The 72,089-nt window shown below is 32.8% G+C and overlaps 2 protein-coding genes and 1 pseudogene across 2 annotated transcripts; all 3 read left to right on the top strand.

Annotated features, from left to right (window-relative positions):
- Nucleotides 1-30,190: 30,190 nt before the first annotated feature.
- On the top strand, nucleotides 30,191-41,989 carry LOC149424757 (aldo-keto reductase 1B-like; annotated as a pseudogene).
- A 7,918-nt stretch (nucleotides 41,990-49,907) lies between these two features.
- Nucleotides 49,908-59,709, top strand: LOC149424756 (aldo-keto reductase 1B-like). The gene is made up of 7 exons (XM_089630979.1): nucleotides 49,908-50,038; nucleotides 51,131-51,273; nucleotides 52,991-53,132; nucleotides 54,404-54,595; nucleotides 56,524-56,723; nucleotides 59,291-59,446; nucleotides 59,533-59,709. The coding sequence occupies exons 1-7, from the start codon at nucleotides 49,964-49,966 to the stop codon at nucleotides 59,576-59,578; spliced, it is 954 nt and encodes a 317-aa protein (XP_089487105.1). The 5' UTR covers nucleotides 49,908-49,963; the 3' UTR covers nucleotides 59,579-59,709.
- Nucleotides 59,710-60,943: 1,234 nt separating this feature from the next.
- Nucleotides 60,944-69,544, top strand: LOC149424755 (aldo-keto reductase 1B-like). The gene is made up of 7 exons (XM_089630980.1): nucleotides 60,944-61,060; nucleotides 62,223-62,353; nucleotides 64,907-65,048; nucleotides 67,361-67,552; nucleotides 68,304-68,503; nucleotides 68,896-69,051; nucleotides 69,144-69,544. The coding sequence occupies exons 1-7, from the start codon at nucleotides 60,986-60,988 to the stop codon at nucleotides 69,187-69,189; spliced, it is 942 nt and encodes a 313-aa protein (XP_089487106.1). The 5' UTR covers nucleotides 60,944-60,985; the 3' UTR covers nucleotides 69,190-69,544.
- The last annotated feature ends 2,545 nt before the right edge of the window (nucleotides 69,545-72,089 follow it).

The following is a 72,089-nucleotide window of genomic DNA, read 5'->3' as shown; positions in this document are numbered from 1 at the left end:
GCCATTAGTATCTACATTAAAAGGACAAAGTGAAGGCTCTATTCTTATATCAACAAAACGATCTTTCACGCAGGTGTAGACCGATGTTTCTCTAAGAGTGTTTTTGCAGACAGTTTTTTAAACTTAGTGATTGAAGCGTCATATTTCTCAATTATAAATGAATGTGCACAAAAACAAATAGTTAACTCATGAAGAAAAAACGATCGTCAATCATGAAGGTATCCAATTTTAATTTTATTCAAATGAATTTCTAAAAAAAGGCAAAAATACGCGCTTTTTTACCATAAGGCATTTAGGGATTTTCTAACATATTAAAAATATTTTTGTACTGGACTTAGGTGAAAAAATGAGCTAAGTGTAGTGTTTTATCGACATCGACCGATACGGTATTATGATTAGCAAAGTAATATGATTTTTGGACAAACCTCATCGCAAGCAAATCAGATTCTACTAACAAAATTATGATGATAGTCCTGTGACAATAAGTTATTTTTTGTTCATTGATGAAGAAGATAATAATAAATCTAAATTGGACATGAAAGAAAACACGAGGGAAAAAATGAAAAAGGTTACGGTCGCAACTGAGAATTGAAACTATGATCTCTGTTACCGGGACAGCGCATCTAACCACTAGGTCATTGTTACCAGATTTTTGAACCTGGGAATTAAATATTCTAATATTTTTCTTCGACAGCTGAACAAGAACTGGTTCTAAAAATAGCGCGAATTAAAATAAAGAGAACGACCAGGTATGGGGGAACAGGGAGCAGAGAGAGTAGAGAAGGGCGGGTGAACCGCTTTGCCGCAATAAAACTTATCACTGTACACGCGAGGAAGTGAGGCCCGATCCACTATTACGAATTGCGTGCCAACTATCCAACGCAATGATTGCGGGCACTTAAAAAAAGCCACGGAGCTTTCTGGATGCTGTGAAGAACAAATATTCCATTTCTTTGTAATGTTTTCATTATCGATCTACAAAATAGATATGATCGCTTTACACCAGCACTTACGAGTGACAAAATGAACTTAGCAATACAATAATAGTAGTTCTGTGAACAGTGGACCTCGCGTCCAAAACAACTTTTTAATTCTTTTAAAAAATCAAAACCTAAAATTTCTCCCGATATCTTAAAATTTACAAATAGCTACCTACTTAATTAAGAGCCTTAAATATTTTACATAACATTATTTTTTTTCAAATAATGTATTATATCTTCTACTTATCCAAATGTCACCATCCACAATATTGTTTATTAATACAGTCCGTGATGTAAAAAATGAACTGACAGTGAAAGATTCTCGTTTTCAGACTCCTGCACTGTGTAAGTATATATAGTAGTACAATTAGTATAGGTAAGTAGCAGGGATTAGTACCAAGCCCTGCCAAACCCTGTTCAAAAGTTCAAAAACATGTATCTTTTACTGTCAGTTCATTTTCTACGGCACGGCCTGTATTAATAAAAGATGGCTGTGCACTAACTTAATGAATATTTATAACTAAATCAAACCCTTTATTTTTAATCACGAGTTTTTTTATTATTTTCCACATTGACCGGTTTCGGTTAGATCAAGCTTCGTCAGGATTTTATCTAAATACTAAGACAATCAATGAAAATTATTTTCTCAAAATTTTTTTAGGCCGACAGGTACCATAATATAGAGTATTACGATTAAGCAGATCGTAGTGAGAACCTATAACTCTATAACATGATTTACAAACACAAGTTTTTAAGTTGTCAAAAAAACATCTGTTGTTTTTGAAGATGAAAAAGTAATTATACGAAATTAACTCTAAAGAAAAAACTCCCAAAGTAGGCTCCGAAAATAAGCGATAGTTATTAAGAAAAGTCACAACGTTTCTTTAAATGCGATTAAACTCATAAGTTCTAAAATTTTTGCACTATTTTAAATAGGTTGTATTTTTTTTAAATATTTTCACAATTACACATATTAACTGTAATAATTTATTTTAATTTTAGCGTACTCTCTCTATCATTTATATCTCCCTTTCAAAGCATATTCAGTAATCTTCTTCTTCTTTTTGAACGCTTACAATGGACCCTTCAACATACACGCCTAAAACAAAAAAAAAATGCTATTGGTGAGAGAAAAAAAACCTTTTAAATATTTGACGCACCTATTATTTAAGATTTTATTTGGTATTAACAATCAGTATTAACAATTTAACTGGCGACACGCTCCATCTCATCATCTCTCATCTCAATTTCTCTGAACAGCCCATGGTATCACCTTCGCCCACGCGCGCCGTACTGGATTTTGTAAAGACATTGTACAAAAAATAGCACTCTTTTAAAATCATTGTTGTTAACACAGGTTTTGTATACGCAATCTCCATTATCAATAATTATTGTGAAATTTTGTTGTGAATGTTATTATGATATATTTCATCGCTGATTTTATTTGTTGAAATCAGCCATTACAATACGAATTGATTGCATTTATTACTTCTTCTGACAGTAATAAATCACGTTAGACTCGTACCTATCCATTTAATGTATTTGAATACATAATACCTACCTCAAAGCGTCGATAAAAAATTTTGAACAAAAGAAAAACGAGTATTCAGTAAAATCAAAAACCTACTTAAGCATTTTTCCCGTCCAAATTGAAGAAATTCATTCAATTTTAGACCCAAATATTCGTCAAAACAATATGATTATGTGCTGCATGCTTTTAGGTGGAATAAAAGCGATTTTTCCTTTTTTTAATTATGTATAATTCCACAAACGATTAGTATCGCGAAAGGGTTATGACATTCCGCTAATCGGGTGACTGTTGTAAGCCAAAAAAGTTATCTAGACTCACTGTAAAAAATATCTATTAATCCCATATAATAAAAAAATTAATACTGATTCAAGTTTGTAAGAGATTATTATAACAGCAAAGACAAAATGTTCACAAAAGAAGGTTACTCTTTGCAAATAACGGTATGGCATTTCATCCGAATTTAAGTCAAGCGCAAAAGAATTTCGTTAGTTTTGTATTGGAACAATTAATCAGCCTTTTCACATCTGATTGGCGTAGTTAAGGTTAGTAGTAAGTAGCACCGAATCTTTTGATCGCCGAATTTACGGGCGATAAAATCTCAAGAAGCTATTGTACAATACAAAATAACGGAGAAACGAGCATTGTGTTTTTCTCTTGTAAATGTCCGGTAGTGCCAAGAAGAATGCTTCCTCAAAGCGGAAGGAATTATATTGACTCGGCGGCAGCGGAACAGAGATGATTGAATAGAGCCTTAAGATGCCTGGAAGCCTCTTTGTGTTCTCTCACTGTACTCTATGCTCTGTGGGCCGATCATCTTAGACACCTTTCTAAAGAAACTGATTTACATCGGTGGTTTGTCAACAATATACCCGCAACCTGCTACCCGCTACCCGCCACCCCCATTTTCGTTTGAAGCCATCGAAGTTACCGGCTTTATTCAAGAATAGCAGTCAATAAGTGTGGTGTAAATATTTATTATGAAAGTAAGACATACCTGCTGGATAATTTTTTCAAGGAGCTGCTTCCGTTCTTATCGGTTTTCGGCAAACCTATCAATAAATAACTACTAGTTCTGTTAAAAGCAAAGAGAAAACTTACTGATAAGTTTTTTTGTTAATTTATCTAGAAGCTCTTAAAATTATTCGTATTCCGGTTAAAAACGGACTGAAGGGCCTTTACAAATGCATTGATATTTTTTCAGTTAAACTTTTAGTAAGAGAGGAATTCATTATTGCGATATCAGAACACATGTTCATAAAAATAATAATCTTTTCGCACATAATATTAACGTAATTATATATTATCAAGGCATGGTGTAGGTGCATGAAAAAGTGTTCCGATACATTAGGTTTAATGGGAAACGGCCTGCAATTCTTTTTTTAACCGTATTACGTATAATTTGTAGTGATTTTTAATAAATCAGCAATACTCATTTTTCTCTGTGTGGTAGAACTCTGGTCCAAAAAAGTATTTTTCTAATTTTCTATTAAATAATAAATGAAAACCGAAATTTCCTTTGAAATCAAAAGATAGGTAAGTGTGTAATATTATTTTATTTAACTTTTTTTGTTTTTGTTTCAAAAAAGGAATTTAACATTTTTTCTACAGAAACTTCACTATCTCTTAACGAACTTTCTTCAGAGATACCATGATATTAAAAAAAAAACGAGAAATTAAGTTCAAATAAATACAGCAATTTCACATTTGAAAATAGAATCTTTACTAAACCATGGTCAAAGATAGTCACCTACAACTAGGCTCTAGACAAAGATAGTCACCTAAAACTAGTCTCTAGACAAAGATAGTCACCTACAACTAGTCTCTAGACAAAGATAGTCACCTACAACTAGGCTCTAGACAAAGATAGTCACCTACAACTAGTCTCTAGACAAAGATAGTGACCTACAACTAAGCTCTAGACAAAGATAGTCACCTACAACTAGTCTCTAGACAAAGATAGTCACCTACAACTAGGCTCTAGACAAAGATAGTCACCTACAACTAGGCTCTAGACAAAGATAGTCACCTAAAACTAGTCTCTAGACAAAGATAGTCACCTACAACTAGTCTCTAGACAAAGATAGTCACCTACAACTAGGCTCTAGACAAAGATAGTCACCTACAACTAGTCTCTAGACAAAGATAGTGACCTACAACTAGGCTCTAGACAAAGATAGTCACCTACAACTAGTCTCTAGACAAAGATAGTGACCTACAACTAGGCTCTAGACAAAGATAGTCATCTACAACTAGGCTCTAGACAAAGATAGTCACCTACAACTAGACCCTAGACAAAGATAATCACCTACAACTAGGCCCTACACAAAGTTAGCCATCTCAGGTTTCTTGAACAATTTAAAATGGTTACAGAAGATTTTTTGAAAACGAAAACGATGCACGGAAACAAGTTTACAGATAGACGATATGCTAAACGGTCTTCGTTACACTCAGTCCATAAAGTAAGTAGATAGTATAAATTCGTGATAAATTTAGCTTTTTGCAAATTTCTGAAATTTCACTTTTTTTTAACAACACAGCAATTAATGTCTTTCAAGCTTTTTATAGCCCGTGGTGATTATAAATATGAATAAACCTTTAAGTTATCAATGGATAATTTTCAAAATACTTAACCGTAAGTACGTATCTGTTGTAAATGCAATAAATAAGCCAAAAAGTAAGATTTGTATTTATTTGGAAATTAAACTTGTGATTTCTTTTTTACATCTGGACAGATTCGTGCCACAAAAGTAGGTGCCAATAAATTAAAAGAAGTGAATGTTGGAATAAAAAAAATAATAATTGAATATTCAAATACGTCATAAACTATTGTACCGTCCATATACTATAGATATAAATGATATCACGGCTTCTAAAGCACTTGTTGCAATTCGGGTAGGTAGATATAACAGGTAGATATGGTATTACCATCGGGGTACATAATATAGAAGTCTATTCCATTCACATAGAGTAAACGAGATTGGCGTTCAAGGTATAATAAATACATTTTTCAGGACAAAGCAAAATCGCTTGTAGTAAGTTGATGTCCGAATTTCATTTGTTACATCAGGAGGTCTAGCACAGACGATCGATCATGCCCAATGTTAATAAGATATTGACGAAATCCGTAATCCATAGTCAGTTAGTGATATTTGCAAGCACGGTCAGAGCACTATCCCGACAGTCGGTTGACAAAAACTGTTACTTTTAGCGCAGCCTCCACAGGTAGAAAACTTCGTAGTAAAAAAATTGCTATTTTATAAAAAATATTTCCAAATTATTCGTATTGCTATTAAAAACGGGATTGTAGGTCATTAACGAATGAATTTATAGGTATCCTTAAAAACTTTATGTAAAATACGTAAACACGTGTTCGTAAAAGACCTCAGATTTTTGCATTTCGTCCTGATATATTATTAAGACCAACCTAGGTGGATGAACACGTGTATATATATTATGAGGAAGCGGCTTACAGTCCCGTTTTTAACAGAATAACTAATAATTTGGAGAGATTTTCAACAAATCAGCATTACTCATTTTTCTCCATGCAAAGTGTCGGATAAGCTGTCAATATACACAACTGTTTTGGGTAAAGTCGTTTTTTATACGAGCTGGCTTATTAATGAATAGGGGTGAACTAAGCTCTTAGAACTGAAAGAAACTGTTTACACGATCCGTAGAATTAATTAATTCATCTAACACGCGATCAATTGATTCCGTTCCAACATGAAGAAACAAAAGTTGTTAGTTTTGACTAATGACCTTATGAACCAATTAACTCCATTTTTAGTGTCAAAAAGTATACTCATACTGCCAATGTATATTAAAGTTAATATTTCAATTCGAAATTGTCAAATTATTACTATTTTCAACTTTTAAGTTTAGAAATGTCAATTTATAGAGAGTTGCGCCAGTGTTGCCCCCTTACTGTGCTCGTTATAAAATCATCGGTGGTTACGTCTATCGATCCGATTTTAGTTTATCGATTTAACTATGCTGGACTGTGTTTTTTTAGAAAACCCGTAATTATTATTTAGAAAAGATTTGCTCACATTTTATACAATCCTCCCAAAAATCCCGACCACCAAAAAGGCCTGATTCATCTTTCACTTTGAATCAAAGAATCTCGGAGGTCTATTAGATCCAACCTGTCCTACAATTATTCCTGTTCTTCGCTGCAGTATCTGTTTCATTATAAGCCAATGCCCTGTGCATATTAGAAAGCAGAAACAGATAGACATCGATCACCCTTTATCTCCGAAACGGCCCATTCCTCCTCTTGTTATTTGCCATTATTTGCTCTATTCAAAACCAACACGGCAAATAAATCAACTCTCAAAGTGGGAGCACGTATAAAAAATACGCTGCAAAGAAATATACTCGGAACCTTACGTAGATTAATTGCGTTATTAGAAAACGTAAGAAACGTGCATCGCGATCTTATCATAAAAAACGTGAAAATTGTTAGGGCGAATTTCTCCTCAGTAATCGCGCGGGGATGTCAAAATAAGATACAGAGAAAACATTTTATTAATTGAGCTATTAGTATCTTGCCTTTTTATTATCTTCTTATCTCTTTATTAAAGCGAAATTCCTCCCGCCGTAAATGACTTGCGCGGTGTGATCAGTAAGAAGCCGAATTCTAGAACATGTCTATTAAAACTATCATTTAATAATCCAATATCGATTGCCGATTTCAGTTTCTAATAGGTATCTACTATTCAGAATATAATCAGCAAGCTTAGTAATAAATCATTTATAATTAACAACCCTTTAAATAACATTTTTATATATACGTATTTTGAAATTACACAACACGTTAAAACGGTACTGCGTTAGAAGATTTTTATAAATATTTTCACAATGCAAAACAGTAAATAAGTTTGATTTGAAATGGTGGATTTTTTTATAAAACTAGAGTTTATACTATAAAAAATAACGATACTTAAAAGTGTATTACAATGATTATTAACACGGGTGAAAGGGATTCCATACATACGTAAAATTAATTAATTATTAATTTTGTTTCTGTATCAATTAAAATCTTGAACGGAGAACTTTGGAAGCATTATATTTATTTGGATTGCTTTTTACTGGAATCTCTAGGTCAACACAGATATTTTGAGTTTACAACGTTAATATCACCATGCCATAATTAACATTGCAAGACAGACTACAGAATGGGCCTTGGGGCGCGATGGAAGGTCACGTGATCAAGTCGGTGCCATCGTGCAACGGCGGTTTGAAAATGGCAGCAATTGTTGTTGATACTCGTTGTTGCTGCTGATTTGTGTGTTGTTTCATCGCTATCATATCAATAAACACAGAGATTTGACTATTTTAAACAGTGAAGTTTGTAAAAAAACTTTGAACAGTAACTTCTGGTATTACCTGCATAAGAAAATAATGATCAATATATTGTCAGACTATCGGTTCCCTGTAGTGTAGTTTTCTTAATTCAATTCATAAAAATGTAAAAAGGGTATGCTATTTATTTGAACGGTGATTGTCCTCTTGTTGATTGGTCGCCCTGCACAGGGTACCCAGAGCGGCAAAGAAGGAAGATGATAATGATGCAATAACGAAGGCTACTACAAGTGACTACTGGCTGCTGGCTGCTGGCTGCTGGCTGCTGGCTGCTGGCCGCTGACTGTATGCTGGGCGTTGTGTGGTGTGACACCGTGAGATGGACCGATAGGGAGGCCGCCCACCGCGCTGTGCGACATCGCACCACGGCGATAGTGATAGCTGACAGGTTTTTTGCACAGTGTTGGACAGTGAGCAAGAAACTACCGGGTACTTTTCATCACTTTGATTAATGGACATGTACAAGTATAATAATATCAGAAGAAATGTAGGTACTCGCTTACGAACTTTTGATAACAACATACCTTTTTTTACCGCCTCCGTGGTACACACTGGAGGTCGCCGGTTCGTATCCCATCGTGTGCATGTAAATATGATTAATTTAAAATGGTTTATAGCACATTTACTTCATGTGGCAGATAGGAAATTGCAGCCGTGGTGCAAGAACACAATTCAGAATTGAAACTTTGCTTGAAATAGTTTTAGCCATGTTTCGTGACCAGATCTGAATATCCAGGTAGTTACTGCTCCACCTTTCTTCCCACGTCTCCTTTCCCTCCTTAAACCGTTCAGCCTCAAAGCACACTCCACTTGGGGATGCCATATTCTCAATGACTCCTGTTAGCAGAGAGCAGTAGGAACACTTTAGAATTTACATTAAAAATAACAATTAAAGAAAACCTGAATAAAAAAGAAACATGAATAAGTGGTAAGTAGTTACATTTTCGTCATTTATTTTATATTCAGATGCATTCGGGCTAGTGCCTCGCATAGCAAAGACTTAGATTCAGATAAGAAAATTAAGTGTTTGATAACACGCCCTCAAATCTAAAAATATTCCTAATATTACTCCAACGAATTTTATTGACTTCGAGTTAACGTAATTTTTCTAGATAGCTTTTTTATTTTTTACCGAACACTAACAGGCATTTTGACATTCAATAATGTAATTTAAGGAATATAAAGTCAGTCCTTTTTTTTAAGTATATATTCTTCGTGATTCGCATTCAATTGCAATAATTGGCTCAGATACGTATTTATAAAGCACCGGTTCTTAAATATTCACAATTACCGCAAATCTGCAATTTCACAACAACTGCAATATGATGCACTTCCATACGGGGGGCATTCCTGCACTTCACAGCAATGTGCACCAATGTTTCTGCCTCTATGTACGTATGTACAAGAAACACATGTTTTCATTTCGCGATTCGAATCAATATTCCGGTACGCTATGTTCATAACAAACGAATGGCATATCAAATGGTATCATCGCGGGCATATTCCCCTAATGATGGGGCCTCTAACACAGTTCCCATGGCGCGATGGTAGTGCAGCCGGCTGACGGTATAGAAGCCGAAGTATCAGTAGAGGATACGGTATAGAGATTATTGCTTTTTGACTTAAAACTTAGAAACTTGGCGTGACATATGGCAGAGGTGTTGGTTATCCAATAAATGGTTCTCGGAGCGGCGGTTGATTACATGGTGAATATTTCTCATCCGATGAGCGGAAAACTATTCAATGGACCGAGAGGCCTAATTTTTCTACATTCAAATAAAACAGCATCCGAAAGAGAAAATTGCTGGAATTACGGGGAATGTTTTCTTCTCGGATTCATTGAATAATACCTCAATGTTCGGATTTGGCAAATCTCGATTATCAACCTTTTTTATACAATATAGATTTAACGAAGGGTTCTTAAATATAGAGCAGTTTAGAAGGCGAGTTACATTTATTTATGTTTTCACGAATTATTTAGTGCAATTTTTTTAACTAATATTTGTCCTGTGAGTATTATGCTGCTCGCATTTTTTCCCGTTTCGCAAGAGGATGTAGTTCTTGAAGGTTATAAATAAGGCACTTTTTTCTAAAATGTGCGTTTATCCTCTTCAGCAGTATTATCCGTGGACTAGTGTTACCACCCGACGAATGCAGAACTTGAAACATACAATCTACACTGCACTGCTCCTACCTCTACTTGCTACTATTTGAATAATTCTCAGTATTGGAATAGATTGGTAAGCTGGGCGGAGATGATCTAGTCTATGATAAAACTTGCGAAATAATGCACCAAGGATTTCAGCATATTTCTGGGCTTCTGAATGTTTCTGAGCAACCAAAGGCTGAATTTAATGTCATAACTTAAATGCTTTAGCTGTCATCGATTATTTCTTCCATCAGTGCCATAAATTCGCCAGGATACGGAATTTTATGAACACCGGGTCCTATTCCTGCCTATTTAGCAAATGAGGAAGATATATATCGTAAGCATTGATGTAATGATCGTAAGCCATAGAATACTAGGCGTAAAATTAGACCTAAAGACAGGCTTTTATTTCAACGCGACTGTAATAGCAAAATGAAAACGGAACATAATAAAGAAAATTAGATATATTATTTCTTTTATTAAATTTGAAGATCTTCGGGACATCTTAAAAATGGTACACGTTTTTTTTTTAATTTTATTTTTAATTTTAATGGGATCTATACGTTAATGATCGCTAACAAAATGCTCCTCTTATTTCATTCTGTAAGGTTTTAACATCCCTGTAATTATTACAGTAATAATTCCATGATGATCATGTAACCCCGCACGTGCACTTTTACACATTGCTCGAGCTCGCGCTAAAAATTCTCGGGATTCGGCACATATCAATAATTTTCACGCCTTCCATCGGATTAAAACATAAAATAACTGACGTGGAACTCGTACGGCGCACATTGGATTCCTTATAGTGGCTGGACGTTGAGATCCAGGTACGAATTTGCAGTTAAAATATTAGAAACAATTAAAACGCGGAGTTTTCCGGATTTAATTGTATTTTTTTTAAATAATACATCTATTCAAAAATGTCCTATTCTAAAATCTCCCTTTATTAGAAAATTTATGTATTTTCATTGAGTTTGAAATTCAATTGAAATTAGGGGATGATTTTAAAGCGTTTATGAAAAAAACAACCAACAAGTAGTAGTTGTATTAATGAAAAAGGCCTATAGCATATTCTGTCAGGAGGTCCCCATATTTCCGCTTTGCAATAAGATTCCGACAAATATAATATTTCTAAATGTATCCGAAAACTAAAAATGGTTTTTGAAAGGTTATGTATAATACACCATTTCAAATTTAATTATTAGAAATAAACATTAACATTTTTCTTAATATAAAAATTTGAAATGCTAATAAAAAGTTTTTTAAATGGCTCCCCTTACGTTTTTACTGAACTAAAAAGACCTAAGAGGAAAAAACACGCACATTTTACTAGAGAAATATACTATAAAAATTATTGTCATCTAACTTTTGAGTCGATCTACCTGAAAAACGTTATTAAAGTTAATTAAAAATTTCAGTTTTTATATGTTCTAAAATTGCCATCGCAACCTTTTGTCTCATCAAAGTGTAGATTTTATTTTTTCTGGATTTGAAAATAAAGCGTTATTTTTCTCTTCCTAACACCATGCATACTTGTCACCATGTCAGAAAGGGAGACACAATGATTTTTGAAACCACGTGAGCTGTTCTCAAAAGCGAACAAATTAGCCTGAGGGGTTAAAAACGAAGGATGAAGTCAATCGGGTGTCTATTACAGATGTCCGCAGACTGGAACATCTCAGCAGTCTACAAAGTCAATTCAACCCTGCGCCAGTGCTCGACAGCTACCAGGTAACTGCTGCCCACATACCTGTGCAGGTACTTAACACCTGGTACCCGAGACCTGGTATGTACCTTGTAAGGAACAAGACGAGGGTGTGCTGATGAAACTGTTTCCGCGGAATGATGCAGCGGGATGCTGGGGAGATAGCATCTCAAGGTCAGCGGTCAGAGAGACGGCTTTTCCTGCCTGGAGGGACCACACCTATTCAAACACAAAATATTCAAGACGGCAAATTGGAAACCCCTCACAAAAAGGGAAAAGGTATTTGCTTAAATTTCGCAGCAGTTCGATATTCATTTATATTTCTTTCCATTGTGCTATATGAAGTTTTTAAACCCTTCTGCTTAAGCCAAAAAAATATTTTGAGACATGAAATAAAATATTTTGATAAAAATATGTTATGGAATAATATTTCATAAAATATTTTGATAAAAATATGTTATGGAATAATATTTCGAACATGGAAATAAATCATACCAATGTTATTAAAAGTTCACGGATTTCTCAAAAGCCTTCGATACAATTAATATCGATCAGCTTACGTGAAAAAAAATAGTATTTCTAATTTATTATGAATCTCTTCAAATGATTGGTAAAATTATAAATATTGTGTAAATTTTAGTAAATTCCTAATATATCAGGAATACGATGTATCTGCGTTTGCCTTGATAATATAATATAATTATGAAAATATTAGGATTTCTAAAAACACGTGTTAATACGTTCGTATTTTACTCAAAGTTTATAAAGAAACATATCAGTTCATTCGTTAAGGGCCTGCAAACCCGTTTTTAACCAAATTACAACAACAATTTGAAGAGATTCTTAATAAATTGGCAATACTAAAGTCTACGGAGAACCTGTTAAAATCGGGGTAAATTTTCACCTTCTATGATGGCCAAATCATTTGTCACAAACACAGTTAGAGCTAAATGTTGATCCTCACTTTTTTATAATATACCACAAGGATCGCATCTCGAACCTCTATTGTTTATGTTAATGACAGATCTTTTAAAAACTCTTATCTCTAAATTTTTTAATCTTTATTATTAATGACAGCCAAGAATTGCAAGCTAATATTAATGAACTTTGAATCTATTGTGCGAACATCTAACTATTTCTTAATTTGAATAAATGTGACACAATATCTTTCACCAAAAGCATTAACCCCAACATATTTCCATACGAAATCAATGGCGCAGATCTGAAAAGATGAAGTGAATTAAGGGATCTGGGAATAATATATATTGATATCTTATGATGTGTTTAAAAAAATTAAGGGGTTTGTTTATATGTAATTACATACATTCTTAAAAGCTAATATCTTTTTCTTTAGGTGTAATAGTCTTGGGTATCTTTTGACTATAGTAAGCCGGAGTCCAAGTTTTAACCTTTGTATTTCAAGTAAAAACAGGCACTTTCTATCACTCTACATCAGAACGCGTGTTGATTTGATTGGATTTTTGGTATAATTGGTATTGGTGGGTACCCGGAGTACCTACCAATATTAAAGTTTGCTAAATGTTCTTTCAATATATCGGCGGATACTAATTTACGACGTAAAATTTACACTGCTCTCAATAAATTATATTAATTTCTCGTAATTTTATTACTTGGAGATCCAGTAAAAATTAATATTTTTAACTGCCCGAAATATTTACAACGTCGTAAATTACATTTTGGTGGTCCACGTTGAGTTTATTTTTTTGGAGTTACTTGAATTTAGTGTGAATTAAATTTTGCAAATCATTAACTACACATAGGAGGCCCCGAAGAAAATAATTTCCCCCCATAGCCCATGTCCTCTTTGGGGACGCTGATTGGAGGGTAATAGAGAAATATTAATCAGACACTTATTTAAAAGTTTGATATTCTTTGGCTGGTAGTAATTCACTCTTCAGGACTCTGTCACATTTTGACAGAAGGTCGGAGTATTTCCGCTTTTCAACAATATCCAAATAAATGGAATATTTCTGAAATCATCCAAAGGTGATGAAATACGCTTTCAAATATTATTAAGAGAAATAAACATATATTTTCATGTATATATTTCTGGAACTTATAATCACAAAGGTGAAAATAACATTATTTTTTTTTTAATAATCAACACTATTATTATCCTGCCGTGTATTACGCATAACAGCTTTTTCGCCTTCTGAAGGCATTATCAAACTATGATGTAGTCATTTACAGACGATATATTTACATATTTGTATTTACCTTTTACCCATTCTTATTTGTTATTTACTTCTGCATATTTAGCTTATTCATTTTGTTAATATTTTTGTTATTATTATGTATTTAAACATCCATGTATGTAAATTTTTGGGCACCATGCCTGTTTTATGTACTTTAATAAAAATAAATAAATTATAAGTTGAATAATAATATTATTGAAAACATAAAAGAAAAACTTAATATTTAAATGGAACTCTACAAATTTAAGTTGAAAATCATTAGTTAAGCGAAAATTACTATTTTTAATGAATGCTTGTTTCTGGAAGAGTACCCTAGTTGAATTATCATACTAATAATTTTTTAAACAATAAAAATAAGCATTAAAAAATCCAAATAAATGGAATATTTCTGAAACCTATCTTGAAAGATGTTAAATAATGCTCTCAAATTTTATAAGGTACTAAAAATAAACACATACTTTTTAAATTTTGTATGCAACCATAAAAAAATAAATAAAGTAGCTTACTTTACGTTTATTTTAACAAAAATTACTGTCAACAAAAAATATATCAAAACATACGCATTATTAGACAAATGTATTTCAAACGTTACTAGTAGGTACCTCACTTTTTTTTTCAAAATTATTTTTTTTTAAATTACCTGCGGAACTAATGGTTTCATTAAATGCACATTTTAATTATTCTTTTACTAATTTTTAGATTTAAATATAAAGAGTGTTTTTTTTTGCTTTCTGACATCGATTAAATCGTATTGCTAACCACAACTTTTTATTAACACTTTATTATTATTATAATTTTAAGTGAAAATCTGTTATTGGATTTTATCTTTATTTAGTTTATTCTTATATATGTAAATAATCTGTTGATTCTCCCAAATAAATAAAATAAAACAACAGTAAGGAAGATGTAACATTTCTGTGAGACCTAAAGTCTGTGAGTCCAAAGGGTTGATATTATTAATTTGAGATATGGACATTTTCAACTATACCTTGAAAACAGGATAATTATAAACAATTACAGCTATGACAAAAACAATAAATATACAGTCTTCACAGGAACAAGGTTTTGATGAAGTTCTGCCATATGAATACAAAATATTACCTGCGTAATGACTGACAACAATCATTAAGACCAAAAAATTCAACCCCTCGACTTGAGTTGACAAGTCTGGCCATTCTGGCTAATGGTATCCATAATTTGTGGAGTGCTGATTGCGGAAAAGCAATAATTATTTCAGAGTCTACGGGAAAAGATATTGAAAGGAATTAGTTGTAACAAAGTAGGTGAGTCAATCATGCTGTTAGTATTTTTAAATGCAGATGAGATCAATGTCCTTCCATGTTTTTATAGAGAAGAAAGGATTATTTTTACTTTGAGTTCATAGTGTGAGTAATCGCCGCTTTCTAGCCCTAATCTCCAATCAATTCCCCTAACTAACTTAACCTAACCTAACCTCCAATCAATTCCCTTTAAGAAGCTATGCTGTACGGATTCGACATGATTAGTGTGAACATCATAGAATTGAGACCAAATACGAATGATATAAAAATAATTAAACTGTAGGTACCATGTCATAAAACATCTGAATTTTATTAGGAACTCACTGAACTATCCGAAAATTTTATTTGTGGTTCATGATTCGATGATCATAAAATCAAATGATAAAATACATCAAAGTCCCAGTTAAATGGACTTCCGTCTCCGCGATTCCGTTACCCCTCCCGCAACTATCCGTCCCGGGCAACACAGCAAGTTTATCGGGTGCAGTGGGATTTGGGTAGGTACATAGCGAGTACGGCGGGTATGGGCAGCGGGCACTGCGGGCAATACGGGCACTATGGGCAGTCTCGCTCCTCCGTAGCCGGCTAATAGAGCACGCCGCAGAATGCTCTGTCAATTTAAATACGCCTCAGGTGAATTGATGATGCACACACGCAGGGCTAGGAAAATACTTCCGTTATCTAACAAACCGATACCGTTATTTAAAATAAACCTTTTTAAACGTCAAATCGACTAAGCAAGGGCCAGTTGTTTCACAGAACTTGAAAAAATCACCAAATTCTAAAGTTAATATTCGATTTCTGTTATAGTACTTGGAAACTAACAGAACTTTCGCAGAACTTGAACTCTATCGTGTTGGCTCATAATGCGTTTGGACCAATTAAAGTTCTTTAATTGGTCCAAACAGTAAATTGGGTTTAGATTACTCATGAATTTATAAAAGGTGCAATAAATAGCCTGTTTTATTAATAATCTAAAGTTATCCGAGGGATAGGACGCATGTACATTGTACGTCATCGACGATCGTTTTTTTTTCTCTTGAACCTTGTATGAAAACGAAAAAGACAGAAAATACTAAAACGATGATGTTACTTTCGACCTCTCCTGAAACCAATGTACACAGGAGAGTTTTCTTCAGAGCGAATTTTATGTCTGCGGATAACGTTATTCATCTTTGTAGGGTCATGAAGGACCAAACCTGGGTCTTATAGATATCCATTTTGAAAGAAGCTCTATAATAAGTGTCGTGAAAACCATCACCGGAAAATATCTACTCTGTCAAAGGAGACACGTTTTTTAAATCATATGTTTATAGATTCCTCGGAACAAAGTCCATCGAAACACATGCACGAAAATTAAATCAATTTCACATATATTTGTGTCTTATCGAAAGTTTTTTTTCAATATAGTCGAATTTGCAAGACAGGAAAAATGTCAAAACAAAAAATATTCGACATTCAACCTGCTATGTTTGCCGCCACAGCCACAAAGAAATCACGACATATTAAATGAACAACATAAAGGCTCCATTGTTTGTGCCATAATCCACTTCAACATGGGCAACGCAAGCACTGGCAGGCTGCTCTCTAATCAGCACGATGCATATCAGATGAGGTCATGACCCCCGCCCTGTCCTGACTCGACAGTTAGGCGGCCGGTCGGCACCGGCACTAGACCGGGCACTTAGAACTCACGCCCAGGGCGAGTCACTTCCCAAACAAAACTAGACTCCGAGCCATAACACGGGGAGGTTGATGTACTTTAAAAAATGCGCAAGTGATTTAAAAAAAAAGTTTACTTAATAGCAATAGAGAGATAAACGAATAGTGTTTTGTGGGCGTGTCTGTGTGCCCGAAATAGGTTACACTTTTTTTTTACTTTTGGTGAAACACGTCTATGCTGAAATTATTTCTTGAACTTTTGATCACAAAGGTGAAAGTAACATTATCTAATATTTATTTATTAAATTAAAGTTTTTCTTATGAATATTCAGCAGTATTATTGTCCTGCAGTGTATTACGCGGAACAGCTGTTTCGCCTTCTGAAGGCATTATCTTTTTTTTTTTTTTTTTATTATCAATATAAAGTTTTTTTACAGGTTTTTTTTTCGATGTCTGTCTCACTAGGATAAACCTGTGTCGAGACAGACGTATTTGATACATGAATTAATGTTTACATATTTTTTGATACATAAAATATTTCATTACATTAAATGACATTGTGAAAAAGATACAAAATAATAAATAATAATAATAAATGATAAATTTGTTAATCAGCATCTAGTTAGAGTACATACTTATGTAGGGATTTTTATAAAATTTTTGATCATGGATCTGTCTTGGCTGATGATCCAAGACTTGATGTCTGTTTTATATTTCAAAAAAAATTCGTTCAGTCTAATGGCTAGTGGGAGAGCATTATAGCCTTGTTGCAAAATATCTAAAATTTCTCTGGCCAAAAGTTGTTTTAGCGAAAGGGATTTGTAAGAAATTATGTCCTTTGGTTCTAGTATCACGAGCAGTTTGGATATTGTCAAATGTAGTTTTGTGTTTGAAGAGGTATGTTAGTATGTTTTTGGCATAAAGTTGCCTAATGTCCATAACACAGATTTTCCTAAAGATTTCATCCGAACTGCTTGTGATTGGTAGTTTGAGGATAATCTTTATTATAAGTTTCTGAGCTTTAGATATTGGATCAATGGCGGCAGCGTTTGCTCCTCCCCATGCTGTGATACCATATTCTATTAAAGATTGACAAAGTGCATAGTAGATTGTTTTGAGCTGGCTTAGGTTGAGAAAGTTGCGAGTTTGTCTAAAAAAGTAAATGAATTTTCTAAGTTTGTTTGCTGTAGTGGTTATATGTTGTTTCCACTTTAAATTGCTGTCAAAAATAATACCTATGTATTTAATTTTAGTTACCTGTTCTAAATAAGGGCAATCACATATTATCGTATTTGGCAGGTTGCAAGCACATATTTTAATTTGATTTTCTGGGTTGGATTAATACTAAATTCAATGTAGGTATTTAGTTTTGGTCACATTCATTGTTAGTGTATTATTGTTTAGCCATCTTTTAACCACAGTTATGCCTCTGTTAGCTTTTATGTATACATCATTCCAATTGCTTGATTTGAAGAGGAGAATCGTATCATCAGCGAAACTTACAATTTTGGCATCTATTTGAAGATTACATAATTCATTTATGTATATTAAGAACAGGGTAGGACCTAAAGCACTTCCTTGAGGCACGCCGTAGCTAATTGGCAATTGATTGCTATTGCAGTTGTTGATTTTCACACTTTGCTTTCGGTTTGACAGGTAATCGCTAATAATAGTAAGTTCATCACCATTTATACCAATATTAGACAGTTTTTGTAAAAGTTTAGAGTGAGAGATAGTATCGATAGTATCAAACTATGACTAAGCCATTCACAGACGATATATGTACATTATAAGTAGAATAATAATATTATTGAATGCAAAAAAGAAAAACTTAAAAGCAAATGGAAATCTACAAATCAAACTTAAAAACAATAAGTATACTGAAAAATACTATTTTTAATGGGTGCTCGTTTCTAGAAGAGTACCTTAATTGAATTATTATACTTTTAATAATTGTTGATTCTCAAAAAAACTGGGTATTCAAAAATTCCAGTCAAGAAAAGGGGCTCTTTCCGAGACAGGGATCTACACTACGATCTGCTGACCGGTGACTCGTTGAATAGTTTTACACGATGTCCAGTAAAAGCGAGAAACTGATGAATCTACATCGCATTTGGAGTGGATTTTGTGGGATAACTTTTTTTAAATTTTAACCTTCGTTTTCTAGTAAATCGAATCCGAAGTTAGATTTTTTTAGGTCAAAATTGCAAAAAAAAAAAATCGACTGCCAGGGAGTTAATGTCAGCTGTTTAATGTCTCTCGAAGCGTAGAAATATCTCCGAAAGTTTTCAACCCTTTAGTTAATGTAAGCATATACTATTCCGTAGATCGCAAGTGGAAGTGGATTTCCTAGTGAGCTTTTGACCATCCTTCATATCTAAGAAGATCGCTATCAAATCCGTCAAATAAGTCAAGCTAGACCCTATTTGGATGTAGAAAGGAAGTTGGCACAAATTATTTTCGTATATTATTGATGAAATTCTAATCAGCGTTTCCCGTTTCTTGCCAAATTCTGATATCGGAATAAGTAATAATTGAAGGACCTATTATCAAATCGTGTTCAGCCGTAAGTTCATAATTTTTTTCATACTTTGAAAAATATTTTTTGTAAATGTTCTGAAGTACCACAGCCAATAGTCGATCGGATTAATTGATAAATATTGGAACAAAATTAAGAATATATTAAAAGTTTTTTTTTTCTGTTTTTTGTTCCGATTTTTTAAAATCTAAATTTTGAAAGCATTTTCGTAAAGTTTCATTTCTAAGTAATTTTTAAAATTTAATAAAATGTTACATTTTAGGGCCAATATACGATATGTCATTTTATTTTAAAAACGCCCTGTAAGAACAGTAACAATAATTTCCAAAACAAAAAACAAATATCACCAAAAAATTTAAAAACCTACCAATTGTCATCAAACATCACATATTTTCTACTACTGCCAAATTAAATTCAGGTCTGAAATGAAGTTTCTTCGAATCGTACATATTATCACCTACCTCGTTTTGTAGATAATTAATTAAACACTGTACCAGGCGAGTAGCACATTACTTTTTATGAGCCATGTAATTAAATCAAAATATCTGCAAAACAGTTATTCGTGCACACCATAATCTGACTACGAGCCCTTCAAGTGAAATCCATTCCGATCACCACCGGGGAGAGGAGATAATGGCAGATAGAAGATAGTGATCCAGATCCAAGATGTTCTCATGCCGTGTGAATAAGATGAATGCGTGCCCCCGATCGTGATCTTCCCTGACAATGCAGATGTAAAGATCCAGCCACGAGATGGACTCACTAATTAAAGATGTTTTGTTGTGTTCTGTTGCATTACGAATTCCTGTATATGGCCGGTGGTTGCGTACATCAATTGCGACGTCTCGGCAGTGTTGGATTCCCCCATAAATGCACACACCAGATAGATAAGACGTTATTGTAATTTATTGAGAATGCAAGATCTAAATACAGGTTTGATCGTTTGATGGCAGAATTACTTATCAGCAAACTAGTCGTCTCCATTAGTTAGAAATTTCATTTTCAACGACAGTGAATAGTGAATCGTTTTCATTACCTACAGTAAATGTTTATTAGTTATTTGGAATTCGTTTTCTGGTTGCCGGTCAAGATTTATCTGAGCCAATTAGCAGGATTATGAAGTAAATTAAAAAAAAATAATTCGTCGTTTTCCGCTAACTGGGTGACGGCTATGACACATCGAGTCATCGAGCCACTGAGGCCAGAGGATTCTTTCAGACATATTGTAAAACATTTAGGTTAGGTCTTGCTACCATTCAAAAGTATTAGGCCCTTGTACATTTTCCCTAGTTGAAAGCTCTGGTAATTAGGGTATTCAATATACGTAATAATAAGTACATATATTTTATGATCTGGCTTTTATCGTTCATCCACATAATATTAAATTGAGATAATTTTTAAATCAGTAAATTTCTGTAACTATTAATTTCAATTAATTTCAAAACGCATAGCCCCCTTAATGATTTCTTTTGTCGGAATAAACACGATATAAAACAGTTACATAAGCAATCATTTCTTAGGTAATTTGCCATTATTCATGCGAAAGCACTAATTAAATTAGAAGTACTTACAAACGTTTTAAGGCAATTTAAGCTTAGTTAATTAGAGAACAAAATTGAATTTCGTAACTCTAAAAATTCTTCAATATTTGTTTATTTCCCACCCATTTTATAATTTTGAGTTTACAGGCCTTACCGACATAATTTTCGGAACAAATTTAAAATACACTTTATAATAATAAATTGTGATCTGAAAGAGCTGATTTTACCTAATAGGTAAATTCAGACAGAAAAGTAGTGCAAATTTCGTAACGCAGAGTTATCTCAGCTATCACATGCAGTTTGAATACTTTACAGTTACTGCTAATGTTAATGCTTCGTACCTTATTATATGTCAATTTTTAATTTGGTTATATTTCATATGTATTCAGGTGGAGATTTCCGTTTTATTTTTTTATGTGAAAATCGTACAAGAGTCCCAACTGCTCCCAACCATCTGGAGCCAGTAAGACTATGGCATCCCCAATAATTGTATTATGTTGTGAGGCTGAAGTAAGTGGGAAGGGAAATGAGATTGGGAGAGAAAGGGAAGGGTAAGGTAGGGTATACCCGCCTATTCAGATCTAACCACCAAACACGGCTGAATCCATTTTAAGCAGTGTTTCAATTCTGAATGGTGGTCTTACACCAAGGCGATACTGATAGTATCTTGCTATTTGAAACGTGCCGCGTAATAAATTGCGAAATAACAAAATATTCATCAAATAAAATTTACTTGCGCACGCTGGGATTTGAAACCGCGACCTTTGGATTGCTAGTCAAGAGCCTTACCCCCGGAGGCCGTCATCCTCTCTATTTGGCATATTTCAAATGAATTAGCAATAATTACAGTAAAAATATTTTTTTTAGTAATATTCTTAAGAATTTTAATAACTGTTTAAATTTGTGAAATAATATTTCCTTTCAATTTATTGTAAGCTATATTACTAATCCTTGCAACAACACAAACCAAATATTCAATTAACGTGAAAACTACAATACGAGACAATCAACCAAGTTAATTACCTCAATATATCTAAGCTTATTTCAGACCGGGAGAGTAATGTCCGTCTCCGGCGATGTTGTCGCGCGTCCCCCTTGCAATCAGCAATGCGGATTTACATTTACACGTCTCTTATTCATCCCGCGATGAAATAAAGCAGTCCCGGAGATGGCCATAGCTCTTACCATGGCTCGACTGCAACAATCAAAACTGTAAATCCCGGCAGAAACGCAGGCGTAAATTAATAAAGCTCCTCGCGCAAATGACGTATTTTAGATTAGGGTCTTAGAACAAACGCAGTTTATCTTTTTATGTTAGAATTTTTTTAACCCCTCCAATGTTTTAGGGTCATATATGACTGGGATTCCGTATTTCATGAAAGTATTTTAATCTTTTTTCTAGTATGCGGAAATATGTACATTTTTTGACGATAGAAAAAGAAATAGTAATTCTTTACAGTTTTTTTTGTTATACTGAATGCCGTTAATAAAAAATCTAAAAATAGCCAAAATGAATAATTCATATTTTGCGTCGCTATCGTAACAATCGGTGTAATTTTAAAAATAAGTTTTTATTTTTTTATTACATGAACGGGATGAAAGTAAAGATACAGTTTTCTTACAAATTCCCCAAACAAAAGAACGCACGCATATCCCAGGAACAAGTACGAAGTACGAATGCTTACAAAATAAGCAGTCAAATTTGATGATTTTGATTGCAAGTTTAACCGATGAGTTAGTTTAGTTGGTTAAAAGTACAATAGCCTTCAAGTTCGAAATTCAAATATAATAACGTTTTTTTTCTTCTTCTTATGGTGCAATTTGTAATTGATAGCCATAAAGACGCGTGCTATGGTCGTCAGCAAACAGGATAAACACCTGATTCGTATCACGTGGCAAAAAACAATCAATCGCAAATTCATTTTTAAATGTAGAAACAGCGCACGTTCACAGTTGCACATGTAATTTGTTCTTAAGCGTTCTGTTTTGTTTATTATTTCCGAACACGCGAAAGAAACATAAACACATTTAAAGTATTTAAAAATCCGTGTGGGAGAGAAGAGAACAATCGCACCTGACGATTGCCTGGTGTGCCTACGTAGGAATCACTTTGAGCAATTTCGTTTTTTTCTTAATTGTTTCTAACACAATAATGTCAGAACTCTAGCGAGTGATGGATAGCAAGGTATGCTTTTTATAGTATCATTATGCGATCACGGTACAAACAAATATGTCTCTGCCAAGAGCCGGCGGAAAGCCAAATGCCCACCACACGAACTGTGTGCAATATGCAAGGCACTATGCAGAAACATCCTAAATTACACACAATATAATATTCACATTTGAATAACTACCCAACTAAAGTGGAACGTCGTCGATTTTATTAATAGATTAGCGCAGACCCGTAAAAAATCATGGGATATTATAATTCCACTTTTGAAAAAGGAAATATTTTTGTTAAAATCTCGTATTATGGATACCCACTGTATTGAAATTTGGTTGTTATACTAAATTGTTAATTAATGGATGATGGATGTGTGTTCTGAAATATTATTAAATTTAAGAGATAAATTCATCCATGAAACTATGAAGCCATGAAGCCATGAAGCAGTGAAGACATGAAGTCAAGAGGCCATAAGCCATGAAGCCACGAAGCCATGAAGCGATTAATCCATAAAGCCATGAATCCATGAAGCCTTGAAGCTATGAAACAATTTTCTTACACTGATTATGTTTGAAAAGGAAATAAAATGTTTTAACTGAATTGAAAATTAAATAAACCGTGAGCGGACTATTCATATCTAATGGTAACAAAAGTTCCTGGCTGCGAATGTGTTACACCATAAAGCTGGAAGTCATGATGATGCAATGAATCCATGAAGTTATGAAACCATGAAACCATGATGTAGTGAAGCCAAAAAACCAAGAAGCCATGACGCCGTAAGCCGTGATAAATAAATATGTAATGTTAAAGAAAAAAATATTTACATGAATGAACCCCGTTAACATTTGCACTGTGAAACACGGTATCTGTATTTTATAAATGTGGTTTTAAATATAAAAAAGTACGTAAAAAAAACTTGCAAGGTAAAAGAAAAATAAAAATAATTGCTGGCTGACTTGAATAAATGTCCAGTTTATCATTCCTAAGAAAAACTTAATAACACCTGAGAAAAAAAGTTCTTCCAGCAAATACTTAATTTATTCCTTTTTGGTATGGTGTCCTCGGTGAGGATTTACGAATTGTGCGCTTCAGACGCGGATAGAGCGTTGAGGGAAAGTAATCAAGTGGATTATGGATCGCTCACCGCCCAAATATTCTATTCAATTCCATGCCTAGTGTAAGAGCTAGTGCCAGAGGTGGGTGTTTACTGTTCCAATATACACCGATATGGAATATCACACAGATGGGATCCACTTTGCATTTTTTAAAAGTAGGTTAAGTGAATTCTTTTGAATTTGCTAATTCGGCGACTAGACTCTATATTATGGTGTATACTCCTCAACTCGTCAGGTCGGCAACAGCCATATTGAGAGTATTAGAGATTTGCAGAATTTAAAAAAAAAATTACAGTAGGTACTTCAAAAAATCTCTGCACTATTATAGTAAAGCCATGAGAAGGGATTAATTTTCAAGCAGTGAATGATGTAACATTTATATGTGTTTTACATATAATCAACACTGTAAGAGTTCTTCCAGTGATGGTATACACACAATTCAAGGAATTCACCCTTAAAATATTGTTGCCTACATTATTGGTACACAGATTGGTAGATGTTGTTGGAATGTGTGAGAACAAAAACTCTCAATTTTTGTCAAGTAATTTTATCTTGTCCCCAAACCTCAGAATATTCCTCTGTCTCCAATTTAAACAAACTGTTTACGATAATGTCCGACCAAATGTATTATTGCTTTCTAAATCAATAGAATAGTGCAGTCGGATAATCTGTTTGAAATGATTTGTCCTCTAAATAAGTCGTTATTACTTTACGACAAAGTCGTGGTAATTCAAACACAATAACAATATGATATATTCTCTCGACCGAGAGAGAGTATAGTGAAAAATACACCACAGGACGAATAGATGAGCTCCATATTGGAATTAATGGTTTCGCGAACGAGCTTAACATCCCACTGTGGGCGACAAAGCCCAGCTATATATTTTTCCCTACGAAACTTGTAACGGAATTGTTACAAGGTTCGAGTTATTAAACATAATTTTCTGGACAGGTTATTGTGAATTGATGATATAAGTTAACTTACACGATTATTCAGATTGTACCTCTTAATCTCGAAAGTTTCCTTCGCATTGACTAATAACCTCTCCCAGGTCGCTTTTTACTTTATAGGTATAATTTATACGTTTACACGTTTTTGTTTGAACAGAACCATTTTTTGCTCATTGGAATTGAACTCTTAACCTTCTGATCAGCAAATAACAGCGAACAAGAATTAAATGTCGACAACTTGGTGGGCCTATCGAATCGAAATCAATTTACTCGAACCAAATAACATGTAATAAAATGCTTTCTATATACAGGCACAATATATTAAGTTTCTGCAACACACACGGATTATTATTACATTAAACCTACATAAAACCTTTCTTTTTGATGAAATAAACGACAGTTATTAATGATGTCACAATAAAAATAATTAATAACACCAAAAAAAATCAAATTAAAAAACACACTGAAAATATAAACTGAAATGATTTATTTTTGACATAATTTAAAAAAAACTAACTAAATGACACATCCCCCATACAAAAAAGCCAAGATTTATTACGTTGGCACATCTTATGTATAAAATAAAGTGAAATAATTACTTGATCTGTAAATTATGTCACATTATATTTTAATAAACATTTAAAAAATTAAAATAATTTGTGGATATAACCTTCAAAAGTAATTAAATGAATTAATTCCAGTAAAATTGAATATTTATTTAGACTATAAAAAAATCAATATGAATCCCATAAAAATAAAAATTGGCTATGTTTATTCGAGACACTATCTAGGTTACAAATTATTTTTCAGAACTTTCCATTTATCCAAAAAGATCATCGACAATAATGATGTGAAATAATTGGGTCGCCACGGCCCAGTGGATGCGTTGGCTGGGTTCGATTCCCAGGTGAGACCGTTACCATCTAATTTTTCTATGTCTTGCTCTGCCTCATGTTTCGTTTAGATTTATTAAAATTACTTTTTTAAAGAATTAATAAAGTTTACGAAATATGAATCTGTTCCTAAAGCCCTTGCCAAATATTAAAAAATGCATCATTTGAAACTGTTGGTATAAAAATATTACGAATATTACAATGGCCTCCCCGATCATTCCCTTCCAGAGATGCGTTCTTATACTCGCATTCTTTAGTAATAATCTAATAAAATTAACACGTGACTTCTATTGACTCTAATGAAGTCTTTATAAAATTAAGCTTTATATTATGTTTAACATTTTAAAATTATTTCATTACATCTATTAGATTTAATTTAAATTAAATTCAGTACCTACATAAAAATAAAAATTTCCGTTGATCCAAACCATAGGTTTTCAAAATTGTTTGTATGGACCCCCAGGGGTCGATTTCGGCTTGCTGGGGGTCCATGTCAACGAAAAATAAAATTGGGGATCCACGAGATTCAAATGGGGGTACATACGAGCGGGCCCCCATTTACATCAAGTTATCAACATTTACGAGTTCTAACTAATAATAGACATAGAAATTACTTATTAGATATTTGTTATTTTATGTTTAGTAAAATTGTTTATTGGGGTACATAAATATAGTCTACGTTACATTTCGTTTCAGAATTAATATATTAAAGCAAAACATTGCACATTGGAAGCCGCGAATTATCCTAGTTCTTTAACTTGTTTTTGAAAAACGTCCAGGGTTTGGTCTACGTTCAACATTTAAATGTAACTCACACAGACTTTAAAACTGTATGAGGACATTTTGACTATGGAAATGGAACGTTTGAATGAAGAATTGGATATCATGTGACTGATCGGAATAAGCAGAAAGAAATTTCCGTTGCTTATCCTGGTTCATTTTTATTTGTTGTAATACCTCACAAGGCCCCTGTCAGCATAATGTAAAGACCACACGGTTATTGGGTAGGCAAGAGAAGGGAATCTTAAAAAAAAAAAAAAAAAATACATCATTATCACGTAAATAGTTTTAGGAAAATTCAATATTCGGCAGGCAGTGGGTCTACGAAAAAAAAATTGGCAAATGGTCTACGGGGCAAAAAAGTTTGAGGAACCTCTGGTCTAAACGATCACCGGTGGTAATTTTTTATATAACTTCGGTAGTGACTCTTTCATCAATTTTAAATGTGTTATTTATTTATTTTAAATATTCGTAAATTATGATTGATTGTTAAGTGAAAGAAACAACATTTTTGACAATCACGTATCACATAATTCAAAATATTTCACTTCAGTTTGATTGCTTCAGCAGTTCTTACTCTCACTGATAAAATAAAAGCTTATCTACGAGTGGGAACCTAAGTTCTTATTAAGGATCTCTTCAAATCGATTGCAGGCCTTTAACGAATGAATTGATAGGTTTCCTAATAAACTTTCGGTAAAATACGAATCCTCTATCACATTTTAGCATTTAGTCATTTTATATTATCAAGACAAATTCAGGTGCATGAACACTTGTTCCAATATATTAGGAATTTACTAAAAGTTCATCAGGTAACGGCTTGCAATCTAGTTTTTATCCAGATTACCAATAATTTGAAGAAATTTTTAATAAATGTACAATACTCATTTTTCTCCTTGTGTACACAACGTGGCCTTCATTCTAAAGTTGCGAACTTGAGATTTTTGTGAAAATGACATATTGATTGAAAACATTTGATTAATTATACGCACTGCTGCAAATCAACAAAAATTCTATCTTCATCAGTTACAGAATTATCAAATTTATCAAACTTGCGAACCTTAATTATATTACGTGTCTTTCGAATCAACACCACATCAAGTTCTTGAAAAATTTACAAAAAGTGGATGTGTTGTAAAATGTAAACATAATAATATATTAATTAATGTTTCTTTGTTTGTCCCGTGTGGACTCAAACTACTTGCTGTAAAAATTTCATGCAAATAAAAATTTAATAATGTTATTATTGAGTTCTGTAAGCATTTTAGTTTTTTTATTTTATTATTGTGACAGCTGTTTCGGCGTTGAAGTCTATTTTCAAACGGTGGCTAGGCCGCGTTAAGACGATTTATTTATATGATTCTATTTCAGTTTCAATTTTGATGACGTCTAAAATGATTTATTACCGGTTAAACCGATTTATTAAGAAAGTATTTGTGACAATAATTTTTTTTATTCTGTGGTGTATTTTGAAGTCCCAACATTAATTGGTGATGTATTCTTAATTGTTTATTAATCATATGAGTGCTAATTATTTGAATGCATTATCTTTTTTAGATCTTGTTAACATATTGAGAAGTTGGAAATTAATCATTCTCCCTACTTAATATATGCTTATCTTAATATTTATTAATCACGTGTCACTGTGTTCGTGCACGCTAATCTCCGAAACCGCCCAACCGATTTCAATGAAATTATGTTAATGTGTATGGTTGGTTACAGCTTAAAACATGGGATAGTTTTAGAGCCGATAGGTGGCGCTGTTGTCGAGATCTAAAAAAAAGCTTATTTCTAACACCTTTTTTTTCAGCTCGATCTTCCAGAAATACATACAACCACAAATGTTATCTTCTCTACATCCCTTAATATTTTCAAACACGATTTAAATGATGTTTTTATAGGAAAAAAGGGTCGTAATTATTTTTTATGCTGTGTAAGCTTTATCTATTAATATTGGCAAAAGACGGTTTAAAAAAAAATTATTTAAGAATTTAAGAATCAATCTTTATTTACCTCATTTATAACATTTCATTTTTATCCATAATCAATCAAGAAGTTTGATTTTATTTACGACGCTTGAATATGAGAAGAATAAAAAATATTCTTCTCAGTTATGTATTTTAAAAACTGTCGGTTTTTAAAATACATACCTAACTCGCTTACGTGTACCCGGCATTTTATTTTCTTTTCCATGTTCAATATATTTTTTATTCTTCTCATATTCAAGCGTCGTAAATAAAATCGATTTCAAATATGTCTTTTTTCATTTGAAATCGATTTTATTTATGACGCTTAAATATGAGAAGAATAAAAAATATATATTGAAATTTGCTGAATGTATCTACACAAATTATGTAACTAATTCGGTGTGTATCTAATGAGTGGAATTATGTCACCATAATGTTTTTATTGAAAAAAAACTTCACTCTTGAATAATTAATTGTAAACAGATAATATTAAAGTTGATACAAGTAGGATGAAATTGGCATGAAATTGATTTTTATAATCCCGATTAGCACTCTGGTAATCAGTAATTGATTCGATTGAAAATGATAATATAATTCATATTTTTATTTCATTCATTTTTCTGTTTTGAACAATGTAATGTTTTTAGAGTTTTTTTTCGGTGAAAAGAGACCCAATTAATTTGAATGGAGTGAAATTATTTGGAAAATTGCCTTGATTAGAAATATGAATGCAAATAATAAATATTAGTTAGGGGTGCCATTAAATAGATAATTCCATAATATCAGACAAATGTGTTACATTTACACTTTTAAAAATGTATGATCTTTTAACAGTACAAGAAATAAAACATGTCTTAAAAAATTTTTAAAAAATGGTATTCAATAATTTTATAACATTATTTATATGAAATAATACACTAATACACCAAATTATGTCACGCATTGTCAAGTTCACATAATTTAGCCTGAAATGTAAATGAAAAACAAAAATGTATTCGCTTTGACTACAATTTTCGTGATTCCATTATTCCATGGTGAAACAGATCTCAGTTTCTATTCAGAATCGAAATAGTGTAAATTTTTTTTAAAAATAAATTTATGTACTTTTAGTAAATTTAAAAAGTATTGAAAAAACTGCATCAAAACACTTAAGATCAGAAATTATTGATGAAACTTTAGAAATTGTATCAAAAAAATAATTGAAAATACCTGACACCTATTCTAATCTCGAGTGAAGACTACAATACGTAGAAGCCGCGAGAACAGTTCGCAGTTCTACTGACAAATCACAGTTCGGTGTTTTTTTATGTTTTGATTTTAAAATCAGTACATTTCTGTACAGTTACTGAAATGGCCGATAATATTCCAACACTTAGGTTCAACGATGGGAGAGTTGTTCCTGTCCTGGGATTGGTAACATGGAAGGTAAGTTATTTTTAACATTATATAATCATTATACCCGACACTAATATGTTAAACTAATATGGCAAAAAAATCTAACTGGTACGAAATACAAATAAGGTTTTTACAGGCAAGTTATAAATTCTTTTGGTACTCTTCTTTTTTTATGTTGCAAAAATTAGTTATCGTTTGTTGCCGTTACCGTTTGCATTTCGTTTGTTTGTATGAATGTGGCCGTTTTTATGTTTTGTGTAAAAATATTTTTAAAGTACAAAATTATCGTGTTTATTTGGAAAATACTGTTGGATTTTTTAAAAATAGTTTGGTGCATTCCTGCCTGAAGAAAGTTTGAGAATACAATTTACACTTATTTGGTAAAATTGTATAATCCCTAATTTGAAATCAAAAAAATATCACGTAAAATATAATATGGAAAATAATTAAGTAGGCACGTTACCTATAAATATTATGACTTCACAAAAAAATTTGGTTTTGATTTATTAAATAAGAGAAAACTAAAATCATGTTTTTTTTTAACGCGAGGTCTACTTTTCACAAAAATACTAATTATTTTTCATAGTACTCGCTTATCAAACCTTACGAACTACAACTGGCCGGATAATGAAATGTATCCCTCAGCAAATGGCCATACTTAATAAATAGATAATTTCAGTCTCCCACTGGTCATGTTCAAACTGCCGTAGAGGCAGCTATCGATCTGGGCTACAGGCACTTCGACGGCGCACACTCCTACGGCAACCAGAAGGAAGTAGGAGCAGCTCTGAAGACCAAGATTGACGAGGGAGTTGTCACCAGGTAATTTTTTTTAGAAATTATCAAATTAAGCATTACAATTTACAATTTTACACTTTGTATGCTGGAAACTAAGATTACAGTCGTAGTGTAGCTGGAGACGGGGAACAGCATGAGTGATATTATTTGTATGCTGGAAACTAAGATTACAGTCGTAGTGTAGATGGAGACGGGGAACAGCATGAGTGATATTATTTGTATGCTGGAAACTAAGATTACAGTCGTAGTGTAGATGGAGACGGGGAACAGCATGAGTGATATTATTTGTATGCTGGAAACTAAGATTACAGTCGTAGTGTAGATGGAGACGGGGAACAGCATGAGTGATATTATTTGTATGCTGGAAACTAAGATTACAGTCGTAGTGTAGCTGGAGACGGGGAACAGCATGAGTGATATTATTTGAGATATGATTTGAAATATTTTAGTTTTAGTATTTCTGAATATATTTTATTAATACTTACTTAATGTTTTTGAGTAAAAATTAATACAATTTATGTCTTGTATTTAAGCAATACTCAATATATTTAAGTAACCCTCAATTGAAAACACCAATTTTAGATGTGTGTTCATAAATCCGATTCAATTAACTCTAGAACTTATCTTTGCTTTAAATTTAAGTGTCATTTTCATAATTGAAACCGTTTATTTGAACAAATTCAGACAAGCGTTAAGAATTTGCCTACAATATTTCACAAGAAAATATTTTAAATTTGTTTAGTTAGATTTTTCTTTTATTTCCTCAGTAATATTATTATAAAATAAATAAAAAAAGTTTATTTAATATCAATTTCTGCTGTGTAGTTATTATTACGAGTGGCCTTCAGAAAAATTTAAGTTGTCTTTTCGAAAACTGGTATTATAGTTTCCTGTGATTTTCAGCTAGTGTAGTAAAATAAGCATTCACGTTATTATTACAGTTAGATATCATTCGATAATATCCGTTGCATTAGTCAAATTATTCATATGTATGTACATCGAATGAAGTTTTCTCCACAATATTTAAAAATCTCCTACTACCATCAGTAAAGCGGAAGATGTTGCTTGTGCGGTGATGGACGACTTATAGCAGAGAAAGTGAACCCAAGATGCCCGTATATTGCCAACATTGATTTTTTATACTTTTTTATATATTTTTATAAAGGGAAGAATTATTCATCACTTCCAAATTGTGGAACACTTTCCACCACCCCGACTCAGTGGTTCTGGCTTGCAAGAAGACTCTGTCAGATCTTGGTCTTCAGTATTTGGATCTGTACCTCATGCACTCACCGGATGGCTACCAAGTACTTTATTCTAAATATTACCTCAATGGAAAAAAAATATAAATGAATGAATATTGAATTATCATGACCGACGATAAAATGATGAACAACATCAACCTATTACATATATATGATTTCTTTTACATGAACCTTAATGGTGTTAAATTATCACATATTTTTGCAGTAAACTACGCAATTTGCTTTTAAAAATTTCGTCGCAAAATTGATCACAAATGATGTTGTGTTGACCATGAGAAAGTTGATATGCAACTGTCGTCGTGAACTATTGTCTCTGGTGCATTTCACTCCTCAAACACTTGTCGAAGAAAAGTGGTTTACACATTTTTTTGACCATTAACTAAATTCTTAAAAATGCTTGCTGTGTTACAACATTATGCTTCTCAAGAAGTACTATAGACAGAATAAAGAAAAACACAAGAAATGCCTTATGGACGTGTTTCGTGATCCAAATATATGCCTAATCGTGGCTTACATTTCCAATAGAAAACTGTGTTCACGAAATTCAAATGGGATGGAGATCTACGATGTTAGGTGAGTGTAAGTGATACGGATGTCTAGGCTATTGGGCTAAATGGAACATTTGTTTTCATTCATATTTCGCTTCGTTGTAAATTGTAGTCTCGAAGACATTTGTAGTTTCGTTCTTTATTCCATGATTACAGATATTAAACTTGGATTTGGCAGTTCAAAAATCTGAAAACATTAGTACTCCTGAAGAGTTTGTAAACTGTACATTATTCATTTCGGAATAGTCAATTTCATGTTAGTTGAGTAGGTCTAAACTCCCTTACAAAGTTGTTTATTTATATTCTTTAGGCGGAAAAAATTCAACTGCGAAAGGAAATAATATTTTATATATTTATTATTACTCTAAGTTTATTTCTTTAATAGGAAGGGGGAGATTTATTTCCGACCGTGAATTGAGAGGTTCAATTCTCCGATGTGGATTACTTAGACATCTGGAAGGCCATGGAGACCTTGGTGACGTCTGGACTGGTCCGCAGTATCGGCATCTCCAACTTCAACGCTTCTCAGATGAAGAGGATTATCGAAAAAGGCACCATCAAGTCCGTCACCAAAAGGGATATACCACCTTATATTATTTTGTTTTGAGATTGAGAAAAAAATTCATAATTGCGTTTTTTCTCCAACTAATCGCATTTTTTTCCCTTTATCAATGGTGACCATCAACCGCCATCGTCGATAAAACCCAAATCGATGTGCTTGTGTTGAGTTAAGGGGTTACACAGACGCCTCCGGGCGTCTCTAGATTCTCAACTGCCCGGAGCCAGTGGAACTGTGACACGCCTAATTTAGTGAAATAAAGAAGCTGAAAGAAGTGGTGAGGGAAAAAGTCTACGATTAGGTCAACTGTTTGGATTGGTGGTGTTTCACGAGAGCCATAGTGAGAGTATTTAAACTGTAGATAAATCTCGCTATTTGTATGTTTGGATTCCAGGTCGAATGCCACCCCTACCTCAACCAGTCTTAGCTTTCCAAGGTTTGCAAAGAGTTCGGAGTTTTGACAGCCTACAGTCCTCTAGGCTCCCCAACCAGGCAGTGGGTCAAACCCGATGATCCCCAACTCTTGGAGAATCCCAAAATCAAATCAATCGCTGCAAAATGCAAGAAGACACCAGCCCAAATTGTCATCAGGTAATAATAATTGTAATTTTTATTATAAAATACTTATAACATATAAAAAATAAAACATTGTTTACTGATTCGGCCAGGACTTTCCCAAATCATTGTGGAGAGGCAGTAGACTTAAAATTAGTTATTATCTATGCTGATTTTGAACTTTCACGAGTAACTTCCTAACACTTCCTGACAGGGGAAGTTTTGTTTTATTTATTTCTATTCTTTTTTGTATGCAGCTTACATGCTTTTTGTTAACACTTCACTAGGAGAACATGGACTGAGGTGTTCGCATGTATTGGTAAAGTGTTATGCCGTCATTTGTGACGCCAATAGTTTGTTAAGAACTACCTAACTATTTTTATTTTTTGAAGTATACGGATAAAACCAAATTCGACAGCTTTTCATTTCGACCATTTGGTTTCTTAGGGCAATACTGGGTTTTAGTTCGCCTATGTCATTTTTTGAATTACCGCCTTCAGAGGTCACCTTTCATTTTATAAATCTCGATGAGTGGTATATCGATGATCCCAATCGATTTTATTTACGCTGATCGGATCTTGTGGACACCCCGAACAGTGTCACGGATTGCGTGTTTGGATAATGTTGTTCACGTGTTGTTGAAACGTTTATGTGTACACTTGGTTTTAACTTGTTTACTGATCGACAGATATCAAATCGAGCGGGGCCATATCGTCATCCCCAAGTCAGTGACCAAATCTCGGATCTCTGAGAACATGAATGTGTTTGGATTCAAATTGACTGCAGATGACTTGAAACTCATCGATACCCTTGATTGCAATGGCCGCATAGTTCCTATGTCTGGGTAAATATTAATATGCGCTTTTCAATACTTGTGAAATAACTAACTTAGATCCAAATCAGCCCGAACTTAATCGAAATTACTATATTCTTAATTAATTAAAATTTAAAAAATATTAATAATTTCTTTTGGAGTGATTGGTGTCATATATTTATATATTTACCATATTATTTAATTTATACCATTCCTCAAAATATTAATATGAAAACATATGAATCATCGTAATACATCGTAACAATACTAAGTGTCACAGTCAACACGTAAATTTTTGCTCCACACAAATTAATAATTATATTAAAATTAAGAGCTTAAAGTAGTGTTTTTCACCCACGAGTACTTTACCATAATCAAAAATTAACATTGTGTACCAACAGTTGCAGCTGCCTAACCGGTAATTCTTTATTATTAATTAAAATTTCAACTGTCACTGGATTCCATTAGACACACACATACAAAGCCGATTAGAAGGAAGAATACTAATACAATCAAAGTTTCGAAGAGTACAAGTGAAACGCCCACCCACTTCTCGCCATAGACAACGCATGAACAGGGTTGTCACTGCATCTTATATAAATTATTAATATACAAAATCCAATTGCAAGATGAGTACCACTGATGCACTATCATATATCAACAAGGCTAAGGAGGAAATTAGTGCTTTATATAGTAATATTACTGATCCGGCACTTAAACTAACTAAAGATCAGATGACTAAATTACTAAACAAACTTTCCAACCTCTCTGGCACCATGCTGGATGTTGGTGTCAAAGTTGGAATCCTCGAGGGACAGGTTAAGTCATATGAACACATGGTCTCCTCAAAATTGATAGAATCAACCTCACAACATGAATCTTCATATTTACCAAATTTAACAATGTGCGAAGCTGCTGACGAGCTCGAGGAGAGGAAAAAACGTTCGAAAAACATTATTATTTTCAACTTTCCTGAAAGCTTGGCCTGCTCTCAAATTGACAAAATTACAGATGACACGACAAAAATATCAAATACACTAACGGCCATAAACTCAACCATCACCAAGGCCAACATCACAACCTTTCGTCTGGGGATAAAAAAAACGGACAAACCCAGACCTCTAAAAGTGATGCTTGACAATCCCACCCAAGCCATTGATATTTTGCGAAAAAAAAATAGCATAACAGAGTACCCTGGCATTAAAATTTATTCCGACCAAACTCCAGCCCAAAGAAATTATCTCGCCAATTTACGATTAACCCTAGACCAAAGAACCCGAGACGGTGAAATAGGTCTCACAATCAAATATAAGAACAATAAACCTGTTATTGTAAATACAAAAAACTCCCCACGAAACTAACATTTTACTACCAAAATGTTAGAGGTTTGCGTACCAAGCTCAACACCCTAAGGTGTAATATTCCAACGATAAATAACGATGTGTACTGCCTAACAGAAACCTGGCTTCATGAAAATATATCTTCCCCTGAATTAGGCTTCACCAACTACGATGTTTACCGGCTGGATCGTGAAAATATTATTGGCGGCGGGGTTTTAATATCGATCAGAAAGATGTTCCATTCAAAACTATTAAAACTAAAAAATAAAAACATTGAACAAATAGCTATATTAGTGAAACTCAAAGCAACAAAAATAATAATTGTGTGTGTGTATATCCCCCCCCAAGTTAGTGCTGATGTGTATTGTAAACATTGTGATGAAATTGAATCTTTGAAATTGAAATATCCTGATGCAAAATTAATAATTTTTGGGGATTTTAATCTCCCAAATGTAAACTGGGTACAACCCACCGAGTCTTCAAATCCCATTTCTGCTAAAGCCCAATTAATCATTGATATCATCAACTTTCTCAACCTAAAACAATTAAATCATGTTAAAAATATAAATGACAGAATTCTTGACCTTGTCATATCAAACATAAATAATAGTAATGTCAGCGAATCGCGTGAATCAATAGTATCCATTGACTCTCATCATCCCCCTTTACAAGCGACCATTTATTTGGCACCCATTGAACTCCTTAGTCCCCAACCTCCCGTTCACGAACTAAACTACAAGAAAGCCGATTATAATCAAGTGCGGTTATATCTTTCTTCGCTCAATTGGTCCCGCATTTTTATGTCTACAAACGTAGAAGAAGCAACAAATGTGTTCAACTCAAACCTTTATGATACTATTGAAAATTGCATACCAACTTCTATTGTAAAACGTAACGACTGTTACCCAAAATGGGTTAGTACTGAACTAAAAAAACTCATTCAATGTAAAAAAATTGCCCACATTAACTTTAAATCCGATAACTCCACTGACTGCTATAAAATTTTTTCTGTTTTACGAAATAAATGTAAAAGTCTATCTAAAAAATGCTATTCAGATTATATTACAGATGTAGAGCAGACTATCAAGTCAAATCCAAAACATTTTTGGAATTATGTGAATTCTCTTAAAGACAACAACGGCTGTCCTCGATCAATGTATTCAGGGCGAAAACATGCTAACAGTGATCAAGAAATAGTTGACCTCTTTGCTGATCATTTCTCAAGTGTTTATGAACAGAAAAATGATAATGTAACTATACCTGAATTTAAATACACCAATGTAACTGACATATCAACATGCCACATTTCTCTGGATGATGTTAATACAAAGATCAGATCTCTAGATTGTAAGAAGGGGTCAGGTTCTGACAAAATTCCACCGGTATTCATAAAGGAATGCGCTCAGTTTATAGCAGCTCCACTTCAACACATATTCAATCTGTCACTTCAAACTGGAATATATCCTGATCCTTGGAAACTTAATCACTTGACACCTGTATTTAAATCAGGTGATAAAAATTGTGTTTTAAATTATAGACCAATTTGCATACTGTCTACCACCCCGAAAATGTTTGAAAGTATTGTCTTAGATAAAATTGCTGTTAAGTTTAGGCATATTATTACTCCAGAACAGCATGGTTTTGTGACCGGTCGGTCTACCACAACCAATCTTCTATATAACACTATATCTGTGAAGCTTTCACGTCTCGTGCACAAGTAGATTCAATATATACTGACTTTTCAAAAGCCTTTGATAAGTTAAATATTAATATCCTTCTCGCGAAACTGCAAGCCCTTGGTATACATGGATCATTCCTAAAATGGTTGAATAGTTACCTCTGTAACCGCGAACTGATGGTAAAATTAAATAATAAAGTCTCATATAAATTTAAAGTAACATCTGGAGTTCCTCAAGGCTCTCATCTAGGCCCACTTCTCTTCGTATTGTTTATAAATGATTTATCTTTATGTTTCGAAAATGTCAAATTCATTCTATTTGCAGATGACCTAAAGCTTTTTAAGATTATAAAATGTTTAAATGATGCACTTATCCTTCAGCATAATATAGATAGACTTGCTAGCTGGTGTGAAATAAACAAATTATTCCTAAACGTAAAAAAGTGTTTCCACATGTGTTTTTACCGTTCACGGACTCCAATAACCATATCGTATTCAATTAACGATAATGAAATTGCATTAGTACCATTTATCAAAGACCTTGGTGTTATTTTTGACAGAAAACTTACCTTTGATCGTCACTGTGAAACAATTTCCAATAAGGCCATGCAAATTCTAGGTTTTGTAATGCGTAACACAAGGACTTTTCAAAACATTGAGTCAATTAAATTACTCTACTGCTCTCTTGTGAGATCGCACCTAGAATATGCATCTCCTGTATGGTCTCCGATTTATACCTGTAACTTACACCGCTTGGAGAAAGTACAAAGAAAATTTCTTCGATACGTTCAATTCAAATTGAGACAGCCTGTAATTGATATCTGCTATAATACATTAATGTCTGGTCTAAATCTACCACTTCTTTCTACCCGGCGAACTATTAATGACATTCTTATACTTTTTAAATTACTGAACAATCTCATAGACTGCCCTCAAATGTTAAGTGTTATAAATTTTCGTGTCCCTGTTAAATCAACTCGACTCCACCATCTTTTCCACAGTGACAATCATAGCACTAACTATTTGTATCATTCACCGTTGGCGCGTTTTCACCGCACTGCCAACACGTATACAGACCTTTTTGATATTTTCAAAACCTCACCGTCTTGCATCAAGGCAAAAATACTTGGTTATGAATGTAATTGATATGTTTGTGAAATGTTAAATGTCTGTTTGTACTGCATCATACTGACTGTTGTGTTCTTCTTTATGTGTAACATATATATGGTGTTCTATACATATACATTCCACATATATACATATATGTGAAATGTATATGTATAGCATCAATAAAAACTGCTTGTGGATGTATTATTTTAATGAAAAATGCTATTTCTAATTGTCAAGTCTCTTACAGCCCTGAACTGTGTACTTATAATCCCATGTTTCACATTACTGTAAAAGCCTTTTATGGCGTTTAATAAAATAAATAAATAAAATGAAACTATTACTTACTGCGGCTTAAAGCCGATGAATTTATCTAGATTTTGCCGTTTATTCCATTGTTTTGGGTTCTAAAAATATGGCACATTATGACAAGCGATACCTGAAAACGTTTTTGCAAAATGGCAAAATATACAAAATAAATTAAAGACAGATTATTATAATGAGAATAAGAAATGTAATATTAATAATATAAATATAAATTAATGCAAGTAAGGAAACTACATCGATTTAGCTTTTTTGCGATCCATTCATCTGATAGAAAACTATTAGGGCCTATGACTTTCTCCAATTCGCTACAATAATTGACTGAACACTGGCGGGATTCCACGATGAGGACATTTATGAAGTCATTGATCCTTTCCCTTATTCCTGCAATCCTGGTTCTAATGTTGCTAACCCTTGTTGCAAATTAAAGTACAAGCTCATTACAAAAACTATAGGAACTTTTGCAAAAAGTTAATAAAATAGGCGAAGGAAAATTATTATAAAAAAATAATTTACAAAAATAACTGTACTCCAAAAGGTTTATGGGAAGCATTTCGCAATATAACTAAAACTAAAATAAATAAATCTTCCGATATTAAATCACTGAACATCAATAACGCGAACACCTCAGACCCAAAAATCATGGCGACTTTTGCCAATAATTAATTATTTCACGTCTGTAGGAGGTGCTTACGAAAAAAATTCTTTACAATCTTAGTACAACAGAATCCAATCTTGCTTAGTTATCAATCTCTAACTTCGGTCATAAATTAGACAATATCATCCTTAAAAAAACATTCCGATACTTTTTTTTAAATTGCCGGCAATCCGGGCGTTTATTAAAATAATATTATCATTTACAAACAAGTAAGTAACCCTCCTCACTAGAAGATTTCTGTTCTGAGGCGGTACCTCAGTAATGCTTTATTCAAAGAGATAGGAGTTCTGGATGTGGGGCAACTATTCATAAGAAAAGTTATATTATACACACTAAAATATTGTCTCCTCTTCCCCTCCGTAGAACATTATCACGACACCAGATATGCAGGGAGGAATCCTATGGTTGCACTTACTACGATGGAATCCCTTGTTCAATGACAATTTTCTTACCTAGGTCCAAAAATGTTCAACCTTATACCCGGTCCTTGGAAATTGAAAAGTGCAAGCGGCCTGCGTAAATTAGTTAATGATTGGATTCCGGACTTAGGGAGAGTCGAAAGTGAACGTATGCTGTTTAATAAGAAAACAAAATCACCTAACTTTCCTGATCACTAGACCAAAATTCCTATTACACTTCATTGAGTTATGATATTGCTTCGCAATGTTTCCACATCCTTTTTGATATTTTATCCTGGGATTTGTAGTTTTGCGCCCAATAGGACTGTTGGCTCCGAGTACCTACATCACGGCTGAAAGGCGTTAACACACGAACACTAACACTAAGGACGGGTTGTTTCAGAGAATCTGAACAATTCATCAAATTTCAACGTTCATTTTCAAGTTCTGTGAAAGATTTTTCAAGTTCTGTTTTTATTTCAGTTTTTTCAAACAACTAGCCTACAATGATATAAAAACAGAACTTGAATAAGTCTTTCACAGAACCCGAAAATGAACGTTGAAATTTGATGAATTATTCAAATTCTCCGAAACAACCCGTCCTTAGTCCCGCTGTGTGAAACTTGGTAGCTTATAGCGGTGATGATTTATAATAATTAATATGTACGACGTACTTAGTAATACAAAACACAATATGTACGACGTACTTAGTAATTCACAAATTTCACTATACCGTTACAAAAGAAGCACTAAATAAGGTACTATTTATTTAGGTTTATAGTTTTTATTTATATTGAGAGTTATTGCTTTTTATATTTTAGCAGGAGTGGTTCAGTGACGTGGCGCAGTATATATTCGTACTGTCGTATAATATAATATACTGAAAATATGTCTTAAATCAGTGAAAATAATCATGTTTGCATATAAACTATTACACATTGTAGATACAACGCTTAAAAATATATATTATTACATACATAAATTGGTGACCGGATAAATCATCACAATGATAATTCATCATATCTTTAAAAAGATATATAAAGTCATGGAAAGTGATGAAAAAAAACTTTACTAACTGGGTTAAGTAGGTTAGGTTAGGTTAGGTTAGGTTTAAATTTTTTTTTCATCGTCTCTAATGACTTTATATCACTTTTTAAAAGTGTGTTGAATTGTCACTGTGTTGAGTTATCATGGAACCGTCACCATGTTAATCTTTACAAAGCCACTACTACTGTAAAAAAATAAAATAAAATTAAATTTATATAAATATAAATATATGTATATATATTTTTTTTTTCATTACTCAACTCAGTTGCAGAGAAAAAATATTTTTTTTGTAATTGTAATGTAATTATGTACATTTCTTAAGAAATAATATATACGACACCTGTCAATTTGTTTGTCCTGGATCGGAAAACTTTCCTAGTTGGACAGGCAAAGCTTCCTAATATGTAATTTGTACTTTCTTTTGTATCTATTTATAAATAATTCCGGGAATTCGCCCCTCCGCTAATATAGAGGCAGGCACGACAGTGCCTGGGAAGTCCAAAAAGCAAGAGGTACGCGTTATTATATATGTAACACCCGAAGTCTTTCCATGGTTTGCTTTCTGTATTTTATATTTTTTATACTTACAGAGATCTAGAACATAAGTATAATCCTTGGAAGAATGGAGAGTTCGAGAAGGTGAATTCTCCACCCAATTCATAAGAGATAAACCATGTCCTGAAATGATGTTTATAATATTAATATTATTATCATTATAAAATCAAAATACATCTCAAACATTTATATTTTACTTCAAACCCAATGCAATTTAGTACCCTAACAACAAGTTCAATCACAGTAATACAAACAACAGAAAAACCCTAATTCTTTATTGTATGGATTATTATAGTCATTGACAGATAACTGCATAGACGCCCTGTGAACTCTAAATCCACCTGACCCAGGAGGATCTCTTCAGCGCAGTACTAAAACTTAAAACTTTCCAATAATATTTAAAAATGCATAATTTTAAGAAACAAATAAATGGTGTACACATTACGTACAAACCTACCTTTGGAAGATTTGAAATCAAAATGGTACATTATTTAGAGAAAAAGCTAGTTATATAACATATTGTTACTTTAAACTGACCATGGCTCTGGGAAAATAATTTTACCGTGTGGAGCTAATGTACAAAAAATGAACTACGAATTACATAATGCTAACCATGTGTTTTTGGTTATAAAATTTGATCGCTTAGAAATTAAATATGTATGATGATTTAAATAAATAATGCGAGGAGAACACATCTTGGTGTTTGCTACAATCAAAAATTTACTATTAAAAAGTATTTTTATAAGCCAAGAAATAGGCTTATAATTTATATTAACATAAAGTATCAGGCCTATAAAAAAACTATCATTTACATAATCTCCTTCTTATGAACACTTATCGGTTACGTTTTTTTTATTGAATCATACTGAAAATTACGTTATTTAGATTCAGATCGCAATTGGATCGGATTTAGAATTAACTCCTTACAATACATTGCACATAAGCAATATAACGCATTACTTAGTAATCCAAAACTTCCGGCAACGATCAAAAAAACATCAGCAAAAGCTCTTAAAAGCTATTTCCTCAGCAGTTTTATTAATGACTGACACATTCTTTCTTTAAAACTCCAAAATAACTTCTGCGTTTATTTATTTTAATGTATCTGTGTTGTATTGTCTTTAATATAATGTTGTCTTTCCCGAAATGAGTTTTGTAAACTCGTTGGGAATAATACATTATAACTTATTATTTTTTAATGTGTTATTTTGTAATAAATAAAAATAAATATTTTAATAATTGGGACTGGATTTAACAAAATGAAATAATATATGCATTGAAACTCAGTAGAGATAAAAAAAGGCCTTTGCCTTGCAAAATGTGGTCAAAAACATATTTTGATTTTATATTGTAAAGGTACTCTGAAAAAAAAAGTTTTCTACCTTGAGTGACCTTTGTATGCTAAGGTAGCCATTTTGTATAAAAAATGCCAATTTTTTTTTTTTTAATAATTTCCCAACGGGAAATAAAATTAAACGACATTTTTTCTTCTAGTCATTAAGAAAAAATATCGTTGTTTAAAATGTGATAAATTTTATCTTCTTTTAGTTTACCTTCAACAACTTTGTCGTAAGATCAACCGTTGGGAAATTATAACAAATTATTTTTGGCATCTTTCATACAAAATGGCTAGAACGAGTATATTTTTTTGCGGCAATTTTTTGTTAAAAATTTCAAATTTTTTCGCAATCAGCCTCGAAATATCTACATTTGTAAATTATTGTAATGTGTTTGTATATTCAATAAAAAAAATTTAAAAATATATATGTAACGAGTTGCAGTGGCGAAAGATATATTTTTTTAATCGTTAAATACCACAGGTTCGCAATTTTATTTTTGTCTATTTATTACATAATTATGAAAGATAGAGTAAATACTGTAAAAAAATTAAAACTCTGTTATCTCCAGTAGGTCTAATCCACAGATGTTCCAACATTGCGAACATTGATCGAAATGGTGCTCTAGTCGCGCGGAGGGCGTTAGGCCGTTGTCCGTTATCAAACGTATTCATTTCAGCAGCAATCAATCAAACAAAAATAACAATCAAAAAGAGACAACGCATTTTCACGGTTAACCACCAGACCAGGGAAAGGGTAAAAATACTCTTCGTGTGCTCGATGTGTTAATATACCTCTTTTATTGTTAAAACAAATCGACTTACTTTAGACTAGTTATTTACATTTGCGATATAAAGCAGTTCGTCGAGTTTCCAGTGGATGGATAAAGATATAATAGATAGAAGGATAAATTCCACTGTGGATAAAGTCAAATTCACTGTAAACAGAAATATTAAAGTAGCTAAATGTGGGATTCAAAATGTCATGATAAGGGCAAAATATTTATTATTACATTGCAGTTGAAATTATTAAAATTACTCGAAGTAAATAATTTAATAACAGTAAAATATGGAGAGTACACTCAAAGTAAATGATCTAATAACAGTAAAATTTGGAGAGTACACTCAAAGTAAATAATCTAATAACAGTAAAATATGGAGAGTACACTCAAAGTAAATAATCTAATAACAGTAAAATATGGAGAGTACACTCAAAGTAAATAATCTAATAACAGTAAAATATGGAGAGTACACTCAAAGTAAATAATCTAATAACAGTAAAATACGGAGAATGTTAATTTATAATGATTTTATGTCTCAATTTAGTGTCCACTTTATCAAAATTATCCACTTAACTTAATAATTTTTTATCTGATAATGGATAAACAAACAAGGAGTAACATATAAACCAGTGAGTAATATGAAGCTAAAATCTATACTCCCAAAACATAAAGAGATATTTGATTTTGTCTTAATAACTGTAAATAATGGATTTAAAAAAAAAGAAAAACTAATTCTCCAAAGAAATGTATAAAGAAAATGCTGAATCGAGGACTCACGTAACTTCATTAGCAACCAATATGATGACATAAATATTAAAATAGAAAATATCACCAAGCTGGTGTCTGAAGTCGAAAAACTTCGGAGAGAATAAATGATAAAAATAAGATTATAAAAGATTTGAAATCAGAATTGCAGAACTAGAACAAGTTTTGAAGGAAGATTGCCCAGAAATACGTGGAATCCCAAAATCTAATGAGGAACAGCCAGCAATACTAGTACAACAGGTGGCTGCGGCCACTTAGGTGGCGATTAGCTATATGACCTAAAGGAGGTGAGACGAATACAGGACAGAAAACTAGGAGCCTAGCCGATGATATCAACAAGCACAACCAAATACTGACAATGCGGAAGAATATTGACGCCAAAACTGCACCAGCTATAATGGACAATCAAAAAATCAACGTAGGGGAAGCTAAGTACCCATACTTTAAAGAACTCCTCTGGAAAACTAAACGGAAAGCAAAATAAACTAATTATATGTTTGTCTGTTTTTTTTTTTTTAAATGAAAGACAAACATTCCCGGGTTACGAATAACCTGACAATATTTGAAAATCCTCTACTACCACCACAGTAAACTGAAAATGTTGCTTGTGTTGTGATGGAGGACTTAGCCTGCACACTACGCCCGAGTGAGACCCAAGCGCGATGTCAACTCGGCCACCGACCGAATAAATAGAATACTAATTCGTAAATCACTGAATGAAAAAATATTTTTTATAAAGCATTCTGATAATCTATCTAAACTTATCTAGACGATACATGGTAACTCGTACTATCGGCTGATAGCTCTAGCATATCTATTAAAAAAATTAACCAACCTCAACAAATCTTCCATAACCACAGCACTAAGCGCGACAACGGGTCTTCTGCAAGTACCCTCCACTCGCATTACCTTCAGACAGAGATCTCATACTTTCTTGGTCCCTTCATACACAATTGGCCAAATCTCCAACTGAAGACATCTTGTTCAGGAAAGGTATTCAATCCAAAACTTCTTCAATTCCGGAATAAAAGTGTAGTTTTTAAAGTAAAAACTGCCAGCACAAATAATCTTATTTATATTTATTTATTGCATCTCACTATACATAATCACGTTTTTTATCATAAAAATAAACCTCACAAGGACAAAACCTATATCGAAGTTGTCTAAAAAATTTCATTATTAGTTTTCGAAAACAGAGTAATGTTTAAAACGAATTTTTAGAAATATAACATTAAAAAAAATCTATATGATAACTGGAGATTTGATCTTACCGTTATCTCCCAAAAACGATATAAAACGTATCGTAACGGTGAATATGCAGTTCGCGGGTCTGTTGACAAATTAAAGCAGGATATTATTTTGAATTTCAAACATTACACTACAGTACAGCGCAGTGACAGACACTGACATGGCTAATTCCGACACTTAAGTTCAACAATGGTAGAATTGTTCCAATCCTGGGATTAGAAACATGAAAGGTAATAAATAACACTAATAACCCTTCATTATTAAATATGTATCAAAAAATGACCGGGTAACTCATAAAATTACAATTCAACAGACCTTTAAAAAGTGAAGTCATGAAACGTGATGAAACAAGAACTAGAATAAATAGGTTAAGTTTATGTAAGTTTTTTCATCGCTTTTAATGACTTTTAATCACCTTTTAAATGTGTGTTGAATTGTCACAGTGTTCATTTATCATGGAACCATCTATCTGCACAGAGAGACTAAGCCACAGCAACGCGAGGCGGGATACAGCTAGTACACAATATAAAGAGACGGGCATCCGCAAAGTTCTCTCAGTTGTAAGACTTGTAAGGCGGCCGCCACACTCGTTCCGAACTCGATTCCTGTCACATAGCCAAGTGATCACAAAACATTATAGAAATGGAGCGCCCTACATGTGATGATGCCACTACTGATGGACCAAGGTATACTATCTGCAGATTCTAATGCGGAGAGGTCAAAGAAGAAACATATAAGAAGCTTTCTCTGGAAATGCTACCATCTTGGCGCTGCCCAAACTGTAAATTGGGCAAGAGCGATACAGAAAAGATACTTCAAGAAATAAAAAAATAAAAACAATTTATTGTGGATGGTTTGGAAAATATTAAAGGAGAAATTCGAACATTCAGATCAGATTTCTCTAATGTTGCCAAATCCCTTGAAGACTTCAGTAAAAGAGCAGACTCCTTAAACATGCCGTGTGGGGGATCTTTTTATTGAAAGGAAGGAGTAGAAGTTCTGTTAAGTAAAAAGCTATAAGGAGTGGGTAGGAATCTGGGGATCAAAGTGTCCAGCAGTAACGGATGTATGAATCATCCCTCCCATTGCATTGCAAGGAGATGGGTCGAGAGATTACGGCTGCAGAAGTCGAAAGGGTCTCCCTCAACAAGTCTTTCCCTATTTGCCCCGCCACGCATTAGGTGAGAGACCTATACAAACCTCCCCCCATGAACCCGGGCACCCCTGCTAAGTCACAAATGGTAGCGAACCACTTGAGTTGACTATGTCAGGAGTGTTGGTTAACCAATAAATTGTTCCCGAAGCGGCGGCACCCATAACCGCCTCCCTAATTATATATGGGATAAACGGTAAAATATAGGAGGATTCATTGGCTTTAAACCGCAGTAAGCAATTCATATGTTTCGGTGTTTTGATGAGTGCGGTCGAATAGGAAACGAACATCTCTAAATTTCTATCGCTCGAGTGGTTTGTGAGAAGTTAAATACATATATGGATTTTTGCTTGTGAAAAGATAACACCATTCTAAAGTAGGCATTTCGAACCAAACAACGTTCGATGTCCAAGTTTTCAGATACTTTGGATGGAGTGCAAGCCTCGAAAAACGTTAAGTCATTCTTGAATATTTTTAAATTTATATTACTGAACTTGAAAGGTAAGAAGAAAATATATATATTGCTTTTATCAATTAATTACAATCATGATGGGCACTGTTAATAATCAGTAAAGGTTTTCAATTAATTATGATTAAGTTATAATGGAATTATGGTTGAATATCTCCGATTTTGACTCTTCACCAATATTATTTTTTGCGAAATATTTATTAATGAAAATAAAAGCAACTATAATCAATCATCATAAATGGTACACACCAACAATTAACAAACATTTTCACATTTTTTTTACAGGTAACCATTGTCACAATTTTTTTTTCTGCCAAACCCTGCCTGCGGCTTTTTATGGGCTTAGACAAATTAAGTAAAAGTTCACTGTTAAATGAAGTTATTTTTATATACCACAGCTGTGAGAATGTATTCTAACATTTACTTATTGTATTAAAATATTATCGATTTTACTCCATTTAAACGTTTAAATGGTACCAATTACCAAAGACCGTGTTTCAAAAATTTCTTATAAACTTTGATAAAATTGAAAAAATATCATTTAAACACACTAATTTCGGTTGTTGGTGTATGGGAAATGTAATGTGAAATTTTCCAGAGTAGCGAAGAAAAATGTTCCATCTAATCGGAAATTTCCAATATTCAAAATGTCCTGTTTTTATTTTTTTTTCATAATTCCATCTTTTTAAGATATGCTACGTAAAATTTATACTGGTATATATGTTAAAAACAAATCCGTCCTTAAATTATTATATATCTGTTTTCTCCTAGATGCGACCTATCTTTTTTTTTTCAATTTTTTTTTAAAAAATCTCTCACTTTGTCTTTAATAATTAAATAGTACATATTTGAGGTATTACTAATTAATTTTAAAAAAAAATTCACTCTAATCAAAAGTGTTTACGATTATGCACTACCAATGAAAGCACATGTCCGTATTACGGTAGTCGAAATTTGACGAATAATTTGTGCGAAAATCAAACCAACGCCGACCGCGGTGTCGCCTCTCAAATGACACTCATTCTTTAAAAAAACATTATTAATCTTGGTAAAATGAGATAACAAAGAAATTTTCGAGTAGGCGGTAGGTACAGAAGAACATACATAAATATAATCTCTTTTATATAAATAGATTCAGTCCATGACGCATCTAATGCGGTGGAGTAGGAATTCCTAACTATTTTTTTGTTTGGTAATTATAAGAAATCTTTTATTTTTATCAGAAAATAAAACCGTTTCTGTAAATCGTGTACAGCAATCAGTGTTTAAAATCGGAAAGTGATAATAATTTTTTTCAAATAAATAAAAACATTTGAACCCATAGCTAAATTTTTTGATATGCACTAAACACATTTTCACTACGTTTGGCGGACGAAAACTGTATAATTCGTATTTTTTCTACCGACGTGATTTGGGCCATGTAAAACAAAATATTATTTAATCCACTGCATTTCAGATGTAAAAGATTCAGCATTTTACACATGGAGAAAAATGAGTACGGATTTTTTTTCACAAAATACTGTTCAAAATGCATGACCATTTCCTATTAAAATATTAGTCATTCAGATTATATCTGAACACGTGTTTATGTAGGTGCCCTTGTCCGAATAAATATAATGGCCGATGTGTGAAACTATTATTATTGTGAAGAACACGTGTTCCCACTTCCTCATAACATATTCGTGCTTTCCTGATAGTTCGTTGTGAATTTTTTTAAATCATTGTTATATGTTATTGGGGTGTTATGCCGAGTTGCGCTAACTCCTTCGTTAGCCAACGTTTCGGACAGCATTGCAGTGTCCATCATCAGGGCAGATGTGTTATTTACACACAAAAACACATTTACATACAAATAACACATCTGCCCTGATGATGGACACTGCAATGCTGTCCAAATCGTTGGCTAAAGAAGGAGTTAGCGCAACACGGTATAACACCCCAATAACAAATAACAAAAATACTTTTGGCGGTGAAAATCTTAAATCATTCATTATAGGCATCCAGTTCTTTTTCTTTAACAGGAAAAGCAAATAATTTGACCAGATTTAAAATAAATTAACAATATTTCATATCAGTGAGTTATCGGATTTTTAGTGTATCCTGTAAAAATAATTATTATTTTTATTCGAAACGTAATGTTTGCTACTTTTAAAAAATAATACATAAAAAATTCTAAATGATAACTGGAGACTTGACCCTACTTGTTATCTTCCAAGATGGAATAAAACTTATCGTAACCGTGAAAATTCAGTTCGCGTGTCTGTCGACAAATTACAGCACGGTTTTATTTAGAATTTTAAACACACAGTATACAGTGACAGGACTTGATATGGCTGCTACTATTCCAACACTTAGGTTCAACAATGGGAGAGCTGTTCCAATCCTGGGATTGGGAACTTGGAAGGTAATATCACTAAAAACTGTGGCTTATTAAATATGCATATAAAATACACTTGTCATATAGCACATAGGCCTAACCCGTTATCACACTTTTACTATCATATCTTTCTTTGAGTTTTTCATTTAGATAACATTATGAAAATTTTATTAACGTTATTTCAACAATTACGTGATAACAGATACATTTATTTAACTCATTTAGGGTTCTCAGTCTAAATAATATATTCAAAGAGAACTCATTGTTACAAACTCACAAAGATCATTTCAATACTACAATAACATTTCCAAAAATAAGTAACCGATCAAGATCACGTGGAAACTTAGAAATCCCTTAATTTAAAATGAGTGCTTCTCAACACCATTATACTTATCAAGGTATAAAATTTTTTAATGCACTCCCATATAAAATTAATCTGAAAAAAATTATCAATCCTTTAAATCACAAATAAAACATCCTCTTGATCAACCCCATAATAATTATAAGTTTTAATTTCATAGAAAGAATTTTTACGTGTCTATTGATTACATGTACATATTAGTAGTAATTGATCAAATGCAAATTTTAATATAACATACTTAGTATATAATTAATAATTTAATTTCATCATTAATTAACAAAAAAATAATAAATATATAGTTTTCTTTTTTACCAATAGCTTATTGCCGCAATTTATTATGTACCTATTCATGCAATATTAACAGCACCGCTTTATTTCAACTGAATAGAATAACTACATGCACTTACTACCTACCTATTAATCGAAATATAATAATACTATTTTTATTTTACTACATCCATATTTTAAAATTTATTTACATTTACTGTGTACCTTATTTAGTAACAGATATATAAGACTATTTCATTATCTATACTTTTGTTATAATGCTACACAAATTTGTTTATTTCTTACTTTATAAATAAAAACTTTCCTTCTTTTCTTTACCTTATGAATACTATGATAGCACTACTTCCTAATTCAAACACTTTCTTTTTACTGTATGATTTTGTCCAACAAGCCTTACGAACTATTCCCGACCTAACAATGAAATCTCGCCCTCAGAAAAACTCCACGCTTAGTAAAACGATAATTTTCAGTCTACCACTGGTGAAGTGCAAACTGCCGTAGAGGCAGCTATTGATCTGGGCTACAGGCACTTCGATTGTGCACACTTCTACGGAAATGAGAAAGAAGTGGGAGCAGCTCTGAAGACCAAGATTGATGCAGGATTTGTCACCAGGTAATCTGTTTTAGAAAATTAACTGTCACACAACGTAATACCAGAAATTTACAACTTTTGAAAAGGCACGATTTTCGTTTAGAATGCTCTATAGCATAATTTCCAGTTAACTCCTTTGCCATTTATGAAAGTTAACCGAAAATTTCTCAAAAATATTTAGTAAATTAATAACGTAAGTTAAATTAATTCTTTGTTGTGTGTGGAGGTAAGAGATTTTATTTATTTGTTTTGAATACCTCCTAAGCTATCGATGTACAGTTTATATTGTGGATGCCAAATTGATTGATTCAGTGTACGCGTACTTCTGACTAATGCAAAATATAACGTTACGATTTTAAATATAAGTTTGCTCTCAAGGTAAACGCCAAGGTTTACATTCTGTTTTAGAGATGACAAGTACGCCGTTGAGTGATAATAGTTTATTTCTGGTGAATGTCATAGTGTGACATTTAGAAACGTTGATAAATTGTTGATTACTCCTGATGGCGTATAAGCTTCTAGATGGTTTAGTATCAATAAATAAACAAAATAGGATTCTATGTCCCGGATAATTTTGCGCGAGGCCGCCAACACAGGCTTTTGATTCTTCCTAGGTGCAGAACTAACTTACCAATGGTGATGCCCTTGGGAAGAATCACTAGGTTAATTAACTGCCTCGCAGGAAATGTGGATAGTTTCCACATGTCCCACAACGTATTTAAACGTGAAATATTATTATTCAAGACTTAACATTATAAACCTTAATTTGAAACTTTTTTCTTTGTCCCACTTGTAAATGTATATGTTATTCACTTTTTTGTAAATTTTAATTATCGATATTGCAATGTTCTGGTTTATACTGTTTTTGCAAATAAACAAATAAATATAGAGTTAACATTGCAATAATTGCAAATCTTATCTAGGCCACTTTGTAATACTTCACAGTAAGGGGGAGAAAGACTTTGAATACTTTCATGTCGTCGGAATAAAGTTCAAATTTTGAATTTTGAAAACATGATCCAACGTCATTTATATAAATTTTGAACAAAAGCTGACCTAGGTGAGATCCTTGGGGGACACCAGATATCAAATCAACAGACTTTGAGAAGACACCGTTGATAAGGATTACCTTATTACGGTAAATTAAATTGAAAATAAATAATAATTACGTGGATATACTGGCTTTTAAGAAGAACAAAGAAATCGAAAAATAAATTTTAAAATACATCAATTACGTGGATACACTGAATTTTAAGTTATAGAAGTGAATAATTTTGTAAATACAATTCATTTTAAGAAGAGAAAAAGAGTCGCCACATTTTAACACACATGATTATTTGATTCATGTTTACTCGGGCTTCCCCGACATTTCCTACCGTTGACTTGAACGTTATAATCTATAAGGTTACTCTTAAAAATTACATTATATCGACTTTAATTCGACACCATATTTCATTCCACTGCAGAGATAATGTCTAAGATAAAGTCTTCATGGGGCTTCCCGACTTTTTCTAACATTCAAACCAGTATCTAAACACTCTTGGTACTAACAAAAACAAACTTCGAAATTTTCAGCGAAAAAGGTTCAGTCTATAAGGCAAACACATACTGACATTGTCTTATATTCACATAGAATATACTAATACTTAGGTATCAGTAGCAACTATCCAGCAAAAATATTTGATAATATAGATGAAGTTCGTTTGATTGTTTGTATATCTATGAATATTTTTTATAGAGAAGAATTATTCATCACATCCAAGTTGTGGAACACTTTCCATCACCCTGACTCAGTAGTTCCCGCTTGTAAGAAGACTCTGTTGGATCTCGGTCTTGATTATTTGGATCTTTACCTCATTCACTCACCGGATGGTTACAAGGTATTATTTTTTTATTTTATTTTATTTATTTATTTAAGGAGAAAACAGACAAGAATACAGACAGTAATTAAAAGAAAATTTTCTAAAACAATAACTCGAGAATTCGCCTGATCCTAACTATTTCTCACAGATTGACTGGTAGATAACAATTTTATTATAATTAAATATTTTCCATTGAAACATTTTTCAAATCAACATTATCTGATTTAAACCTTCGTAAAATAAAAAAGGGGATGTCAAAGGTGCTTTTACGAGTGAAAGGGGGTGCATGGACCAGATCTTCTTATTGCGTGTGAGTTTCTGCCAAGAAACTTTTCTGTGCCTTTATAGATCTACAAAAAGCATACGACCAAGTCGAAAGGAAAAAGCTGTGAAAGGTGATCACTACGTATGGAGTGAATACGAATCTCACACAGACAATTGTATCTCTGTATGAGGGAAGCGTTGCATTATTAGGGTGAAGAGTGGTTTCATGGAGTGGTTTGATATCTCAAAACGTGTCACTAGGCTGCGTAATGTCACCGTGGTTTTTAATCTATAAATGGATAATTTTATACAAATATTGAAAAAGGTGGGGTTGGGCGCGAATTTAAATAATCTGAAAGTATGTTGCCCATTGTATGCTGATGATGCGGTGCTGATTGCTAAAAGTCTGGAAGATCTTCTTTCCTGTAAGTAAGTCTACAGTCATGGTATTTGAAAGAGAGAGTACGAAAACAGAGAACTTGTTGTAAATGAAGAATACTTGGAGCAGTTGGATGGGTTTGTTTATTTAGGAAAAATGTTTACGAGAGAGGAAAATCAGATAGAGACATTGAAAGAAGGGTAAATGCAAGTAATTCCATGAATGAAAGACTGTACGCAGTTGGCGCTAGCAAAAAAATTCTGAAAGCTTATCACTTTGTGATGACATTATTAATTATATTAAAACAAAAATAACTTTGTTAACATCACTTAAATTTACCTTAAGTCACTATTGCGCCGTGTAACCATTATAAAAAAAGGTTTTTTCTTTGCGTTAATGAGTTATCAGTACCTTTTAAAAAATTTACAGGTACACGAAATATTGTACCTTCTCGGGTACAAATATTACAATCATTATATATTGTTCTAGAATCGAACACCGAAAGTAAATTGGTTCTCTGACTGTATCTCTGACTGTTTTCTCATTACATGTATCAACTCAGAGAAGTTAAAAAAACTCCAGATTACCAAAAAGGTCATGAAGTAATGATTATTTTTTTCTATACCCAAGTTTTTTTCTTTCACAGGAAGGTGGAGATTTATTCCCGACCGTGAATGGACAGGTACAGTTCTCCGATGTGGATTACCTGGATACCTGGAAGGCCATGGAGACCTTGGTGACGTCTGGATTGGTCCGCAGTATCGGCATCTCCAACTTCAACGCTTCTCAGATGAAGAGGATTATCGAAAGAGGCACCATCAAGCCCGTCACCAACCAGGTAAACCACCTTCTGTATTTATCCATCTTTTTTTAAAATATTTCAATTTGTTTTATTGTACTCCATCTTATGTCATTCTTCCTCCCCTTGTTCTATCCGAGTCGGGAACCCATACCTTCCGCAAAGCGCCTCCAGGCGTTGGGGTCCAGGAGGACCAGTGGCAGTGGATTTTTTAGGCTAAAAGAAGTGGGGAGAAGAAAAGGATGTGGAAGAGAAACGTATGAAAGAAAATGGTTATTCATAGTAATTCACGAAACTTAACTTAAGCCATTTCACTTGTTTATGCAACCCATTAAACATGCAATGTTTAGACTGCAGTGCTCCGCAACCGGTGTGCCGTGGCACACTGGTGTGCCGTGAGCCGGACACAGGTGTGCCGCGGTCAAATTCAATGTATTTGACATTTTACAATATTTCATTATGTATTTAATACACAATGACAAATTATTTTTCAAAATGTATTATAGAATCTTTGGAATATTTTGTGCTGAAATGGGAGCCGAATATGAATCCCTATAGTTTTATATTGAAATTCGTTGGCGATCCCGAGGCAAATTTTTGTCTAGATTGTTTGAGCTTCATCACGAGGTTCGTGAGTTTCTTTTAAATCAAAATATGCACGAACTATATCAGCGCCTCGATGATGATTACTGATTACAAAATACAAATTACAAGGGTTGAAAAAAAATCTAACTTTGGCAGAAAGAGTTGCAAAAAGGATGTTTGGAAATGTACCAAAAGACCAACCAAAGTACAATTGAAAACAAACAATTAATTGTGGATCTGGCCCAACAACATCTAAGTAAGCTTCAGCACAAATTATATCTGTATTTTTGTTCCATTAATACGGAACAATACGATTGGATTTGAAATCTTTTTGCAACCAATTTTATACATTTTACGGTAGCACTGCCTCTATATAATTCGAGAGGAATTTACAGATTTATATAATGACATGACTTAAACACTTCACTTCTCCGAAGTTCCATTAGATTTTTTCTGGATTTACGTTATCCTATACAAATATCCTCGCATTTTCGACAAAGCAAGCTTAACACTATTTCCATTTTCAACGACATATTTATGTGAGCAAAGTTTTTCAACGTTTGTATTAATTAAAAATGACAAACGATCATGCTTAAAAGTCGTGCTGTCAAAAATCGAGCCGAATATAAAACTTTTGTGTTCATTCAACAAGCAGGTATCACATTAATTTATTATTTTTTATAATAATTAATAAATATGTTATATTTAAATATTGAAGACAATATTAGTGATTCTTAAACGAAAATCTGAAACAGAAAAATCAGAAAAAGAAACGGTCACATCTGGGACATGTGACCGTTTCTTTTTCTGATTTTTTCTGATTTCACTAATATTGTCTTCAATATTTAAATATTACAATTTGAGGTTTTACTCAATAAAAAATATTCCGAAAAATAATAAATATGTTATAGTTATATGTATGTATACTTTTCAAATAAAAAAACAAAAAATGTGTGTATCAATTTGATACCTATATAATTTAGCTTTTGGTGTGCCGCGGAATTCCACGAAGAATTTTAGTGTGACTTGGGTGAGAAAAGGTTGCGGAGCACTGGTTTAGAGAACTGTTTGTTTTCCCGATTAAAGTAAAGTTTTAAAAAGGTTATAATTCCATTCAGAATGGTGGGTGACATTGTCAGTATCTTCCAGTGGATCCGGTAAAAATCAGAACGCTTTTGAAAGAGTAATGTATGTATGAGTAATATGAAAAAAAATTGCCTGAAAACCTTTTTTATTGTTTACCTAGTTGATCTCCTTTGATCACTTTATATCACTTTTCAAAAGAGATTTGACTTGTCCGGTTGCCATAATCTCCATGTACGAAGATAAATAATTATTTTATTTTATTTTATTTAGAAATAACTTATCTTTTTGCATTCCAGGTTGAATGCCACCCTTATCTAACTCAAACCAAACTCTCGAAGGTGTGCAAGGACCTCGGGATCCTCTTGACAGCCTACAGCCCCCTGGGCTCCCCGTACAGGCCATGGGCCAAACCCGATGACCCCCAAATTTTGGAAGATCCCAAAATTAAATCCATAGCTGCAAAATACAAGAAGACCCCGGCCCAAATTGTCATCAGGTAATAATTATTAAAGATTTCAAGATTGCATTCATAGAAAAAAAACTTTTTCAATGGAATTTTCTTTATTTTCCCGATGTGAAAATAAAAATATCTTTTGCATAAAATAAATAAGTAAGGTCAAGTGTTGTACCTATTGGCATTTTTACGACTGGACACTTTTAATTTGTATGAAATGACATCATCCTAAATTAACTTTAAAAATAGTAGGAAAAGTATATTGATGAACTAGGAACACCGATCAAAGCATTAAAAATTACATTTAGCGTAATTTTTATGAAGATTTGAATATTTTTCTCATAAACAAGTATTTTTCCGTTTTTGTGATTCTGCTATTGTGTTTTCTACCGATTGCGATAATTTAATATTAAGCTCAAAAACTACGTTATTGCAATTTTCTTTTTTATGGATTTTATTTTTATGTACCCATGGGTTATTGTACCTATAGTCAGTATTTTAAATTCGAATACTCCGAAATTCTCGAGCCAAGAGGTAAAATCACATTTCAAAAGGCTGGCAAGACATCAGGAGAAACTGTTAACATTCCAGATGACAGTACTTTTGAAAAATTACTTTCAAATTCAACATATATGAATCTCGATATTACCAACAGTAAAAAATATTAGTCCCCGATTTATCCTTCCCTTCCCTAAAGCACACAAAATTTGTCCTCCCCTTCCCTAAAGCGCCCGATTTTGTCCTCCCCTTCCCTAAACCACCCGAATTTTTTTATTTTTTATTTATTTATTAATTTTTAAAAAACATTACATATTACACTGATCTTTGGCTGTCCAACTAGGAGATAAACCTGTTTTAGGACAGTCAGAAATAGGCAGATTTATTAAATTAGTCCTTTCCTTCTCTAAATCATCCGAATTTGTCATCCCACTGATGAATGAAAATAATAATCCATGAAAGGAGGAAGAAAAAATAAATTTACGATAAGTTTTAAATCAAAGAAGCGAAATTTCAATTACATCTACTTTCAAAAATGAAATGCATTTTAAAAGCTTTTTGTTTCAAAAGAAGCGATAGTAGTCTGTGAATGCATTCCAAATAAGGATCAGGCACTTCGGGTGAATCCTGCAAGAAATACTTGACATAGAATATGCAAAAAAATTATTATTTATTTATTTATTTATTTAACGCCCAGAGGGCTTTTACATGGTTGGTAGTATAATTTTAATTTGACAGATACTTTGAAACATAAAAAATAAGAATAAAATTACATTTGATAAAAGCTATGCAACAAGTCATACAAACACAAGAAACAAAAACAGAAAATTACAGCTATTTGTAGGTTTACATGATGTGTTTAGGAGTATTGTTGAAATAAATGTTTTAAATGATCCACAAAACTTGCCAAGTTGGTATTGAATATGTCAACATCACCCAAGTAATGATTTCCCATGGTGTGAAGTCGTTGTATCGGAGAGTGGGCAATGTAGTTACGCTTATGTGTGCTGCTGTAGAATATTGTATTTTGTCGTGTTGTTACTGTGGGTGTATGTATGTTTATAAGTTACAGGAGACATCATTTCAGCATTTATTATGCTGAAATGATGTCGAGACGATGACAATTTTCGATCATTCTGTTAATTATGAGGATATTTAGAATCTATACTTGGAATTTACTAAACAGAGCATATGACGATTGATTTATCAAAAAAAAATAGCTATGCTGTTGTCTTTGTTGTTCGGACAAAACTATTTATTCATATTCTTATTACATGTTCGGGCGCAAACAAATAATTCGTCTTACATGATAGTAATATGGTACACCACTTGGCTAAATACTCGTACTTAATAATCTAGGAAAGACATGACAGTAATTTTGGTACACCACTTGACTATATGGTAAATAATCAAGGGAAGACATGACAGTAATTTTGGTACACCACTTGACTATATGGTAAATAATCAAGGGAAGACATGACAGTAATTTTGGTACACCACTTGACTATATGGTAAATAATCAAGGGAAGACATGACAGTAATTTTGGTACACCACTTGACTATATGGTAAATAATCAAGGGAAGACATGACAGTAATTTTGGTACACCACTTGACTATATGGTAAATAATCAAGGGAAGACATGACAGTAATTTGACGATTCCAAAACCTCCGATTTCAGTCCCGCAGTCCCAGGCTGCAATCTGTGGAATGAAGATTGCCCTACGATAGCCTACCCCAGTGAGAAGAACTCCAAATTAGACGATAACAAGAAAATTAAACAATCCCTTGACTTATTTATTTATTGACGCCCTATTGGGCTTTTAAGTACATAAAAATTTTAAATTTAATTTTTAGCAACAGTATAAAACAAACAATAGAAAATCGAAATAAAATATAATGATTTCTCATACATTATTTACATTTAAAAATTGCGGTGATGAATTTGCATAGTCGAAAAACCTGGAAATGCTACTGTTCCAAATTTGACGTGCGTTCAGCGTTGCCCAATTTGTTTGCATTTTAGCATAAAGAACAAAAATCAGCGACGTCAACAAGTTTGTAAATATTATGAATGTATTTTTAATAAAAAACATGTTTACTAATCGACAGATACCAAATTGAGCGTGACCACATAGTGATCCCCAAGTCAGTTACCAAATCTCGCATCGCAGAGAACATGGATGTGTTTGGATTCGAATTGAGCGCTGATGACTTAAAGCTCATCGATACATTCGATTGCAATGGCCGCATAGTTGATATGTCCGGGTAAATATTTATTATGAAGCAATACGCGTAGGGTAACTTTAATATAAAAATTTGCATAAACTTATTAAAATTCTTTTTAATTACAGAGATCTGGAACACAAGTACTATCCCTGGAATAATGGAGAGTTCTAGAAGATGACTCCTAATTCATAAGAAATACACCATGCGCTGAAGTTATATTATGGACAATGGATTTGACTTATTTTACTACTACGTTTATATATATCTACATTTTTTACGTTTATGCTAGAAATAAATTCTAAAACGCGCTTTTTTATAAGGCCGTGCTTATGATACAAGAATTTGTTTTATTTTCATCGTTATCTATGTACATAATATCTGTTTTTCCTTTTGTTTTCGTTTGTAATGTAGTACGTCTGTTTCAAAATTAATGGTTGATATCTTGTTTACTTTTTTTCTGGTTTACTGGTTTACTATTTCTTAATTACAAGTATTTTATGACCAAATAAAACAAAATTCTAAATTTAAAAGAATATTATTATGATAGAAATTTTTAAATAATAATTTTAAATACATACAAAATGCTAAAATAAGCTATAGTTTTTGACAAAAGACACCTCAAATTGTTTTTAACTCAAAACACCCTAACAACTTTTAATTCACAATATTACAAGCATAACAGAACATTTTTATAACCGAAATTCTTTGTTATTTTGATAACGGTTGCCATTGACGGATGGAAAACTACGCATACAAACTATGAACTGTGAACCAACCTGACCCTCACAACAATCCTCTGTTGATGTTTTAAAAATAAAAAACCTTTTGCTGTAACTATTTTATGCAGTAAATGATGTAAAATATGTATAAAGTAAAAGCCCATCAGGGCGTTTAAATTAATAAATAAAATCAAATCAATCACACTACAGTACAGCGCAGTGACAGACCCTGACATGGCTGGTACAATTCCAACAATGGGAGAGTTGTCAAATCGTTACAGGCCTACAGTTCTTTTTCTTTAAAGGGAAAAATGAATAATATTTAATAAATTAACAACATATCATATCAATGAGTTTTCTTCGTGCATCCTGTAAAAATATTATTAGTTGTATTCGAAACACAATGTTTACTATTTTCGTAGAAAGCAATCACTTTGTGGTTTAACATTTTAATGAAATAAAAACATTATTTTATGTTTAAAACCACGAATTTTTATTAATTTTAAGACCGACCGGTTTCGCTACACTCGAGCATCGTCAGGGTACAAAATTAAACCAGTTTAATTTTGTACGCTCGAGTGTAGCGAAACCGGTCGGTCTTAAAATTAATAAAAATTCGTGGTTTTAAACAAAAAATATTGTTTTTATTTCATTATAATGTTTACTACTTTTTAAAAGATAACATTAAAAATTCTAAATGATAACTGGAGACTTGACCGTACTTGTTATCTTCCAAGATAATATAAAACTTATCGTAACCGCGAAAATTCAGTTCGCGAGTCTGTTGACAAATAACAGCACAGTTTTATTTAAAAATTTTAACATTCCACTACCGTATAGTACAGTGAGAGGACCTGATATGGCTGCTACTATTCCAACACTTACGTTCAACAATGGGAGAGTTGTTCCAATCCTGGGATTGGGAACGGGGAAGGTAATATCACTAATAACTGATTATTAAATATGCATTTAAAAAACACACGTCATTTAGCATATAGGTCTAACCCGTTAAAATTCTTGTATTTTCATATTTATATCTTAAAAACATTATTAACGTTATTTCAGTATTTTATGATGGCAAATACATTTTATCATAATTAGTTATTGGAAAATGAAGTTAAGTTTCAAGGTTACATTCATTTTCTAGCATTTTTTGGATTTTATTACAAAATTCAACAATTTATTTGGCAGAAAATGTTTAGAGTAAAGCGAAATGAGTTAAAAGTGGCTAAAATAATACAACAAATGATATTAATTTGTAGCAAACTTCTTTGCTATTTTTATCCCGTGCTTTATAATTCACGACATTAAGTATTGTAATAAACTTAATGTTATTCCCCCTTACTAATAAACGTGTTTGTAATTTTACACATCTGATAAACATCCATTGTTTTGGTTGAATTTAAAACGCCATTGTTAGTAAGACCTATATACCAGATGAATTAAAACAAATTTTGTTCAAGGTTTTTGTAGGGCGTGTTGATTATACGTCCAACGGATGGCGTTGTTTTTTAAAAAGCATGTTTTTCCAACAGATGGCGCTGTTTAAAAAAAACATGTATTTACCCGTCACAGGTGACATCTATATAATATCTTAATAAATAAAAATCACGTGTCACTGTGTTCATACGCGCTAACCTCCGAAACCGCCCAACCGAATGAATTTTTGTGAATGTGTACGGTTGTTTCCTGCTTAAAATATAGGATAGTTTTGAACCCGATAGTAGCGCTGTTGTCGAGATCTTAAAAAAATTCTCATACCCTTCTCTTATTACTCATATGACATTATTAGTGACATGTTCCGACTTAAGTTTTTCATTCACTTGTTCGTGCCATGTCTTCCTCGGGTGTGTCTGACTTCTTCTACTATGCACATTCGAGTTCTTATATTTTCCTTACACTTCTTCATCTACAAGGCCAAACCATCGAATCGTCACTTTCTAAATCTTACTAATAACGTTTATATTAGTCTTTCATTTTTCGCGAATCTTTTCACTGTATTATTTTGTCCAACAAGCCTTACGAACTATTCCCCACCTAACAATGAAAACTCGCCCCCAGAAAAACTCCACGCTTAATAAAACGATAAATTTCAGTCTGTGCGAAGTGCCGTAGAGGCAGCTATTGATCTGGGCTACAGGCACTTCGATGGTGCACACGTCTACAGAAATGAGAATGAAGTGGGAGCAGCTCTGAAGACCAAGATTGATGCAGGGATTGTCACCAGGTAATATGTTTTAGAAAATTAATTGTTACACAACGTAATACCAGAAATTTACAAAATTTGAGAAAACATAATTTTTGTTTGTAATGCCTTATAGCATAATGTTCAGTTTATTCATTTGTCATCTATGAGAGTTAACCGAAAATTTTTCAAAAATACTTAGTAAGTTTATGTAATGCTTTATCTATTAATTTATTTGACATTATAGAAACAGACAGTACATTGGTAACAGTGATGAAACAATCTTGTAATGTATTGAATGACGTATGTATTTTCAGTAATTACCAGTAGACGTGTGTAGTGTATGGGTGTCTGTGGTTGTGGGAGTGTGTGTATACGTATGCGCATTGCACAGCTCAGAATATTATTGACATGATGCTACTTTAAATTTGGGCAGTGAATCCAAAAAAATGTCGATGTGGGAGTTTAGACAAATATTGTTTAATTAATGAAGAGTACGGTTAATTGGAGAATTAGATGCTGCATTTGATTTGAAATTAGGCGTGTCGAAGAGCGCTGTATGTCGTATACGTATCAAAGGTATGTTAAAATGAATTATGACTAGAATTTTGATACAGTCAATGTTACTGCTTAAATTTCTATGCATGGATGCTCAGCAACTGCACGCCTTTGGTGCAAAGATTGAAAAGTACAGTGTAAAGTAATATTGAATTTTGGAGATATTTTATATAATTATTAATTATTAATACGTTCTATGCTATCGATGTACAATTTATATTATGGATTCCAAATTGGCGAAGCATTTTTCACTGTACTTCTGACTAATGCAAAATATAAAATTACGATCGTACGCGGAACCGAACACTTTACTTGCGTGTAGGACAAAACCAAGTATTTTGTAGGACTTATCAACGATTGAGTCAATATTAATAATTGAATAATTTATATAACAACGTTTTTTTTAGAATTACTTCAAGTGTGCTGAACACCAATGTCTTAAGATTCCGTTTAACAAATAACAGGTTCGTTGTTGAGTGATAAAAGTACTTGATTACATTTTTTTCTAGTGAATGTCATAGTGTGATATTTAGAAACGTTGATATCTAAAGAGTAACATTTGAAATAATTGCAAAGCCTATCCAGGTCATTTTGTAAAGCACTGCAAGGGAGAGAATGAACAATTGAGTATACTTTCATGTCGTCGGCCTAAAGTTCATATTCGGATTTTCTAAAACATTATCCAACGGCATTTATGTATATAAATTTTGAACATTAGCAGACCTAGATGGGATCCTTGGGGCACACCAGATATTACCTCAACAGACTTAGAGAAGACACCGTTGATTAAGATTACCTTATTACGGTTGGTGATGTAGTATTTAATACCTACATTTAAAGAGATCAACATGTCCACCAAGTAAGACGAGCTTTTTCATAAGAATTGAGTATAGATACTACACGGTTGAAAGCCGTAGTCTGTATACATAGTATCAACCTGCTCCTTGTCGTCCATTTTGCTATGCAAGAAGTTGATGAAAAAGGCCGGGCTTTTGTAAATAATTAGATCATTGGAATCACTTTGGAGATTTTACCAATCAATGTAGTATTGAATAGTTGAATAATATGATAATATAAAAAAATCTAAACGAATCAGAGCAAGAGACACAAATTAAAAAATAAATGGTCGTAACTTACTGGGAATTGAACCCAGAATTTCTGTGTTGCCTCGTATCTCAATCTTGAATTCCCAATATTATGCTCAAATAATTTCCAAGTTTGTTTACTCATTTTTCTGATTGATAATATATATTTTTTGCAGGATGTGGGTAGGTAAGCCCAATTCTCGAAGTCCCATGTGGTTAAACATAATGATTAGACAGATAGATATTAGATACTTGAATAGAATGAATTTTAAGATACAAGTACATTGAAAATAAATAATAGTTGCGTGAATATACTGGATTTTAAGATTATAAATTATTTTCGAATTCTGAACAAAATTTAGAGAAAATGATCGAGGTACCTAGTTAAAAACTTTTCAGATGATATCAAAATGACTTTTGGTTTAGATAAATGTAGAACGATCCATAAAGAGAAAGACAAAATTGTAGATGGGGACGAGAGTATATTTAGAAATTTCCTAATTACTAGTATAAAAAGGGATGAGGTTTATAAGTATATAGGATACCCACAATCAAATAGATCAGACAATACTAGTATTAAAAATGATATTAGGATTAAATTTCAAACTAGGATCAGGAAAATTTTAAAATTCAATCTATCTGCTAAAAATTTGGTAAAAGCAATAAATATTTGGGCAATACCTTTATTAACGTTCTCATTTGGCACAATTGTCTTCTACATTACATAGAATATACTAATAATTAGGTATCAGTACGTAGTTATAATAATGGTAATGATACGTAATTATAATAAAAGACAACAACTAGTTGAAAAATTAAATTTTAATGTTGCATTATTACATATTAGTACTTAATGATAATAGGTAGCAGCAACAACTATACAGCAAAAATATTTGATAATATAAATGAAGTTCGTTTGATTGTTTGTGTATTTATCAATATTTTTTTATAGGGAAGAATTATTCATCACATCCAAGTTGTGGTGCACTTTCCACCACCCTGACTCAGTAGTTCCCGCTTGTAAGAAGTCTCTGTTGGATCTTGGCCTTGATTATTTGGATCTTTACCTCATGCACTCACCGATTGGTTACAAGGTATTATTACAATGAAATATTTTCCATTGAAGGCAAAATCAACATTACCTGCTTCAAACAATCATGTAATAAAATAGAGGATGTCAAAGGCGCTTTTATGAGTGGAAGGGGGTGCATGCCCAGATTTTCTCATTGCGTATGCTCATCGATAAGTTTCTGGCCAAAAACCGGAAACTTGCCTTTCCCTTTGTAGGTCTACACGGAAGATAAAGCTATGAAAGTTGTTGTCCAAGTATGTAGTGGATACGAATCTCCCTCAGGCGATTGCGTCTCTATATGAGGGAAGCGTTTTATGTGTTAGGGTGAAAAGTGGTTTTGTGGGGTGGTTTGATATCACAGAAGGTGTTAAACTAGGCTGCGTAATGTCACCATTGTTTTTTAATCTATACATGGATAATTTTATACAAAAATTGAGAGAGGTGGGATTGAAATCTGAAATTATGTTGCCTGTTGTATGCTGATGATGCAGTGCTGAATACTAACAGTATGGAAAATTTTCAGTCTCACGGGTCTAGGATGAATGAAGTATGTATATAAAATGATGCATGAAATTAAGTCTAAAGTCGTGGTGTTTGAAAGAGAGTTGTAAATGAGGAATATTTTGTGCAGTTGGATGAGTTTGTGTATTTAGGAAATATGTTTACGAGAGATGGGAAGCCTGACAGAGATATTGAAAGAAGGGTAAATGAAGGTAACTCCATTAATGGAGAACTGAGCGCAGTTGGCGCTAACAAAAAAAATTCCAAAGAAGTGAAGCTAGCCATCCACAATGGAGTGCTGGTACCTACCCTCATACCTACCGACTGAATGCTGTAAAAATGAGATCCCTGCGGCGTTGGTAAAACCATGTATGATTGTATGAGAAATCTGGAGATCCGGAAAGAATGCAAGGCTTATGTAAGCGTAATGAATAAGATTAAGAAAGGGACGCTTTGATGGAATGAGCTGTAGAGTAAATGAGCCAAAAAAGGAGTGTAAGGAGAATATATGACGCAAATGTGAATGGTAGCAGAAGTCAGAGAGGCCCAAGGAAGACATCGGTGGCACGATTAAGTGAATCGGATACTTGAAATCGGCCATGTCAAGAGTCAGAATAATAAAAGAGCATGCATGAGACGATCTATGAGTATGTGTCAAGGCCGAATTGTTTGGTAGACTTTCCTCTCTGCTACCTGCGGAGAAACGGCGTGATGGCAAGTTAGTTAATATTTTTTTAAATATCGAGAAAAATAATTTCCCTCAGGGTCTTTTTCATCTTTCGGGATGCTGTGTGGAGGGTCATTTTCAGGAGACGAAGGAGTGAACATCATAACCGCGAGCCGAGTTATTAATTTCAAGATCTGACTAATATCTACCGTGAAAAAATATTAAGCGCACGTTTGGCGTGTCTCCTGACTGTGCCGAAGGGATCAATGAAACAAGATAACAAGGACAGTATTCCCATCTTACGCCTGAGCTCTAAAGATTGCATTTGTTTGTCACGGTAGGGGAATATCTCAAACGGACATCAAATCTTCAACGACCGTTTCGGTAAAGAATCAAGGGTTTTTTAAGTTAAGGCTGACAAATTCAACAATTGAGTGCTCTTGCAATTTGTAGAGAGTCAACAGTTGTGTACTGTTAAAGTAACTACGGGCCCCATACAGTACGCCCAGAATCCAAGATGCTAACTTTTGCTCGTCACTGGATTCGATGGAGCCCCCGTGCCTGAGTTGGTTGCAAAATATTTCTCGTATACTTAAATTATTATCATTCAATATATTTAAAAAACACTTCAAACGTCCTCAATCGTCCATGCATTTGACTTTGAGACTAAGGATTCAATTATCTACGCACAAATACATAAATTTTTAAATGAATTATCGAATTTGGGTAGTGGTTTTCTTGCGAAAATTGCGGAAATTGTAAATAAAACGTGAATCGATAATTTACCTTTGATCACTTTTACTATTGTGTCGTGCGACCATTATCAAAAAATATATTTTCGTTGTGTTAATGAGTTATCATTACTTTTATAAAAATTTACAAGCAAACTAAATATTGGAACTTCTCGGGTACAGATATTACAATCAATATAAATATATTGCTGGAGAATAGAACACCGAGAGTAAATTGGTTATCTGACTGTATCTCTGACTTTATCCTTGCATTTTTCAACTCAGAGAAGTCTACTTGATTTTCATAAAAGAAATAAAACTCCAGATTGCCAATAAGGCCATTCTTATTAAAATAGATTGCAATCGGTGACAGAGTAATAGTCAAAAAATATACCCAATAATAATATTTTATACCCAAGTTTGTTTCTTTAACAGGAAGGTGGAGATTTATTACCGACCGTGAATGGACAAGTACAGTTCTCCGATGTAGACTACCTAGATACGTGGAAGGCCATGGAAACCTTGGTGACGTCTGGACTGGTCCGCAGTATTGGCATCTCTAACTTCAACGCTTCTCAGATGAAGAGGATTATCGAAAACGGCACCATCAAGCCCGTCACCAACCAGGTAAACCACCTTCATTACTTATCCATCTTTTTAAAAACAATTTCAATTTGTTTGATTCTACAACATCTTATTTTAGTCTTTCTCCCCTTATTCAAATCGCCTCTAGGCGTCGGGGTTTCCGAGGACCAGTGGGAGTGCGACATCCCTGATTTGGGATTTTTTAGGCTTAAAGAAGTGGGGAGAGGAAAAAGATGGAGAAGAGTAATACATTTTTTTTTTTTTTTTAAAAGAAAGACAAACATTCCCAGGTTACGAATAACCCAACAATGTTTGAAAATCTCCTACTACCACCACAGAAAGCCGAAAATGTTGCTTGTGTTGTGATGGAGGACTTAGCCAGCATGAAAGAAGAAGTTATTCGTAGCAATTCAATAAACTTAACTTAAGCCATTTCACTTGTTTATGCAACCCAGTAAACATGCAATGTTTAGAGAACTGTTTATTTTCCCGATTAAAGTAAAGTTTTAAAAAGGTTATATTTCCATTCAGAATGGTGGGTGACATTGACAGTATCTTCCAGCGGATCCGTTAAAAATCAGAACGCTTTTGAAACAGTGATAGGTACAAATTCAGGTATAAAAAAATTGCCTGAAAAGTTTATCTAACCTAGTTTTTTTCATCGCCTTTGATCACTTTATATCACTTTTCAAAAGTGATTTGACTTGTCCAGTTTCCATAATGCCCATGTATTTAGATAAATAATTATTTTATTTTATTTTAATTAGAAATAACTTAACCTTTTGAATTCCAGGTTGAATGCCACCCCTATCTACCTCAAACCAAACTCTCAAAGGTGTGCAAGGACCTCGGGGTCCTCTTGACAGCCTACAGCCCCCTGGGCTCCCCAGGCAGGCCGTCGGCCAAACCCGATGACCCCAAAATTTTGGAAGATCCCAAAATTAAATCCATAGCTACAAAATACAAGAAGACACCGGCCCAAATTGTCATCAGGTAATAATTATTGATTATTTCATGATTGTATTCGTGATATTTTCTTTATTTTCGCGAAATAAAATACGATGTGAAAATAAAAATACCTTTTCATAAAATAAATTAGTTAGGTCAAGTGTTGTAACTATAGACATGTTTACCACTGGACACTTGATTTCTATGAAAAAACATATTTTAAAATTATCTTTGAAAATAATAGAGAGAAATAAATAAACCCAGGAAAATCGATCAAATTATTAAAAATTACATTTTGCGTAATTTGTGTTACGATCTGAATATTTTTCGCATAAACAAGTAAGTATTATTATCAAATTACCAAAAATCAGCAACGTCACCAAGTTTGTAAATATCATTAATGTATTTTTAATAAAAACATGTTTACTAATCGACAGATACCAAATTGAGCGTAACCACATAGTGATCCCCAAGTCAGTGACCAAATCTCGCATCGCAGAGAACATGGATGTGTTTGGATTCGAATTGACCGCTGATGACTTGAAGCTCATCGATACACTCGATTGCAATGGCCGCATAGATGATATGCCCGAGTAAATATTTATTATGAAGCACTTCTCAATATGCGTAGGGTAACTGTAATACAAAATTTGCAAAAAATTATTAAAATTCCTTTTAATTACAGAGATCTGGAACACAAGTACTATCCCTGGAAGAATGGAGAGTTCTAGAAGATGACAATTCATAAGAAATACGCCATGCGCCGAAGTTATATAATGGACAATGGATTTGACTTATTTTAATACTACGTTTATATATGTATACAATTTTATACCTTTATGCTAGGATTGGATTGTAAAACGCGTTTTTTTTAAGGCCGTGCAATGATACAAAAATTTTCATTGTCATCTATATATGTGATATCTGTTTTTCCTTTTGTTTTATGTAGTACGTTTATTTCAAAATTAATGGTTGATATTTGGTTTATCTTACTTACTAATCAATTTAACAAAATACTAAATTTAAAAGAATATTATTATTTGGAAATTTTAAATACATAATCCTAAAAAATTAAATGAATTTAAATAAATAAACAAAATCGTTTTTTTCAAAAGACATCTCAAATTGTTTTATTTTGTTTTTAACTTAGTACTAAAACTACGCAAACACACTATGAACTATAGACCAGTCTGACCCCCGAGGATCTTTTCAGCTGACTGCCACCCAGGAAGTACTTCGTAATATACTCCTTTAAAATATCCAATAATTTTGTAATAAACAATATACGCCGACTAGTCTTTAACAATAAATTCAAGAAAATAACTAGATGTTCAACCTGCACATTACATGTACCTACATGTTTATGTGTATACCTAAAGAAGATGCGTAGCGTAGCGTTTGGTATAGAAATGAATATCACAAATGATGCACATCAATAAAAATTTACCTACTCGTAGGTAGGCTCTTATTTTTTCCTTAGATGTTACTATAGAGTAATTTTTATCTGATTTTTTTTTCTCAATTTCATCAATAACTATGAAAATTCTAGACATTTTTTGTTTTTAATGAGTTTTTACTATTTACAATGTAAATTAGCTAATTTTATAAAAAAAATTATACGTAACAAATGTACATTGTGAATAATAAAAACTCATTAAAAACAAAAAATGTCTAGAAATTGTTACATAGTGAATGCCAAAGAAATACAAAAAATGAAAATTCTACTTTAAAGGGTGAGAATAGAGGTGGGGTGGTTTTTTAAATTTCACCTAAAGAGAACGTAATTATGTATAACAAAACAAAATAATTCTATTATAGTATACATTAATTATGTACGTAAAAATGGTTCCAAAACGTCACATAATTTTTAATTCATCTACTAGTAAAATTGATAATCATTTTTCAACTTGTAAATTTGTCAAATAGAGCATTAATTAATTCAGGTGGCGATACATAAAGACTCAGGTTAGGACTTCGACAAAAGAAATATTTAAAAACTTCGAAGTTCTACAATGTACATAAACCATGGGCCTTGGTCGAAACGAAAACGATTCACACAACAACTGCCATAAGATTGTTTGCCTGTAAGGTTGTATGTCAGGGAGGGGAGTGGAATTATTAAAATGGCCGCCTTGTGTTAATTAACGAACTTAATGTTTTTTACTTATAGACAACTTTCTCCATAAATATACTCGTCTGTGCGCCTCCTAATATATACACCGAGATTATAAGTAAGGGAGATAAAGTAAATTATTTAGTTGCAAATCAGCTTAAATGTTTTCAACCTCTTTATAATTACAGAGATCCGGAACAAAAGTAGGTTCCATCCCTTGGAGACAATGGATAGTTCTGGACTGTGACTCTATACCCCAATTATAAAGTACAAATGTTCACTGTAGACAAAGATGAGGTTCATTGTATAAGTTTATATATTACAATACTAAAGTCATTTAGACAAATTTAAGGGAATATTTCACCATCTATCTCTTCCGTCATTTTCACTACCCGTCGAATGACATATTTATCTGTGTCACCACCGCTCAGTAAATATCAATTTAATTTTTTTTGGAATAGGTAACTTAATGAGCAAAACATCAAATTTTCACATATAATTATTGAAGAAATTAAAACGAAATTTGTTGAAATCGCTAATATTGTCTTCAATAAATTAAATCTATTTAAATGTCCAAAAATTTATTCTGAGATGGTGAAATACTCTTAGGTATAAGTAAGTAAAAATATAAAAGTCGGACATTTCAATTCCTCTTGATTAATTTTCTGGTAACTTGTCTCAGAACTTCATGTCGAAATATATTACAATACAGTATATTCACATACACGCGGAATAAAAAATAAAATATAAAAAAAATTTCAATTTCCAAATTCAATACGGTCTTCAAAATACAAGTTCAACCACAGGATTACAAACATCACGAGAAAATTACTTATAACTAAATTCTTTACTGCACGGATTACGATAGGATAGCCTTTGATGGATAGGAAACTGCAAAGCTACAAAAGGGATATTAGCACTTAGCACACTAGCAAGAAGCAGGAGGTACTTTACATCTTATATTAAAGTCCTTCAAGACCTCGCATTCCAAATTCATATCTTATTTCCCTTGAACACTTTTCAGTTCTTAAAAAAACATATTTTATTTTTTAAGATAATATGTATACATTTACCGTGTTGAAAAATAATTATATGAAAATCCCCCGATCATGCTCTATAAAATATTCTTGCTTACGCCTATTAATTATTTATCATCGATTTTTTTTTATATTAGCGCGCTCCCTCTAACATTCCTATTTATATATATCCCATTCAAACCATCTTCTTCTTCCAAAAATAATATTAAAAATCATATAAATCATAAAATTGACTTTTTACGATTAATCTTTCTTATATTTCTAGTCTTTTACGATTAATATTAGGAAATAAATAAATTTTGTAGGTACTCGCACATTACATTATGTATGTAAAAATGAGTTGAAAATAATTTGTTTGCAAAAGCAGTTTAGCAGGTTTAAATTGTAAAATAAATAAAATAAAAGTAAATAAAATTTAAATACTGAAGACAATATTAGTAATTTCTAAACGAAAATCTGAAACAGAAAAATCAGAAAAGGA

This window comes from Hesperophylax consimilis, chromosome 4, assembly GCF_061612785.1.
Source record: "Hesperophylax consimilis isolate HC1 chromosome 4, BYU_Hcon_1.0, whole genome shotgun sequence".
NCBI classification, from domain to species: Eukaryota; Metazoa; Arthropoda; class Insecta; order Trichoptera; family Limnephilidae; genus Hesperophylax; species Hesperophylax consimilis.
The sequence above is the reverse complement of the archived record's forward strand: the minus strand, read 5'-3'. Positions and strand labels throughout refer to the sequence as shown.

Coding starts and splice junctions, on each gene's coding strand:
- LOC149424756 (XM_089630979.1), top strand. CDS start 49,964: ATGGCTGCTACTATTCCAACACTTAGGTTCAACAATGGGAGAGCTGTT. Junction 51,274..52,990: donor GATGCAGGATTTGTCACCAG/GTAATCTGTTTT, acceptor TATTTTTTATAG/AGAAGAATTATTCATCACAT. Junction 59,447..59,532: donor CGCATAGTTGATATGTCCGG/GTAAATATTTAT, acceptor TTTTAATTACAG/AGATCTGGAACACAAGTACT.
- LOC149424755 (XM_089630980.1), top strand. CDS start 60,986: ATGGCTGCTACTATTCCAACACTTACGTTCAACAATGGGAGAGTTGTT. Junction 62,354..64,906: donor GATGCAGGGATTGTCACCAG/GTAATATGTTTT, acceptor ATTTTTTTATAG/GGAAGAATTATTCATCACAT. Junction 67,553..68,303: donor TCAAGCCCGTCACCAACCAG/GTAAACCACCTT, acceptor TTTGAATTCCAG/GTTGAATGCCACCCCTATCT.